Raw genomic sequence first — 72,089 nt, 5'->3', positions numbered from 1 at the left:
ATCTGTTCCTTTTTTGTTTTATTCCATTACTATAGGAGGTAAATTTAAAAGATATTATTGTGATCTATATCCAAAAGTGTTCTGCCTTTGTTTCCGCTAATAGTTTTATAGTATTCAGCCTTAAAGTTAGGTCTTTAGTCCATTTTAAATTTACCTTTGTGTATAGTATTAGAGAATGTTCTAATTCTTTCTTTTACATGTACAATAATTGTCCAGTTTTCCCAGTACCACTTATTGAAGAGGCTGTCTTTTCTCCTTTGAATATTCTTGCCTCCTTTGTTGTAGATAAATTGACCTTAGGTGCATGGTCTATTTCTGGGCTTTCTATCCTATTCCATTGATCTACATTTCTGTTTCTGTGCCAGTACCATATTATTTTGATGACTGTAGCTTTGTAGTATAGTCTAAAGACAAGGTTCTGATTCCTTCATCTCCATTTTTCTTTCTTGGAATAGCTTTGCCTATTCAGGGTCCTTTGTGTTTCCATGGAAATTAAAAAATGTTTTCTTCTGGTTCTATGAAAAATGCCATTGGTAATTTGATAGGGATTGCAAAGAATCTGTAGATTGCCTTGGGTAGTGTAGACATTTTGACAATGTTGATTCTTCCAATCCAAGAACATATGTATCTTTTCCATCTGTGTGTGTCATCTTCAATTTCTTTCATCAGCATCTTATAGTTTTCAGAATACAGGTCTTTTGCCTCCTTACCAAACAGCTCATGCAGCTCTGTATCACCAACAACAGCAAGAAAATAAAAAAAGTCAATCAAAAAATGGGAAAAAAAATCTAAATAGACATTTCTCCAAAGAAGACATACAGACGGTGCATAGAAAGATGGACAACATCACTAATTATTAGAGAAATGCAAGTCAAAACTACAATGAGGTATCATTTCACACCAGTCAGAATAGCAAATCACCATCAGAAGCTCTACAAACAACAAATGCTAGAGAGTGCAGAAAAAAGAGGACCCCCCCAGCACTGTTGGTGGGAATATAAGTTGTTACAACCACCATGGAGAACAATATGGGGATTCCTTTAAAAACTGAAAATAAAACTACCATATGATCCAGCAGTCCCACTCTTGGGCGTGTATCTGAGGCAAACCATAATTCAAAAAGATACATGCACCCCAGTGTTCATCGAAGCACTGTTTGTAAGACAAGATATGGAAGTTTAATGTCTATTGACAGAGGAATGAGTAAAGAATGCATGGTACATATATACAGTGAATTATTGCTCAGTCATAAAAATGAATGAAGTAACACCATTTGCAACAACATGGATAGACCTAGAGATTATCACCAAGTGAAACAAATCAAAGACAAATACCATATGATATCATTTATATGTGGAATCTAGAAAATGGTACAAATGAACTTATGAAACAGAAATAGGCTCATGGACATAGAAAACAAACTTATGGTTACTAAAGTGGAATAAATCTGAAGTTTGGGATTCATATGTACACATTACTTACTATATGTAAAATAATCAACAAGGACCTACTGTATAGCACAGGGAACTCTATTTATTATTCTGTAATAACCTATATGGGAAATGAAATGGAAAAGGAATGAATATACATATATATACACATATATATGTACATATATATACATATACATATATGTGTGTGTGTATATGTATATAGTGTGTATATATATATATATATATATATAAAACTGACGCACTTAGCTATAAGTAACAACACCTGAAAGTAACAACATTATAAATCAACAATATTCCAATATAAAATATAACTTAAGTTTGGGTATATATAAAAAACATATATACATTTTTAATATATGAATCTTCTTTCTTAGAGCCCATTCCATGAAATGAAAGTCACTAGTATTTAAGGTCATAGGTACAATGATAATTATTTCAACATTGTTTTCAGTAACAAAAATGTGGAAACAAGTGTTGTCCACCAATTACAGAAATTCTTGAATACATTTTGGTATATCCACACAATAGACTGTTAAAGTGATGATTAAAAGAATGAATTACAGCTACGGTCACTTAGTGGAGGAATTTTCTAAAATATTTATCAGAGAAAAAATTAAGATGCAGAAAAATGTACATAGTGCTAGATCATTTCTTACAGAGAAAGAATGACAATAAAACCTATATATGCATATGCAAATGTGTGGTTGATTATATTGATTGTTTATTTTGTGTTTGTATGTGTCAAAGAAGTATTTGCATTCGTGTGTTTGTGTATGTGTACAGATACATAAATACATAGTATACATACATACTGGCTTCCCTGGTGACTCAGATGGTAAAGCGTCTGCCTGCAATGCAGGAGACGCAGGTTCGATCCCAGGGTTGGAAAGATCCCCTGGAGAAGGAGATGGCAACCGACTCCAGTACTCTTGCCTGGAAAACCCCATGGACGGAGAAGTCTGGTGGGCTACAGTCCATGAGGTCGCAAAGAATCGGACACGACTGAGTGATGTCACTTTCTATACATACATATATTTTCTAGAAAACATTGGGATGTTTGGACTTAACAGTATTTGGAGTTAGGATGGGATAGTGAGCTGTGTAGAATGAGGAAAGAAGAGGACACAGTATGGCCAAGCAGAAAATAAAATAATGTATTATAAGATATTCAAATGATGCTATTTTATGCATTTATTAAACATTTAAGTATGTGTTTTGTTTAGTCACTTAATCATGCCTGACTCTTTTGTCATCCCATGTACTATAGCTCACCAGTACTCCTCTGTCCTAAGTATGTGTTTATGTATACATTTTTTAAGTAAATTCTTCTTTTTTAAAGGGGACTTCTCTCTCTCTCTCTGTCTTTCTTTCTTCTATTTGTTTACTTATTTATTTATTTTTGGCTGTGCTGAGTCTTTGTTGCTGTGAGTGGGCTTTCTCTGTAGACCAGTGGGGGCTAGTCTATAGTTGTGGGCCATGGGCTTCTCACTGCAGTGGTTTCTCTTGTTGTGGAAAGTGGGCTCTAGGTGCAAGGACTTCAGGCGCCCATTGCAGCAAGTGCACTCAGTAGTTGTCCTGCAGCGGCTTAAGTGCCCCGTGGTGTGTGGAATCTTCCCAGGCCAGGGATTGAACCCATGTTCCCTGCTTTGGCAGGTGGATTCTTAGCCACTAGACCAGGAGGGAAATCCTAAAGTAAATTCGTAAAATGATTGCAGATTAGAAAACAAGTCAATTATATTGATTTGCAATTCAATTCTCTTTGTGAACAGGGTTTAATGAAACATGGATTGGAAGGCAATGAGGACTGTGATTTGTATAATCACTAGGGATACTTCAGTTCACAAAATGTCGTGGAATATAGACCTCTCTATTAGATGAAGCTCATATGTGAATGAAATAGCCTATGAAACTGTTCTCCCAATGTGCTGCAGTTTATAGGCATTTAGTAAATGATAACAGTTTTTCAGAAAGTTAATCTCTGCACATGAGCTTTGACCTTTGATAAAGGTCAGTTCATGTCCTGGTTTAGCTCTGTACAACTTGTATAAACTAGAGTAAGACATTAGAGCTCTTTAAACCTGTCATCCCTTTGTAGAATGAACATCATGAGTCTTAACATTTCAACCTATTTTAATGATTAAATTAGAAACAGTGGGCTTCATATGGAGGCACTGTTTAAATAAATACTCCTATACACCTCACAATATTGTATGGTGGTACAGTGTTACAGTGGTGAAAAGCACTTTCCAGTGCCTGATTAAATGTATCAACCCAAAGAAAAACTGACAGGTGTTCTACTTGGATGAGCTTTAGGATGTGGCTTTTGCTGCACAGAAACTGAGCTGGGAACCTCACTTTCAAATATTTTCAATAAAAATTCACTTCTTACTAAGTGAACTTATAATGGGGCACTGCATTTTTTTGTGTGAAACAGAATCAACTCTGAGAGGTGTTTCCTCTAACTAGATATTACCGTCATTAATGGGGCATAAGAATTATCTGAGTAGGACAGCCCTAGATGAGTAAAGGAATGAGAGAAAAAGAACTCTTGGATTTTTGCCTTTTTGAATTTCATTCATTTCCTCTTGATTCAATCCTGATGTATTGAAATATTACACATAGGACAAACTGTGATAGTATATCATGATGTGAAGTCTGCACAGAAGAGAGAGAGAGGGAGCTAGATGCTCACTTACAGTCTTCTTCTGACACCAGGAATGTCTGTGTTATTTGCACTGGTATCTCAGCTCATTTTTTTTTTCCATTTATACTATCCTTTATTATTTTTTCTATATTTACTTTTTAAAGTTTTTTTGTTTTCTAATTTTTTCCATGTTGTGTTGGTTTCTGATATACAACACCACGAATCAGCCATAATTATACATATACCACCTCCTTCCCTTCCCACCATCCCTCCACTCTGGCAGGTCTCTCTTTAACCTCTTACTCAGTACAGTCTACATCAATGATGGTTTAAGCACTCTTATGTGTGATTCCTGTGTTACCAATAAACTCTACATACTGGAACAAGGTGAACATAAACCATTATGGGCAAAGGTAACTGGACTGGAAGTGAAGAATTTATGTTTTATTGACTACACTAAAGCCTTTTACTGTGTGGATCACAACAAACTGTGGAAAACTCTTTAAGAGATGGGAATACCAGACCACCTTATCTGCCTCCCGAGAAATCTGTATGAGGTCAAAAAGCACCAATTAGAACCAGACATGGAACAGAATGGTTCCAAACTGGGAAAGGAGTATGTCAAGGCTTTATATTGTCACCCTGCTTATTTAACTTATATGCAGAGTACATCATGAGAAATGACAGGCTGGATGAAGCACAACCTGGAATCAAGATTGCTAGGAGAAATATCAATAACCTCAGATACACAGATGACACCACATTTATGGCAGAAAGTGAAGAAGAACTAAAGAGCCTCTTGATGAAAGTGAAAGAGGAGAGTGAAAAAGTTGGCTTAAAACTCAACATTCAGAAAACTAAGATCATGGCATCTGGTTCCTTCACTTCATGACAAATTGATGGGGAAACAATGGAAACAGTGACAGTCTTTTTTTGGGGGGGGCTCCAAAATCACTGCAGATGGTGACTGAAGCCATGAAATTAAAAGATGCTTACTCCTTGGAAGAAAAGCTATGACTAAACCTATACAACATATTAAAAAGCAGAGATATTACTTTACCAACAAAGATCAGTCTAGTCAAAGCTATGGTTTTTCCAGTAGTCATGTATGGATGTGAGAGTTGGACTGTAAAGAAAGCTGAGTGCCGAAGAATTGATGCTTTTGAACAGTGGTGTTGGAGAAGACTCTTGAGAGTCCCTTTGCAAGGAGATCAAACCAGTCCATCCTAAAGGAAATCAGTCCTGAATATTCATCGGAAGGACTGATGCTAAAGCTGAAATTCTGATAGTTTGGCCACCTGATGCAAAAAACTGACTGATTGGAAAGACCCTGATGCTGGGAAAGACAGAAGACAGGAGGAGAAGGGGACAGAGGATGAGATGGTTGGATGTCATCACTGACTCTATGGACATGAGTTTGAGTAAGCTTCGGGAGTTGGTGATGGACATGGAAGCCTGGTGTGCTGCAGTCCATGGGGTTGCAAAGAGTCATACACGACTGAGAAACTGAACTGATATGACCTTATGGAATATATATTTTCTCATTGAATCCTTACAATTACACTTCAAGGGATATGTTATTCTCATTTTGCAGATAAGGAAACTGAAATGAGGTAGTCACATCATCTCTGCATGGTAAAAATAGTATTTATACCTATGATTGTCTATGGCCACAACCCTAGGTAATTGGTGGAAAGTCTTGGTGTCCTTTTCCCTCAATTCAATTTCCTCTTAAATTGAAAGAAGTAGGCTAAATGAACTCTTAACTCTTTTTGACTGAAATTCTGATTCATAGGGGGAGAATTTGGCTGTTTTGAGTTCTCTGAGAGCCTTAGAATAAGGAGCTTTGTAAAACAACAGAGGAATAGAAGAGAAAGTCTTAAACATTTAAGCATTTCTACTACCTCCTCCTAAAGCAAACAATTTTTCAGGGGAATATTTCTCTTTCTCTCTCTCTCTCTCTCTTTTTGGATGATTGAGCATTACAACGGATTAAGTATAATTTAGAAGTTTTCCTTTTCCTTTTGATATGTTATGTAAAGCAGTTTTTCTTAGGTGAAAGAAGATATTAGAATAACTTTATTTTCATAATTTTATACTAAAATTCATATTTTAATGAGCTGTCCTAAACAGTGGTTTTGTAATAGTCAAAGGAAATACAAAAGCTAAAGAAATTAGTTTGAAAGTCCTTTCTAATGAGAAAAAAATAAAAAGGAAAATAGACATTTTAGGATTGAAGTCAGAGCACATAATTCAGTTTCTATACTTGATTAGATTTGCTCCCATAGCCTGGTAAAAACGAGCCTGAAATCCAGGCAATTACAGAATACAGAATAAAACTGTTTTTTAAAAAGTATCTCTTATGTAAGGAAAGATCCTGAAAGGGCACCAACAAACTATAGAATGCTCAGCTGCCCAAAGTAATCCCATAAGAAATAGAGCTTGAAATGTGATAAGAAAAAGAGAGAGAGAAAAAAAATGGCATTTTCTTACTAAAAATACCCTGTGCAATAAGGGAAAATTTAGTTAAAGGAATAATAGCTGTAATCACAAGTTGCATAATATGCTTCATGTCTTTGTTCTGTCATATACCTACAAAATAGTTGCTATAACTAGTGGCATTTATCTTGAAACTTCAAAGACAAAAACATATTGCCTTGTCTTTCTTTTTCATTCTTCCTATTTATCTATTTTAGTTAAAATTCTACTTAAGATTACTATTGAACTCTCATATAATAGAGAGGTATATGTTTTCCCATATTTATTTCTTCATCATGCCAACATTCAGCATCCCTGTCTCTACAGGAAAAATGAAGAACAAATTGAGCAGATTTGGTGAGTTGAATTATCCTTCATTTTTCCTGCATCCAGGTCCCAATTCCTCATTCCTCCTCTTCCCAACTCGTGTGCCATGTACTTTCCATACACAAGGTGGTGTCTATTTCCTTCAACTTTGAGTTCAGCCTGGAGATTCTCTTTTCAATTCCATGTTGCATTAATAGCAGCATGCCACTTCAGAGTTTATGTGGAACTTCTCTTTGTGTGAATAGCTTTTGCCCGGCCATGGGAAAAACTCTTGCTCTAGACTGTTGATTTCAGGGGGAGAAAGAAAAGCATGAGATATACAACTGCTGCTGCTGCTGCTAAGTCGCTTCAGTCGTGTCCAACTCTGTGCGACTCCATAAACAGCAGCCCACCAGGCTCCCCCGTCCCTGGGATTCTCCAGGCAAGAGTACTGGAGTGGGTTGCCATTTCCTTCTCCAGTGCATGGAAGTGAAAAGTGAAAGTGAAGTCACTCAGTCGTGTCCGACTCCCAGCGACCCCATGGACTGCAGCCTACCAGGCTTCTCCGTCCATGGGATTTTCCAGGCAAGAGTACTGGAGTCGGGTGCCATTGCTGTCTCCGGAGATATAGAGCTACTCACCCCCTAAGTCCAATCTGCATCAGCCAATCCCCAGTGGAACCAAGATTAGTGAGAGTTAATGACTGCTATTTTAAGCCACATAGTATTTGAATAGTTATAAGCAGTAGTTGCTAGCAGATTTTTGTGACATCTGATCCATGAGATGACTGCATACACATAAACACACACTCAGCAGCTGCTGTTTTCATGACACTAGGGTTTTACTTGAGATCTCAGTGCTTTCTTCAGCTCATCTCCTTAACGTGCATTGGCAGAATGAACCTGGACTTAAAATGAAGTCACATTTTCTCCTGAGAGTGTGTATGTTAGTTGCTCAGTCGGGTCTGACTTTCTGCGTCTCCAGGGCCATAGCCCGCCTGGCTTCTCTGTCCATGGAATTTTCCAAGCAAGAATACTGGAGTGAGTAGCCATTCCCTTCTTCAGGAGATCTTCCCAACCCAGGGATCAAACCCAGATCTCCTGCATTGCAGGCAGATTCTTTACTGTCTAAGCCACCAGGGAAGCCCAAAGTTTTCTCTTTTCTCTAAATATTAGGACTGCTTGTTATATAGTAATAAATATGTCAACCTGTTACATACTCTCAAATATCCTGTAATTCTCCTTCCTGACACATAGCATATTTGTAGTAAACGATTAATTTGATTTCAGTTTCTACTTTGCCCATTAGGATGAATAATAGCTGAAAACCAAAAATGTCCTTTAATATACAATGTAATAAGGAACCAGAGATGCTAAGACCATTTCCCAATGTCACACAGCTAGGGAGCAGAAACACTTTAGTTCATGTCCAAGTGGACTGGCTCCAGAACCCTTGCTCTAAACTATTGATAGATATCATATGGTCTTACAAGCCATTCTGTCCCTAATACCTTGCCCAGCATGTGACATATAGAAATTGAACAGTTGTTGAAATGTTTAACTGAGAATTCTTGAACTAAAGTGGCATATACTATGAAGAGTGGAGAGCTAATATTTTGAAGACTGTGTTATTACTTCATTTGATTAACATTTGAGTACAACCATGAAGCAGTTGCTGGCGCATGTGATGACAATTTATAAGCTGGGAAAAACAGACAAAGAAACAGACAGACATGGTCCCTGCTCTCCTGGTACAAACATTCTAGTGCTGGAAATAGAAATAAACCAATAAACAAGAAGTGCTAATTACAAAATATGAAAGTGCTAAGAAGGAAGCAAACAAAGTGATAGAAAATAATGGATCTGAACAAGAAGCATTTTATTTTCCTGGTAGTCGGGGTGGCCTCCACTGAACTGGAAACATTTCATTTGAGACCTGACAAGTGGAGGAGAGCTTTCCAGGCAGAATGGGTATGGGTCCTGAAGCAGGAAAGTGCTACCATCCCACTTGATCTAGATCATTTCCAAACCTTCCAAAGCTCTGTCTGGTGCTCAGTATACTCTTTACATAATAGCCACAGTAATCCGTCTCAGATTGTTCTATTATTTTAAGGAAGAGAAAACTACTTAACAAGGCCTGCAAATTAGGCTCCTTCCTTTTTCACCAAACTCATCTTGTTCTTTTTTGCTTGCTGCCCTAATTATCTGTCCTTCTAGCTTCATGTCTTTGTCATGCCTTATCATAGCTTAAATATGCACATTTATATGCATAGTTTTCTACCTGGGGTCCTATTATTTAGATAATTTGTGTTAAAGAATCAGTATCCCAAGTAGGCTTGCTTTATCTTCTAACCATATCAAATTCCTGTTTGAAGACATTGATGACACTATTCATTGCTCTTCTGTATATTTGACAGAGTTAACGTGTTATAGCTGTGTGTGTGTGGATATTGGATGAATGCAAATTTAATGAAGTTAGGAACCATGTCTTTTTGTAATTACAATTATATCCCCAGTGCTTTGAACAGTGTTTGACACACAATAAATGATTAATACATATTTATTTAGCTCACTGAGTAAAAGTTATTGAACTATTTTAGGTAGGAGATTATGTAATACAATGTATATTTTTAAATGATAGCTTTTGCTGTATTGAGAGGAATGGATTATAGATGGGTATATGTGAAGAAGAGAGCTGGTAAACAGCTTGCTGTGGTAGTCCAGGTGAGAGACAGTTGTGGGTGGGTATTAAAGACATAACAGAGCATATCTTCAATTTAGGTAGCTGGATTTTAGATGATTTAGAAAAATAAATGAAAATTCACTGCTATTGGCTGAGGAAGGTAAGAGAAAAATGGCTTAAGATAAGTCCTAGATTTCTGAGAGTACAGTAATAATAATTGTGGAAATAAGGAAAACTCACAAGAATGGAACAGTCCTATTACTGGGGAAATGAAGACTGTTTCTGGCTATGTTAAATTTAAGATGTCTTTGAAACATTCGATGGACAATGTCAAATAGATAGCTGAACTGATTTACCTGAAGACCCAGGAGAGAGTACTCCAATGCAGATACATATTTAGATATCATCAGTGTTTAAATCTCATTGAAAGTCATGGGAAAAGGCAAAATCATACAAGAAGAAAGTGTAGTAAAAGAGAGGTTATGGCTAATTCCTGAATAATATCTATATTTAGAAATAAAAGAATTTTAAGAAAGACAGAGTAGGAAATATTTCCAACACAGGATGGTGAATATAATAGACATATTGCAAAATGTAAATAATTTCTACCTATTGTTATCTAAAAAAATAATTCAAACTGGATCACAGACCAAAAGAAAAAGCTAAATATGTAAACATATAGAAGAAAACATTAGAGTATATCTTTACAAATTTGGGTTAAGAAAATATTTTTTAGCCTACACAAAGGAAAAGAAGCTGGTAAGTTGGACTTAATTAAAATTAAAGCATTTGTTCTTCAGAAAACACCATTAAGGACTGAATAAGCAAACCACAACTAGGATAAAACCTTAACAATTTATATACTTGGCAAAAACTTGCAGAATATAAAAAGAATCTCTGCAACTCAGTAATAAAACTGCAGACAATCCAATTCAAAATACTGGCAAAAGTTCAAAACACTGGCACAAGATACTTCACAAGCATTCTAATAACCAAGGATGATATAATAAGATGCTCATAATCATTAATCAGTAGGGGAAAACAGATTGAAACCACCACCACTTCATTCTGGCAAATGATTATGATCGAATGTGGCAAATGAATGGTGAAATTTTTTGATTGACAATACCAAATCCTGGTGGAAAGCAACCAGAACTTCCATACATTCCTGGACAGAGTATAAGGAGATTCAGTTACTTTGGAGAACTGTTAGGAAGTTTCTTGTAAAGTTAAACATATGTTTATTCTATGACCCAGTGATGCTATTCCTAGATATTTGTCCAAGAGAAATGAATGATGAAACCAGAAATGAATAATGAAATAATAATGAATCTGGGTCGCTCAGATGTGTTCAACTCTGCATCCCCATGGACCATAGCCTTCCAGTGTCCTTTGTCCATAGAATTTTTCCAACAAGAATACTGCAGTAGGTTGTCATTTCATTCACTAGGGGATCTTCTCAACCCAACGATCAAACCCACGTCTTTTTTGTCATTCTTTACCACTACACCACTAGGGAAGCCCAGTGAATAATATATCCACATAAAACATATTTAGATGTTCATAGCAAGTTTATTGGAGCAGCTGTGAAGAGATACCCCACATCCAAGGTAAGAGAAACCCAAGTAAGATGGTAGGCGCTGAGAGGGCATCAGAGGGCAGACAGACTGAAACCACAATTACAGAAAACTAGCCAATCTGATCCGGAGAAAGCAATGGCACCCCACTCCAGTACTCTTGCCTGGAAAATCCCATGGATGGAGGAGCCTGGTAGGCTGCAGTCCATGAGGTCGCTAAGAGTCAGACACGACTGAGCGACTTCACTTTCACTTTTCACTTTCATGTGCTGGAGAAGGAAATGGCAACCCACTCCAGTGTTCTTGCCTGGAGAATCCCAGGGATGGGGTAGGCTGGTGGGCTGCTGTCTATGGGGTTGCACAGAGTCGGACACGACTGAAGTGACTTAGCAGCCAATCTGATCACATGGACCATAGCATGTCTAACTCAATGAAACTAAGCCATGCCATGTGGGGCCACCCAAGACAGACAGGTCATGGTGGAGTGGTCTGACAGAATGTGGTCCACTGGAGAAGGGAATGGCAAACCACTTCAGTATTCTTGGCTTGAGAACCCCATGAACAGTATGAAAAGGCAGAAAGATAGGACGGTGAAAGATGAACTCCCCAGGGTGGCAGATGCCCAATATGCTACTGGAGATCAGTGGAGAAGTAACTCCAGAAAGAATGAAGGGATGGAGCCAAAGCAAAAACAACACCCAGCTGTGGATGTGACTGGAGATAGAAGTAAGGTCAAATGCTGTAAAGAGCAATATTGCATAGGAACCTGAAACGTTAGGTCCATGAATCAAGGCAACTTAGAAGTGGTCAAACAGGAGATGACAAAAGTGAACGTCGACATTCTAGGAATCAGCGAACTAAGATGGACTGGAATGGGTGAATTTAACTTAGATGACCATTATATCTACTACTGTGGGCAGGAATCCCTTAGATGAAATGGAGTAGCCATCATAGTCAGCAAAAGAGTCCAAAATGCAGTACTTGGATGCAATCTCAAAAATGACAGAATGATCTCTGTTCATTTCCAAGACAAACCATTCAATATTGCAGTAATCCAAGCCTATGCCCCAACCAGTAACTCTGAAGAAGCTGAAGTTGAACAGTTCTTTGAAGACCTACAAGACCTTTTGAACTAACACCTAAGAAAAGATGTCCTTTTCATTATAGGGCACTGGAATGAAAAAGTAGGAGGTCAAGAAATACCTGGAGTAACAGGCAAATTTGGCCTTGGAGTACAGAATGAAGTAGGGCAAAGGTTAATAGAGTTTTGCCAAGAGAACACACTGGTCATAGCAAACACCCACTTCCAACAACACAAGAGAAGACTACACGTGGACATCACCGAATGTCAACCCTGAAATCAGATTGATTATATTATTTGCAGCCAAAAATGGAGAAGTTCTATACAGTCAGCAAAAATAAAGACCGGGAGCTGACTGTGGCTCAGATCATGAATTCCTTATTTCCAAATTCAGACTTAAATTGAAGAAAGTGGAAAGAACCACTAGACCATTCAGGTATGACCTAAATCAAATCCCTTACGATTATACAGTGGAAGTGAGAAATAGATTTAAGGGACTAGATTTGATAGACAGAGTGCCTGATGAACTATGGATGGAGGTTCATGACATTGTACATGAAACAGGGATCAAGACCACCCCCAAGAAAAAGAAATGCAAAAAAGCAAAATGGCTGTCTGAGGAGGCCTTACAAATAACTGAGAAAAGAAGAGAACTGAAAAGCAAAGGAGAAAAGGAAAGATATACCCATTCAAATGCAGAGTTCCAAGGAGAGATAAAAAAGCCTTCCTCTGTGATCTGTGCAAAGAAATAGAGGAAAACAATAGAATAGGAAAGACTAGAGATCTCTTCAAGAAAATTAGAAATACCAGAGGAACATTTCATGCAAAGATGGGCTCAATAAAGGACATAAAAGGTATGGACCTAACAGAAGCAGAAGATATTAAGAAGAGGTGGCAAGAATACACAGAAGAACTGTACAAAAAGGATCTTCATGACACAGATAATCACAATGGTGTGATCACTCATCTAGAGCCAGGCATTCTGGAATGTGAAGTCAAGTGGGTCTTAAGAAGTATCACTATGAACAAATCTAGTGGAGGTGATGGAATATCAGTTGAGCTATTTCAAATCCTAAAAGATGATGTTGTGAAAGTGCTGCACTCAATATGCCAGCAAATTTGGAAAACTCAGCAGTGGTCACAGGACTGCAAAAGGTCACTTTTCATTGCAATCACAAAGAAAGGCAATGCCAAAGAATGCTCAAACTACCACACAGCTGCACTCATCTCAAACACTAGCAAAGCAATGTTCAAAATTCTCCAAGCCAGGCTTCAACAGTACGTGAACCGTGAACTTCCAGATGTTCAAGCTGGTTTTAGAAAAGCCAGAGGAACCAGAAATCAAATTGCCAGCAATCACTGGATCATCGAGAAAGGAAGAGAGTGCCAGAAAAACATCTATTTCTGCTTTATTGACTATGCCAAAGCCTTTGACTGTGTGGATCACAATAAACTGTGGAAAATTCTGAAAGAGATGGGAATACCAGACCACCTGACCTCCCTCTTGAGGAACCTGTATGCTGGTCAGGATACAACAATTAGAACTGAACATGGCCGTATATTGTCACCCCATTTATTTAACTTATATGTAGAGTACATCATGAGAAATGCTGGGCTGGATGAAGCAGAAGCTGGAATCAAGATGGCCAGGAGAAATATCAATAACCTCAGATATGCAGATGACATCACCCTTATGGCAGAAAGTGAAGAGGCACTAAAAAGCCTCTTGATGAAAGTGAAAGAGGAGAGTGAAAAAGTTGGCTTAAAGTTCAACATTCAGAAAACTAAGATCATGGCATCTGGTCCCATCACTTCATGGCAAATAGATGGGGAAACAGTGGAAACAATGGCTGACTTTATTTTTGGGGGCTCCAAAATCACTGAAGATGGTGATTGCAGCCATGAAATGAAAAGATGCTTTCTCCTTGGAAGGAACGTTATGACCAACCTAGACAGCATATTAAAAAGCAGAGACATCACTTTGTCAACAAAGGTCCATCTAGTCAAGCTATGGTTTTTCCAGTAGTCATGTATGGATGTGAGAGTTGGACTATAAAGAAAGCTGAGCACAGAAGCATTGATCCTGTTGAATTTGGTGTTGGAGAAGACTCTTGAGAATCCCTTGGACTACAAGGAGATCCAACCAGTCCATCCTAAGGGAAATTGGTCCTGGTGTTCATTGGAAGGACTGATGTTAAAGCTGAAACTCCAGTATTTTGGTCACCTGATGTGAAGAGCTAACTCGTTTGAAAAGACCCTGATGTTGGGAAAGATTGAAGGCAGGAGGAGAAGGGGACGACAGAGGATGAGATGGTTAGATGGCATCACTGACTCAGTGGACACAAGTTTCGGTAAACTCCGGGAGTTTGTGATGGACAGGGAGGCCTGGCTTGCTGCAGTTCACGGGGTCGCAAAGAGTTGGACATGACTGAGCGACTGAACTCAACTGAACTGAGCAAGTTTATTCATAGTAGCCAAAATATTGAAGTTGAGATGCCCATTAATAAGAAAAAGCATAGATAAATTGTGGTATACAAATAGATATTTATTGTGGTAGGCCGAATTCTAAGATGAACTCCAAGATTCCCACCTGCTGATACATATTCCCTGAATAGTCTCCTCTCCTTGAGTGTGGGCAGCTCTGGTGAATATGTTGGGATCTCATGCCTGTGATTAGATTGTATCCTGTGGATAGGTGAAGGGATTTTTGTAGATATAATTAATGTTTCAGATCAGTTGATTTTGAGTTTAAAAAGAGACCTTTCCAAGTGTCCCTGCTTTAATTAGATGAAAACACTTAAAATTAGGACTGGGCTCTTTCTGAAAATAAAGAGATGTTTTCCTGCTGGTTTTAAAGAAGTAAATTTCCATATTGTGAGATTTGTGAGAGAGTCATGCGGCAAACTATTTCAAGGTCCTCTAGGAGTTGATAGTAGATGCTGGCTGACAATCAGTGGGAAAATGGGAACCCGTTTCTTACAACCACAGATGGGAACTGAGTTCAGCCAATAGTTGGTGAGCTCAGAATAGGACCCTTGCTTCAGAAAAAAATGTAGCCCCGCTGCCACATCTAGATTTCAGCCTTGTGAAACAGCAGAGCACTCAGCTAAACTGTGACCGAACTCATGAGTTGTGGAAACCATGAAATGATAAATGAATGCTGTCTTGTGCCATTAAGTTTAGGACAATTTTTCATGCAGTGATAGAAAATGGATATATTTAGCAATAAAAAAAATATGACCTACACACAAAACATAGATTAGTCTCAAAACCATTGCTAAATGAAATCAGGCCTAATAGGTTACCTATTAGGTTTTTTCATTTACCTAAATTTCAAGAATAGTCAAAGCATATTTCTAATGATAGAAATGAGTACAGTGATTGTTTCTGAGAATGGAAAGATTGACTAGAAAGGAATACAAGATAATTTTGTGGAGTGTATAGAAATAGTTCTGTGTCTATGTTTATATTCATCAAAACTCATTGCACTGTATACTTAAGATTTGTGCATTTGACTCTGTAAATTATACCTCAATTTAACAAAAAAGAAAGAGTGCCTAATAGTGTCAAATGTAGCTAAGAGGCTAGGACAAAGAGAAGTGTTCATTGAATTTGGCAATTCTTAGGTACCTGGTAAACCTGATAAAAGCACAAGGTGCTGATAAAATTAGATTAGAATATGTTATAGTGGGAATAGAAGCAGAAAATTGAGTCATTGTGTAGAGACAAGTCTTTTGAGATGTTTAGTTATCAAAGGGCAATAGAAGATGAGGCAGTCTTTTGAGGATAAATGTGAAATGAGGAGAGGTGTGCATTTCAAGATGGTAAGATCCCAGAGCATGTTGGAACTGATTAAGTATAGAAGAAAAATTTATCATGCAAGGTTTAGAAGGAATATATTAAAAAAAAAAACCTTTTTGGCTGTGCCATGTGGCTTGTATCATCTTAGTTCCCCAACCAAGGATCGAACTCAGGCCCACAGCTGTGAAGGCAATGAGGCCTAACCACTGGATTGCCAGGGAATTCCGTAGAAGGAATAAATAAATGGATAGATTCCTTGAGAAGGCCAAGTTAGATGATCTTCAGAGTATAAGTGAAGACCAAACCTGACAGGAGTAAAAAAGGCAAATGTATAAATTAAAATTGTGTTGAATATTTCAATAATTATATTTTAATAATTGATAAAATAAGTAGACAGATTGTTAGTAAGGATATAAAAGACAAAGGAAACATTTCAAAGAAATTTACATAATTCACATTATAGAACAGTCCCCTAGCAATATCAGAATATACTTTCTTTTTATTTATCATTATTATTATTTTGAATGTTATGTTGAAACCCATTTATTTATTTCTCTATTTGTTTTTACAGCTTCTTTTTAAACATGCATGGCTCATATAATGATAAAGCATGTACTAGGATATAAAGCAAATCTGAATAAATGCCAGGAGATTAAAATCATAAACAATATGTTCACAGACAACAATAGCATGGAATTAAAATTAATAGACAGCTATCAGGAAAATATCTACATATTTGGAAATTAAACAACACACTTCTAAATAATTCATGAGCTAAAGAAGAAATCAAAATGGAAATTAAAAAACATTTTGAAGTGAACAAAAGTAGAAGCATGAGATTCTTATTCCAGCCAAGCTGGGATAATTAAAAACTTTAGAAAAATATATCTATAACTCTGTTGGTTCAATTTTCTGATTAATACAAAATTCTACCACTTCTCACCACCCTACTACTATGGTGATAGTCCAAGTTGTCATCATTTTTGCTTACATGGTTATAAGAACCTTTTCTCTGCTCCTTCTGCTTTTTTCTTTTTTTGTACTCCCCCTATATACTCTGTCTCACTCCACACTTTAGTCAAACATTTTGAGTGGACCTTATAACATGTAAGTCTCATCATATTATTGCTACTTTCAGAAATATTCAGTGATTTCTCATTACTCTCATTGTTAAAATAACGAAGGCCTAAAGAGACCAGTAGAACTTGGCTCATTGTTTCTCCAGCCTATTTTTACTACTTTTGTCTCCTTTCTTGACTTTTAGTACTTGTGTCTCCTTGATCTTTCTTTTCTTTCTCTTATTTTTTTTTCTTGTGTTGAAGGTGTACTTCAACGACTTTCCACCTTAGAATTACTCCAGCTTAGAATAAGTTTTTTTTTTTTTTTAAAAAAAGCTTATCTGTAAAGGTTCTACCTGATCTGACTTTTGTCTACCTCTGTGACCTCATTCCCCATTCCCCTGCTACCTGTCACACACACACACACACACACACACACACACACACACACACATGCACACATACTATGTCCCAACCCTGGACCTCTTCCCATTACTTGAACACACTAAGTACTTTCCTGCTCCCAGCACCTTGTCCTTGCTGGTCCCTCTGCCTGGAATATTTTACTTTCATTTCTTCACATAGGCTTTCATTTTCATCTTTCAAGCATCAGCTTTAAAGTAATTGCTTCTGAGAGTACTTGCCTGTCCAGACCAGCTAAGGCTGCCCACCCTGCAGATGCCATCCAGTAATAATCCCATTTAATTTGCTTATAGCACATATGTACTGAAATTCTCTTATCCCATTACCTCTACTTTATTGTTTTCCCCTGTTGGACTGAGCTCTAAGACCAGAGACCATATCTGGTTGTTCATCATGATATTCTCAGCTCAGAATATGTATACAAAAAAATTGCTGAATAAATGAATGATGTAAAGAAAATAAAACACATGAATAAATAAATAAAATGCTGTGCATCGGATTCTCAGTTCCTTCACTTGAACAGCTTAGAGCAGATACTTTTTCCCGCACCGAAAAAGATGAGTGAAGGTACCAGATCAGTCCAGCAGGCATGTAGTGAAGACAACAGGAAAAGCCTTGTGCATGTGGTGAAGACAACAGAAAAGCCCTGTGAAATGGGCCTGGAAGAACAATTGTTCTTAAAAGTACTGTCTCAACTGCAAAGATGCTTAAGTTGCACTGAAGGGCTGAGAGTCTGGGGCCAGACCCCTTGAGTGTGAATTTAGCTCTAGTACTTCCTAGCTTTACAGGTTTGGGCAAGTTTCTTTACCTCTCTGTGCCTCAGTTTGTCTGTCTGTAAATATCTGTACCTACTATCTAGACTCACTGTGGGGATAAGATGCCTTAGTACGTGTAGATGACTTAGAAAAATGACTGGCAGCTGCAAATGGTCTAAAACTATTTGTTAAATCTGTTTGGTTTTCCTTGAAGCATCAAGGAAGAATGGCAGACACTGGTTATTAACAACTCCAGAGTCTGGTTCTGGTGTCAGGCCACTTGTCCCATGCCCCATGCTGCTTAATGGAGTAGATGAACAGAGTAAACGCAGCTTTGGCATGGTTTTCTCTGAGCCCAGATTTCTGAGTTTGTGCATCATCTCCTTCTGAGCCAGAAACTCCCAGGTTTCCAGTCTCTGTCTGTATGTACATTGATGATGGAGCAGCTGGAAGACCCAACAGAACTAGCATCTAGCCCATGTGGACCAAGGACACTCAGCAGGCACTGCACAGGTCCTCAGTATTTCATTACAAAAATATCAGATTTATGTGAAAGCTGAAGGAATTTTTACCTTGAAAACTCATGCATTTCCTAGGTAGATTCCATTAACATTTCTACACATGCCACATAGTCAGTTCATCTGGTTATTGATACATCATTCATCTTGTTTTACATATATTTCAAAGCAAGTTGCAGACACCAGTACCCTTCAATCCTAAACACTTCAGCATGACTATCACTAGCTTGATGTCAGTATCTAATTAGTATTAAAAATCTTTTCTTTTGAAGTAAAAATTTAACCTACAAGGAAATATAAATTTATAAATATACTTTTCCGTGAGCTTTGAGCTTTGAAATTGCATATAACGATGTAACTAAATCCCTATCAACACATTAAATGTTACCATCACCACAGAAAAGTTCCCAGTCAATCTTTAACCCTGTTCCCCAATAATAATTCCCACTAGCCTCCTCATAGATAGTTTTTTTTTGTTGTTGCTGTTGTTCTAGAACTTAAATGAAATAGTTTGTATGAGGCTTCTTTTACTCAGTATCATTTTGCGTTACATTTGTGTTTTTCCACGTGTTTCTATAGGTGTTAATTTTTATGATGATAAAATGTATGATGTTTCATCATATAAATATACCAGCTTGTTTTTATGCTTTCACCAGTTGATGGATATATGTGTTTTCTTTATGATGAATAAAACTGCTTTGAACATTCTTGTACGTATATTTTTGTAGACGTTTGTCTTTGTTTCTCTTGGTCCACGTTTAGGATGAGAATTGCTGGGTTACAGAGTAGATAGAAACCTACTTTTATTTTCTTTTCCATTTATTTTTATTAGTTAGAGGCTAATTACTTCCAACATTGCAGTGGGTTTTGTCATACATTGACATGAATCAGCCATGGAGTTACATGTACTCCCCATCAAGGAAATGAAAGACTTTTGTCAAAGTGATTATGACATTCCCTCAACAATGTACCAGAATTCCTGTTTTTCACTTCCTCTGCAACATTTGATGTACACCCTCTCAAGGGTTTTGTACTTCCTGCACCCTCTGTCAACTACATTCTTCCCCGTGGGTTGTTCACTCACAGACTTTAGACTTCCTAAAGTCTTTTTCTCAGAGCAGCCTTCCTTTTTTGTCATACTTAAAGTTGCACTCGGAGCACCCACCCTACCACCCACCAACAACACTATGTCCCTTACTTCTTTAATTTTCCCAGAGAATTTGTGTACTTGTCAGTTTGTCTAGCTACCCTCCCCTCTGGTGATTTGTGATCTCCATGATAACAGTAATTTTTTGCTGTTTCTTCCATATGTGTTTAAAAAATAATGCCTTCTGATATTGTTGGGTGGGTGGATTGTTCCATAAAGTAAAATGTTATTCTTGCACTCCTTGTCTCTGTAAATGTTCCTGGTTCACAGTAAGCAGTTAATATATATCTTTTGAGTCACTGAATGGCCGGAGACACTTATGGAGTGAATAGAAGTGCAGCAAGACTCTCTGTATCTTAAAAAGTTTACTTTCATTTTTAGTCAAAATCATTGAGGGGCAAATTTGAAATAATTGGCTTAAATCTGATCACTTATTTTACCAATTAGAATTTGTCCCTTTTCCTTTGCTTGAACCTAAAAAGGCACAACAGATGTGGTAGTAACTCATCATGAGTGATGGTGTATGTTTCAGTGCTTAGCAGTGAAGGAATATCTTTTTCAAAGTCAACAATGAAAACTTTCAAGATATTTTTCCAAACTAATTTTAACATCCCTTAGACTGTCTGGAAGACTTTCATGATAAAAATAAAAAGTCTATAAAATGTTTGTAGCCCACATCTCATTATATTGTGTATCACTCACACGGAGGAAACACATATGGCAGCTTAATTGAATATTGTTTCTTGAAATTGTTTTGAGATCCACTTTTCTTCCTAGAATTTTTTGCCTTGTTAATGAGATTTGACTATACTAAGAAAAGTTTCAGAATTGGTACAGCTGTTCTATGAAACACTATTGAACTGTTACATTTTCTTCCCTCTCTGTTTTATTTCCCTTTGAGTTGATTATAACTTTGATTCTTTTCCATCAGAGTAAGGCCACAAATTCTCAAAGTAGCCTTTGAGAAGGAATATATGTGTTGACTTTGCTCTAAATATTGTTTACATTATTAAATACAGAAGTTCATCTACTTACAAAGTGGTTAAGTTCTAAAAGTCAGTTTGCAAAAAATATTTATTTCTTAAGTCTACAGAGTGTCCAAGGCAGGGGAGGCAAGGGGTTAAGCTTGCAATTCATGGATATATTGCCACCAGTTATATGTCTCTTTAAAGCTTTAATAGCTTTTTAAAATATTTAAATTTTTTCTTCTCTTTCTTGATATTGTAATAGCAGTGATACTTTAAAATCTTCAATGTGATATTTTATTTGCCTTCGTGAACTTTATTTATATTTTTAATTGTAGGATAATTACTTTGTGATGGTTTCTGTCATATATCAACATGAAAGAGCCATAGATATACACATGTCCCCGCCCTCATATACCCACCTCCCTCCCCCTCTCACCCCTTTAGGTTGTCACAGAGCATTGGCTATGGGTTTTCTGCATCATACATCGGACTCCCACTGACCATCTATTTTGCCTATGCTAATGTGTATGTTTCAATGCTATTCTCTCTAATCATCCCACCTTCTCCTTCGCCCACTGTGTCCAAAAGTTTGTTCTTTATGTCTGTGTCTCCTTTGCTGCCCTGCACTTGGGATTCATCAGTACTATCTTTAGAGATTCCATATATATGCCTGAGCTTTTAACCTTGATGCTTTACTGCCTGAGACATCTATTACTTTGGAGAAAATGAAGATTTATAAAAGAAAGCAGTAAACCTTATTAAGGAAAGATTGTATAGAAAAATATAGTGGTATTTAAAAATATAAATAGTGGCATTATTGCCTTTGGGTAGATTTTCCAAATTCTTTTCCTTTTCCCCTTTCCTTTGAAGAGTATCTCAGATCAAACAATGAAAACCCATCTCGTAGTTTGAGCGACAGTGTAGACAAGATACCCATTTGCCTAGCACATCAAGATGACCTCTTCTATAGAAGGAAATCATAACTTAGGAGAATCAAAAGGGAAAGTCAGTTTCCATTTCTGAGGATTATGGGAATGTGAAAGAAGAGAGAAGCAGGAGATAACATAGGTATCCTTTGCGTATCCTTAGAAAATATCCTAATTTGAAAAAACAAAAAAAAAAGTTTAGAATTAAGTCCTATGAGAAGAGTGGAGTTTTGTGTACTGTGGATAAGAATTGGATATTTATTATAAGCAGTTCTTCAAGGATCAAGTTAGACCAAAATTTTAAATGCTTTAAAAAGGAGCACACTGCATGTGCAGGGAGGTGGGTGCTGGTGCGTTCAGTTACGGTGTGGTCATCTGATTACTGCAAAGCTAGTGAGCTCATTTCACATTTGCATTAGCAAATTCAGTTTTCTAAATTAGATATGATTTACAGACTTTGTGGTTATCACATGTTCCATAGTTAAGATTACTTTTATAAGATTAAATAATATATTAAACGGCTGAGTGACTTGAAAGAACTTTAGCCATTTTATTTTTAAAATAAATTATAGAAGGAACTATAATCAACAATAAAAGGAAATGAAATAAGTATTTTATTGCCACCAATTTACTATGGTGTCTTGTATTTTGATTATGTATTAAAATATAATCATGTTATGTGTTTTTTAAAAGATATGGAACATGCTTAGCTTTAATTTTAAATGAAATGTTTCTTTCAGAAGTACCCTTTGTTCCCTATGCTTCTGAGATCACCAGACTCTTTATGTTATAAAACTCTGCTATAACTTTCATAGCAGTAGTAACATGGATTAAGATGTGTTGTCATTGGCTCCTGACACCTGCTGAGAATGAGAGCCAGAAGTAGGCTAATGTTCTTATTTTGTGGAGCAGGTAGGGTGTGGGAAGGAGAATAAAACAGGGAGCTCTGTATTTTTTAAGAGGAATCTCCAGTATTCTCCCAGCTTAATTTCTTTGACAAGGCTAGTGAGTTGAATATAGGTTGAAGATTTATCACCTAAAAATATAGGATAACCTGTTAAATTTGAATTTAAGGAGATGGGAGATGCAGTTTCGATCCTTGGGTTGGGAAGATCCCCTGGAGAAGGAAATGGCAACCGACTCCAGTATTCTTGCCTGGAGAATCCCATGGATAGAGAATCCTGGTGGGCTACAGCCCATGGGGTCAGAAAGAGTCAGACACAACTGAGTGACTAACAACAACAACAGATAATTCCCTAGTATACATATGTCTGTACAATATTTGGAACATAATTTATTCATCACTTAGCTGAAATCCAGTTTTAACTGGGCATCTGATATTTTTCTGTCAGTCTTAATCAGATACTAACTGACTAGAAAGGCCTTAGGGTTATTGACCCTGTCCTTCAAATTACACAAGCCAGCCACAAGATCCATAAATATCCTCATCAATATTTGACCACACATTTGCGATGAATGGTCCTGTGGAAATGCTCCAATTTCCTGATCAAAAAGGGCAAACAGATATAGGACACCCACTTCAATAATCTGTAGGCCCACAGTTCCTTCCATTGTAACCAGCTGACTGACCACAAGGATATGGCATGGAGCCAGCAGCAGATGACAAAAGTGGCCTGGAGGTGAAGTGGAGGTCTGGCCTTGCCACCTCCTGCATGCAGACCACCACCACCAAGAACTCCCCTGCCACCCTCAGCAGCATCCAGCACGTCATCTGCAAGAACAAGTACCTCTGGGATCTGAGCATAGTCGGTGCCATCCTGTAGAGAAGATGCCTGTGATGGTGAACGGGAGACACAGTGTGGTCACTCACTGACCCCCGAGCAACAAAGATGTCAGCCAACATTTCTCAAAAAAAAAAAGAAAAAAAAAAATGACACCAGATCATTCTGAACTTCAAACAGAACAAAACAGTTGGATTCGCATCCTGAAGAACCTTTAGAATACAAGGCCAACTGACTGGCCACACTTTCTGTGGTTATCTCAGTAATTCCACAGCACTGCAGTTGTGCATCTTCATGTTTTGTTGTTCAGCTTCTGTGTCCTGCCTGACTCTTTGTGACCTTATATACTGAAGCACTCCAGGCTTCCCTGACTTCATGTTTTGGACCCTGCTCTTTGTATTATAGTAACCGTCTCTTCCCTATCTCATGGAAAGGGACAGTAATCAGCTCAGTACTTGAATTAAGGAAGTTTGTATAACAAGATTATTTTCTCTGCATGTCTTTTCCATAAATAGCTCTGTGACCTATAGTTTCTTTTCCTTTTCAAAATAGAATTTTTATGTTTTTAAAGCTTATAGTATTGATTATAAAGACTAGAGAGAGGGAGACACATATCTGATAAATAAGAGTCTTCTTGCCTCTCACTTGTGAGTCTGGGATGTGTCCTCCAGAAAAGCTACCCTTGTCCAATCAGGCGTTTTGCTTCTTTAAATCAAATGTGTTAGTCCTACATGCTCTTACAGGTGGAGCTGTGATGTTCAGATTTCTCAGCTACCCTTTGCTTCCCTGTGACAATCTTGCAGAAATAGCTGGTGTCTTAATGGAGAACCTTCTAAGGGGATGCATTAACAGTAAAGTGACTCTGAGTGGAAGACAAAAAAAAGTCTATACCTGAGCAAAGTCAAGGGGAGTGGATGGATGATGGGAAAGCATAGATATCTATGATAGCAAATGAAAGAGATGTTGTTGAGGTCCTTTGGTGGCATATCTGAAGATATTTCTGAGCCAAAGGAAAAGTCTTTGAGTTATACCATCTGCAGTCTTCTGCTAAGGATGTAAAGCCTCACAGGTGTACAAAACAGATCACCCAGTAATCAGGAGACCTACATTTGTCCCCACAAAAGTCCCATAAACTACACCCTGCCCCTTTATATGCAGGCATCAATACAGAGTAATAAGCAGGGGATAGAGGAAGTTATCTGAGAAACTAAGCACTCTTCTCCAGAGAAACTGCCTTCTCTCAGTGCCTCTGTATCAGATATCTTGGATTCATTGCACACAACAAAAATTCCTCATACAGATAGCTTTATCATCAATATGAATATGAGATTCTTGAGGGTAAACATTGTGCCTCAGTATACTTGGTAAAGTGCCTCGGGAGAGAAGACACACTTCTAAAGAGATCAAATTGTACAGAAAAATATGTAGCAAAAAGAGAGATGTGCCAAAGGCATACCTGGCCAAAATAAATCTTTCTCTATTCAATATTCATAGAAAATTCTGGAAACTGTAAGCAAAAAAATCAATAGAGTGAAAAATCACCTATAGCTGTATTGTTCAAACATGTCTCCCGTTTATATTTTGTCTTCTACCCCTTGCAGTGGAATTACATGAGGCACAATGGTTACACTAGATTTTTCAGTTATACATATATTCTGAACAATTCTCCTTAATAATAAACTCAAATCTACACGCATTCTTAATGTTGGAGCATGATTCTTTGCATTAAACTTTTTAAGATTAAATTAGCCATTTAAGTAAATTGTTATCATGTATGGATGTGAGAGTTGGACTTTAAGGAAAGCTGAGCGCAGAAGAATTGATGCTTTTGAACTGTGGTGTTGGAGAAGACTCTTGAGAGTCCCTTGGACTCCAAGGAGATCAAACCAGTCCATCCTAAAGGAGATCAGTCCTGAGTGTTCATTGGAAGGACTGATGTTGAAACTGAAACTCCAATATTTTGGCTACCTGATGCGAAGAGCTGACTCATTTGAAAAGACCCTGATGCTGGGAAAGATTGAGGGCAGGAGGAGAAGGGGACGACAGAGGATGAGATGGTTGGATGGCATCACTGACTTGATGGACATGGGTTTGGGTGGACTCCGGGAGTTGGTGATGGACAGGGAGGCCTGGCATGCTCTGGTCCATGAGGTTGCAAACAGTTGGACATGACTGAGTGACTGAGCTGAACTGATTGCTTTAAAGAATGATATAATGAGCAGCCTTGCATTTACATAGTTGGTTACACACTATTTATTACTTACTTTGATGAGATCATGTTTCAATATTTTTGAAAAATTCATCTATTTTCATATTTTTCTTCCACATGAATGCTGTGTTTATTCATGAAGATTATCTCCAGACCCTCATTTGTGTTGATTTGGAAATAATTGGAGTTTTACAATTTTGTATCTCCTTATTTAATTGTTTATTCATTTAACAAATGTTTATGAGGGACCTGCTGTTTGCTTGGCACTAGACAAATGAAGGTAATAAGTATGGCTTAGTGGGAAGAAGCATGGGAAAACAGAAGTAATGGGAGAGTAAGTACATGATTTCTATTTGAAATGAGAGTAACTGACAAAAGCTCACGGTGATTGAATTGTTAATCTTGTGTCAGAGACAGCATCTTCATAAGTGGAGATTTACACTGAGACATGATATATGCAAAGTGCAGGAGGAAACACATTAGTGAAAAAGGGAACAGCTGTTAAAGGGTCCTATGGCTACATATTTTTTAAGAACTAAAAGACTTACATGGTCAGAGCATATAAGCAAGGCAAGCAAGCACACAGATACACTAGGAGAAATAAGATAGCACTTCAAATGCTTTGGTAAGGATTTCTGTTTTGGGCATTACATTGTGCAGCTATTTAAATTTAAATGTATGAAATATACTGTGATTTGTTTGAAGCTCATTTTAAATCACCTCTTGTTTATTAAGAAACAGCCATGTCATTTTCCATTGTGAAATAGTTCTAATTATTTAAAATTTGAAACCACAATACTTAATATTTAGATATTTAGATGTGTGTCATTGAATGAAGCAGTCAGATTATGTTCTTTTTTGATGCACATACAGGCTTCTCTTATTGTGGAGAATGGAATCTAGAGCATGCAGACTCAATAGTTGTGGTGCATAGACTTAGTTTCCCTGCACCATTCTAAACATACATTTAGGTATTTTTTTAACCTGTATTCAATACAAGCATAAATATTATCTGTGTTGTTATTTTAGCTTAATCTTTATTTTTAACCACAGTTCTTAACATTTCTAATATTGATGTGTGACTTTTTATTATTATTATTAGTTGCTCAGTTGTGTCCAACTCTGTGACCCCATGGACAATGCAGTTCATGGAATTCTCCAGGCCATGATACTGGAGAGGGTAGCCTTTCCCTCTGCCAGGGATCTTCCAAACCCAGGGATCGAACCCATTGTAGGCAGATTCTTTACCGGCTGAGCCACAGGTGAAGCCCAAGCTGGAATCAAGATTGCTGGGAGAAATATCAATAACCTCAGATACGCAGATGATACCACACTTATGACAGAAAGCGAAGAAGAACTAAAGAGCCTCTTGATGAAAGTGGAAGAGGAAAATGAAACAGTTTAAAATGTTGACTTAAAACTCAACATTCAGAAAACTAAGATCATGACATCTGGTCCCATCACTTCATGGCAAATAGATGAGGAAACAATGGAAACAGTGACAGACTTTTTTTTGGGGGGGTGCTCCAAAATCACTGCAGATGGTGACTGCAGCCTTGAAATTAAAAGACGCTTGCTCCTTGGAAGGAAAGTTATGATCAACCTAGACAGCATATTAAAAAGCAGAGACATTGCTTTGCCAACAAGGGTCTGAATAGTCAAAGCTTTAGTTTTTCTAGTAGTCATGTATGGATGTGAGAGTTGGACCATAAAGAAAGCTGAGCGCTGAAGAATTGATGCTTTTGAACAGTGGTGTTGGAGAAGACTCTTGAGAGTCACTTGGACAGCAAGAAGATCCAACCAGTCCATCCTAAAGGAAATCAGTCCCGAATATTCATTGGAAAGACTGATGCCGAAGCTGAAACTCCAATACTTTGGCCATCTGATGTGAAGACCTGACTCATTTGAAAAGACCCTTGAAAGATTGACGGGAAAATTGAAGGTGGGAGGAGAAGGGGACGACAGAGGATGAGATGGTTGGATGGCATCACCAACTCTATGGACATGAGTTTGAGTAAGCTCCGGGAGTTCATGAAGGACAGGGAGGCCTGGCATGCTGCAGTCCATGGGGTCGCAAATAGTCGGACATGACTGAGCAACGGAACTGAACTGAAATGAACGTTGTGATGAATCTGTTGCATTTGTAGCAACGTGTGGCTAATAAAGAATGGGGTTGAACCAGAATCTAACTGGATCCTATCACTGGGAGAGACTGTTGCCTAATAGAAAGTTCTAAAAGGCAAAATTTGAATTTCCCATGCTCTGGCAAATATTTACATAGTATTTATGTTACATTAGGTATTCATGTAATCTAGAGTTGATTGAAAATATACAAGATGTTCATAGATTATGTGCACATACTATGCCATTGTACACAGAGGATTTGAATGTCTAGGATTTGGGTATTTTGGGGGAGTGTCCTGAAACAAATCCCTCACAGCTGGTTAAGGGATGACCATATAAAAAATGAGAAAGTTAGTTTTTGCCAATTCAAACTGATCATTTCTTACATGAATGCTTAGAAATATTTTGTTCAGGAGTGTTTTTCCTGAACTGAATGATAACATATTACTTTCTTTTATTCTCCCTACTGTGACTTTAACCAGTGATTTATATAATTATATACCTAAAATATCACTGTAGAGTATCTGTCTATCTATCAAAAAACAAATGCAGGACCAAGGATTATAACTCTATGACAACACTTCCCTGACTATTATGGATGTTATTTTAAAAAGTTCTACTATATAAGAGAGAGTATTTCATGCTTCTCATATACTAGCCCTGTTCCTCATATCAGCTACGAAAAGTATGAATTGATATTTCTATTTTATCTGTGAGGAACCTGAGCCTCAGAGAGGTATCATCACTTTCTCAGAGTCACAATACTGTAAGTGGCAAAGTCAAGATTCAAACTGCATCTGTTTTTTTGTTTTTGTTTTTTAGTGCCAAGACTGTAGTAGCCTTTCTATTACACCACTTTCTTTGATGGGAATTTGTTTAACACCATGTGTCATACCAGGGACTCTACTAACCCATCTGGCATCATTTTAATGCAAATTCAAAAGAGCAGCTCATGAACAAGCAGCCTGGTGCTAAAAGTATATGACTTGGTAGAGAGAGAATAGGCTGAATTTCCAAGCCCACTTGCACTTTCAGCCAGGACCCCAGAGCTATGACCAGTAGACACAACTGTATCTGAGGACCTTGAATTTGATGGAAATTACACTATATCAACAAGTCATCTAAATTGAAATTGTCTACTTAATATTTGAAAGCCAATTAATAAAGGAAAGTTGCTCAGTTGTGTCCTAGTCTTTGCAATACAGTTCATGGGATTCTCCAGGCCAGAATACTCAAGTGGGTAGCCGTTCCCTTCTCCAGGGGATCTTCCGAATCCAGGGATTGAACCCAGGTCTTCCACATTGCAGGTGGATTTTTTTTTACCAACTGATCCTCCAGGGAAGCCCAAGAATACTGGAGTGGGTAGTCTATCCCTTCTCCAGTGGATCTTCCTGACCCAGGAATTGAAGCAGGGTCTCCTGCATTGCAGGTAGCTTTTTTTTTTTTTTTTTTTTTACCAGCGGAGCTATCATAAGTTGAACTGCAATAAAACTAAAATAAGTCCTTAGTTTTTTCAGAGTATTTGATTATTCCAAATATTATTTTATCCCCAGGTGTAATTCAGAGTACAGCTTCCTGTTATACCCTGACAAATTCTATCTGGCTTTGTTAACCATTAGCCCAGTGTCTGCTTCACGCATGCTGTGTGCTCGCTCAGTCACTTCAGTCGTGTCCGACTCTTTGCAACACTGTGGACTGTAGCCCGCCAGGCTCGTCTGTCCATGGGATTCTCCGGGCAAGAATACTGGAGTGGGTTACCATGCCCTCCTCCAAGGGATCTTCCTGACCCAGGGATTGAATATGTGTCTCTTACTCTACTTCCTAATGGAATTCAACTCTGATTTTTTTTTAACTTTTTATTTTTAATTAGTAAAGCTAAGTAAAGTAAAATACCCAACTTTCTTTTCCTAATATATATTTAATTTAATTTAATATCAATTTATATTTGTTTAATCAAATATTTATTTAATTTTATTTAATTAAATATTTTATTAGATATTTAAATATATCCATAAATAAAATGTTCAGTTCAGTTGCATCAAATTATAAACACTGAAAGAGTAACATAAGCCTTAGGCAAATATAATTATAGAAATCAAAACATTGACTTCATTTATTAATCAAAAATTTTATTTCTCCAGCCCTGTTTTGACTGTGGGATGTTGAGCGGGTATGAGGAGTCTAGGGAAAGGAGATGAGGTTAGAATGATTTTAAAATGAGGTCTAGGTGTGTGACTTTTCAAACTAGTTGATAAATGTAATACCCACCTTTGGAATCCAGCTGCCATGGTATGTAGAAGTCCCAGACATATGAAAATGTCTGGGACTTCTAACATGTAGTGTTCTGAGAACTCCCAATGAGATCTTAGCTTGTAGAAAGAATCAGCCTCCAGACACTTAACTGGGGCGGACTTTGAGATGATTTCAGCCCCAGGTGCCATCCGATTGCAACTGCTTGAAAGACCCCATAAGTAAACTGCCTTGCTGAGGCCATTAACACCAGAAAGATAGAAGGTAAGATTAATAAATAATTGTTACTGTTTTTGCTAGTAGTTTGTCATTTGTTAAGTAGCACTAGATAACCAAAGCCTTTCTACCTGAAAGAATAACACATACACATATGCGTCAGAGGAAAATAATAGTGTTTACAAAAAACAAAAGATACTGGAAACAGATATTATCACTGTGGGTGTTAGTCGCTCAGTCGTGTCCGACTCTTTGCGACCCCATGGACTGCAGCCCACCAGGCTCCTCTGTCCATGAGACTTTCCAGGCAAGGATACTGGAGTTGGTTACCATTTCCTTCTCCAGGGGATCTTCCCAACCCAGGGATCGAACCAGGGTCTCCTGCACTGCAGGCAGATCCTTTACCGACTGAGCTGCAAGTTATCACTGTAGATCTTTGTATTTGGAAAAAGCTGAATGGAGGAAATGGAATATTAGCGGATATAGGAGGAGGATAAAGTATAAAATCCATTCAACAAGATGTGTATCAATTAATAAAATTAAGTAGCATGCTATATAAGGTGGATTAGCATTCTAAGGGCTTCCCTGGTGGCTCAGCTGATAAAGAAGCCACCTCCATTGCGGGAGACCTGGGTTCGATCCCTGGGTTGGGAAGATCCCCAGGAGAAGGGAACGGCTTCCCACTCCTTCTGGCCTGGAGAATTCCATGGACTGTATAGTCCATGGGTTTGCAAAAAGTCGGACAAGACTTAGTGACTTTCAAGGCTCCCCTGATAACTCAGTTGGTAAAGCATTCTAAAGAGAATACTCTATTTTTTTTTCAATTGTTTTTGAAGTTAGTTGATTATGCTGTTGTTTTAGTTTCAGGTGTGCAGCAAAGTGATTTAAATATATATATATATATACATGTATATGTAAGGCTGAGTCACTTTGTTGTGCACCTGAAATTATCACATTGTTAATTGGTTGTATGACAATGTAAAATAAAACGTTGAATATATGAACATATATATTCTTTCTCAGATTCTTTTCCATTATAGGTTATTACAGGATATTGCATATAGTTCCATATGCTATACAGTATGTCCTTGTTGTTTATCAGTTTTATATGTAGCAATGTGTTTCTGTTTATCCCAAACTCCTAATTTATCCGCCTCCCCCAGCCCCTTCCCCTTTTGGTAACCATAAGATTGTGTTCTATGTGAGTCTGTTTCTGAGGAAGCAATATTTTAATTATTTATTTTGATGAAATAACTAAAAGAATTATGAATAAAGAAATTAGTAAGCAAATTTATGTCATTCTCAGTTTAGCAATTATAATTTTACCTTGATAAAGATAAAGAATTACACTTGGACCATGCAAAAAGGCCAGGTGTTTGATCTCTCTAAAGGAAAGTAAAAAATATGTTGCATTACTTCATTTATAAACCATAAAGTTTATGCCACTATTTAAACAGGAATTAGCAAATATTATAATATAGGTGTCATTTTTCTTATTTTTTAAAAAAAGTTTGATAGAAAAGGTTTAGATTCAAGAACAGAGAAGGTATGCTAGCCTTTTCAATTTTATTTATTTTGCATTTTGACAAGGAAATTTTGCCAAATGATGTTCTAATTAAGAAAAATATTGCAATTATTTTGGCCCTGACTTTGCTATTATTAATATCATTAACTCTAAATTTTCAACACCTTTTGGCTTATAGAAGATATGACTATGTAGTTTACTTCTGTTGTTTCACCCAAAGTTTAAGTCTGAACAGACAAAATGTCCAGTAGTGTCATTTCCTCTCAGACTTGTTGAATATTTATCACTGACATAGAATCTATCATTTTATCTTCCTCTGAAGAGAGTTTGAACTAGCTCATCCACATTGCAGTAGCTTAGGTTACCATTGCAGTAGCATAGGTTACTGTTCATCATATAGGCACAAACTTCTCTTCATGGAAGAAGTGTAATTTATCATCTTGTAGACTCAGAATTTGGCCATGTGGCTGGCTGTGGCCAATGGGTGTGAATGGCAGTGTGTCAGTTCCAAGCTGAGATTTTGGGAGGAACAGCATGGGAGAAGAGCACATGCCACACAGCCAACATACCTATTGCCATTAGGTTGTCTTAGAATGACCTGCATATGAAACAGGACCAAACCGAAAGCTAATAATGTCACCAGTTCAGTTCACTCACTCAGTTGTGTCCGACTCTTTGCGACCCCATGAATCTCAGCATGCCAGGCCTCCCTGTCCATCACCAAGTCCTGGAGTTTACTCGAACCCATGTCCATCGAGTCAGTGATGCCATCCAACCATCTCATCCTCTGTCGTCCCCTTCTCTCCTGCCCCCAATCCTTCCCAGCATTAGGGTCTTTTCCAGTGAGTCAACTCTTCACATCAGGTGGTCAAAGTACTGGAGTTTCAGCTTCAACATCAGTCCTTCAAATGAACATCCAGGACTGATCTCCTTTAGGATGGACTGGTTAGATCATCTTACAGTCCAAGGGACTCTCAAGAGTCTTCTCCAGCACTACAGTTCAAAAGCATCAATTCTTCGGTGCTCAACTTTCTTCACCATCCAACTCTCACATCCATACATGACCACTGGAAAGGCCATAGCCTTGACTAGATGGACCTTTGTTGGCAAAGTAATGTCTCTGCTTTTAAGTATGCTATCCAGGTTGGTTATAATTTTCCTTCCAAGGAATAAGAGTCTTTTAATTTCATGGCTGCAATCACCATCTGCAGTGATTTTGGAGCCCCCCAAAATAAAGTCTGACACTGTTTCCACTTTTTTCCCATCTATTTCCCATGAAGTGATGGGACCAGATTCCATGATCTTAGTTTTCTGAGTGTTAAGCTTTAAGCCAACTTTTTCACTCTCCTCCTTCACCTTCATCAAGAGGCTTTTTGGTTGCTCTTCACTTTCTGCCATAAGGGTGGTGTCATCTGCATATCTGAGGTTATTGATTTTTCTCCCAGCAATCTTGATTCCAGCTTGTGCTTCTTCCAGCCCAGTGTTTCTCATGATGTACTCTGCGTATAAGTTAAATAAGCAGGGTGACAATATACAGCCTTGACATACACCTTTTCCTATTTGGAACCAGTCTGTTGTTCCATGTCCAGTTCTAACTGTTGCTTCTTGACCTGCATACAGGTTTCTCAAGAGACAGGTCAGATGGTATGGTATTCCCATCTCTTTCAGAATTTTCCACAGTTTATTGTGATCCACACAGTCGAAGGCTTTGGCATAGTCAATAAAGCAGAAATAGATGTTTTTCTGGAACTCTCTTGCTTTTTTGATGATCCAGTGAATGTTGGCAATTGATCTCTGGTTCCTCTGGCTTTTCTGAAGCCAGCTGGAACATCTGGAAGTTCACGGTTCTCATATTGCTGAAGCCTGGCTTGGAGAATTTTGAGCATGTGAGATGAGTGCAATTGTGTGGTAGTTTGAGCATTCTTTGGCATTGCGGGGAGCGGCTTGAAAGAGCTGACTCTGGGAGCTGCCTTGATTGATTGTCGAGGGTCTGTTCGCAGACATAGCTCTCTGTCCCGCCACCCCTCTGAAATTTACTATCCAAGTTAACTCCTAACAGACCATTAGTGAGCCTTGAATGCACACAAGGTGCAGATAGATGGCTTTGCACGACTGCCCTTAAGATAAGTAGGATGCCTTTGGCGCCAGGAGAGAGCTCTGGTGATTGTTATCTTAAAGATGATGTACATGGGGAAGAATTTTCTTTGGGATGCCTCTCTTCTTGGTTTAGTATATATGTAACCCTGAGAAATAAAGAATCATCGTTGACTGCAGCGATCCTCTCGACCCCATCTGTTCTGTCTCCTTTTTTCTTAGCCTAAAGGAACGCGTCGTGTTGCTCGCTGAAATCTTCCGGCTGGCCCGGCAAGTGGCGCCCAAGCGTGGGGCTCGACGAAAGTTCCTTGTGGCCGCTGCCCGTTGAAACTATTAAGGTAAGTAAGAGTGTGTGTACTTGTATATTGAGGGGCAGGAAGGAATATTGTTGAGAGTATAAACCATGGGACAAGATAATAGTCGTCAGTTGTTTGTGCATATGTTACAGATAATGTTGAAGGATCGGGGAATGCAGGTTACTAAAACAAAATTGCAGACTTTTCTTAGTTTTGTTGAGGAAGTATGTCCCTGGTTTCCGCAGGAAGGGACTATGAGTTTAGAGATATGGAAAAAGATAGGGAAACAGATTCAAACATATTATACTCTCCACGGACCTAATAAGGTTCCTGTGGAAACATTTTCATTATGGTCTTTAATAAGAGACTGCCTTGATTTTGAACATGAGGAAGGGAGTAAATTAAAACACATGCTCCCACCCGAAGAACCAATTTATGCTACTCCTAAAGTTTATGCTACTCCTAAAGGGAAAGGACCCACAAACTTTGAATTAGAATCTGCAAAACCTTTGAAGGAAAATGAGGGAACGCTGACTCCAGAGGATGAGGAAAGTTTAGAGGAACAGGCAGCTGCTTATCATAAGGATGATCATTGGGAATTACTTGTAACTGACAATTCGAATGAGCAGGCAGCAGCTGCCCCTCCGACAAAGGGTCTGGAGGCACTCATGCAGAAATTATTAATAACAATAAAGGAAGAAATAAAAAGGGAAGGTAGGGATGAAGGCGCTGGTGCAATCTCTACTGCGCCTCCTGCTTATGCACCCTCAACTATTGCTGGATTAGATCCTCCACCTATTTCCAAACCTGAAAATTTGTTGAATATAACTCGTGAATCACACAGTTTGTCCCCCTTGCAAAAGGCTATGCAACAGGCCCAAAGAGCTGGAGAAACTGTTCAGGGATTCTCCGCTACTTTCCCGGTATTCGAGCATGAAAACCAAAGGTATTATGAAGCTTTACCTTTCAAACAACTAAAGGAATTAAAAATTGCCTGTGGTCAATATGGACCTACGGCTCCTTTTACCCAGACCATGATAGAGAGTCTAGGAGGTCAAAATTTGCCACCTAGTGATTGGAAACAAATTGCAAGAGCTTGCTTATCAGGAGGGGACTATTTATTATGGAAATCAGAATTTACAGAACAATGTGGCCATATAGCTGAACTAAACCAGCGACAAGGGATCAATACTACATATGAAATGTTGGTAGGGGAAGGGGCCTACCAGAATACCAATGCTCAATTGAACTATTTGCCTGGAGCATATGCTCAAATTTCTAATGCTGCCCGGCTAGCTCAGTCGGTAGAGCATGAGACTCTTAATCTCAGGGTCGTGGGTTCGAGCCCCACGTTGGGCGCCACTTGCCGGGCCAGCCGGAAGATTTCAGCGAGCAACACGACGCGTTCCTTTAGGCTAAGAAAAAAGGAGACAGAACAGATGGGGTCGAGAGGATCGCTGCAGTCAACGATGATTCTTTATTTCTCAGGGTTACATATATACTAAACCAAGAAGAGAGGCATCCCAAAGAAAATTCTTCCCCATGTACATCATCTTTAAGATAACAATCACCAGAGCTCTCTCCTGGCGCCAAAGGCATCCTACTTATCTTAAGGGCAGTCGTGCAAAGCCATCTATCTGCACCTTGTGTGCATTCAAGGCTCACTAATGGTCTGTTAGGAGTTAACTTGGATAGTAAATTTCAGAGGGGTGGCGGGACAGAGAGCTATGTCTGCGAACAGACCCTCGACAATCAATCAAGGCAGCTCCCAGAGTCAGCTCTTTCAAGCCGCTCCCCGCAGCATTGCCTTTCTTTGGGATTGGAATGAAAACTGACCTTTTCCAGTCCTGTGGCCACTGCTGAGTTTTCCAAATTTGCTGGAATTCCATCACCTCCACTAGCTTTGTTCGTAGTGATGCTTTCTAAGGCCCACTTGATTTCATATTCCAGGATGTCTGGCTCTAGGTGAGTGATCACACCATCATGATTATCTGGGTCCTGAAGATCTTTTTTGTACAGTTCAAGTTCAGACAAAATCCACTGACTTGGATCTAACAGGAAGCACAAATGGGAAATAAATGTGGTATTATAAGCCACTGTGATATTGGGGGTTTTGTTATAGAGTATTATCATATAGCAAACCTGACCAATACATATGTCTACAAATTAAACACACTTTTGTTCTTTTTTCAGCTTCTCTTAAGACTTTTAAGAACTTATAAATTTGCCAAAGAATGGGTTATACTTTTCAGACATATTTGCCATTTTCCAAATGCCTAAGGACAGACAGAGAGTTTTCTAAAATAAATTTTCTCCAAGACTTTTCTTTTGCTGATACAATTTTATAATCACACTTATGGATCAACAAGTGAAATTTTTTTATACGTGCTCTATCACCATCTGGATAAGTTTGGAGAACAAAACACAGTGAGAATGCTGGTAAATAATTACATGAAACCATTTTAGAATATGAAGTTTTTAGGGTCAGAATACATTTTGTTGGGTAAAAAGTGTTCTCCAGTGAATAACTGAAATATTACCAAGAATTGATAGGTTTTCTTGATGGCTCAGACAGTAAAGAATCTGCTTGCAATGGAGGAGATCTGGATTCCATCCCTGGGTCAGGAAGATGCCCTGGAGAAGGGAATGGCTACCCACTCCAGTATTCTTTCCTGGAGAATTCCAAGGACAGAGGAACCTGGTCTTTAGGATCTCAAAGTCAGACACGGCTGAGAAACCAAGCACAATAACTTTTCTTGTAATGCTATAATTTGTAAGCAAAAAATTAAAAAGACAAAATTTTAAACCAAAAAAAAATTAGTAATTTGTCAAAGAAGTCTTTGTAACATGTGTGCTTCCCTGGTGTCTCAGATGGCAAAGAATTTGCCCACAACGCAGAGACCTAGGTTTGATCCCTGGATCGGGAAGATCCCCTGGATGGGGAAATGGCTACCTACTCCAGTATTCTTGCCTGGAAATTTCCATGGACAGAGGAGCCTGGTGGGTTACAGCCAATGACTTTTTTGTAATGTAATTTATAACCAAAAACTTAATAGCACAAAATTTTAAATAAAAAAATAATCAACCATTTGTCAAAGAAGTCATTGTAAGAAATGTAGGGTATCACTAACATGTGACTGAGGTAAATTTTCTTATCGCTCAATCCATAATTGGCTCTCACTTATTTTTAGTTCACATCATTACTATAATTTACTTAAGCACACTCTAGTTTGGTTCCCATGTTTTTATAGTTTCACACATACTTTTCTGCACAGAGAAATTATGTTGGGAAATTAAAATATTGCTCCCCTAGACTTTCTCTTATTATAAAGAATAAGATCTTGCTGATGGTTGTATGGTCAAGCTACATTTTAGAGTATAGGTTAACACTTCAATCTCTATTCCATCTCATACTCTGCTTCATAATTTTGGCTTTAATGCATATTCTATTTTAATTCTCATTTAAATCAAGCTGATCTATGAACTACATATTATCTGCAAGTCTTTAATAAACATGTACTACTTATGATTTTCTTTTTCAGTCATAAGACTGTATTCACTTATTTCAGAGATACATGATTCTGGCATGCAAAATAAAAACCCGAATAGTTCACCCCTGTGAAATTTGAAAAAAAAAAATTGCTAAATTAAATAAATACATAATAATTTGATATGAGTCATTTAGATACTTGCTTTAAAATGAAAAATTGGTCACTTAGCATTCTGGAAACCAATCTTCAATCTACTTAATCGGTTACACATTCTTTAGTAATAATAATTTTATTTATTTTATATTTCTTATGGTACGATAGTACTTAAATCTATATAGCAGTCATTCCAGCATAGACACTTTGAATAACATTTGACCATTTACTTCTAAGGCCTGCAGAGTAATGTACCTGCATCTGAGCTTGGGAATTGTGCAGAGCAATTTATACTCTCGTCCTCATTCACAATGGGCAAACTGTTAACTGGCCAGAACATCACACTTGATTTGGCAAATGCTGCCTTCAAAATCCAAAAAGGTCCAACAAAGGTACTTATGTCTCTTCTTAGTGGTGAATTGTGCAAGTAGAACAACTTTGCTTGGAGGGGGTATCCTAACATCCCCCAGGTCACTAAGCTTCTAAAGACTTTGCTGATACTATGTCAAAGAACATACAATAGTCTCCTCATCTGCAGCTTTGCTTTCCATGGTTTCAGTTTCCTGTGGTCAACTGCAGTCCAGAAATGTTAAATGAAAAGTCCTAGAAGTAAACATTTCTTAAGTTTTAAATTGTGCACTGTTCTGAGTAGCGTGCTGAATTCTCACAGCCCCCTCTCTGTCCTGCCCAGCACTCTATCCCTTCATCCGGCATAACACGCCCATTCAGCCACTTAGAAACATCTCAGTTGTCAGATTCACTCTCTAATATCACAGTGCTTTTGTGCAAGTAACCCTTATTTTACTTAATATTGGCCCCCAAACATGAGAGTAGTAATGCTGGCAATTTAGGTATGCCAAAGAGAAGCTGGTAAAGTGCTTCCTCTAAGTAAAAAAGGTAAAAGTTCTCAGTTTAATAAGGAAAGAAAAAGAAATTGTACACTAATGTTGCTAAGATTTCCAATATGAATGAGTCTTCTCTCCATGCAGTTGTAAACAGGTGCTGTTGCACTTCATACTGCGAAAGTTTTGGCCACACCGTGTGATAAATTCTTAGTTATCAGGGGGAAGGCCTTACATTTGTACAATAAAATATTTTAAGAGAGAGAAAAAGACCATATTCATGTAATATTTATTGCATTTTATTGTTATTTTATTATTAGATATGTATTGATCTCTTACTGTGCTTAATCTTGAAATTAAACCTTATCATATGTATGTATATACAGGAAAAAACTGTGTGTGTGTGTGCATGCATATGCATGATTTGGTACTATCAGTGGTTTCAGGTATCCACTGAGGGTACTTATACCCTGGAACTTATACCCTGGGAAAAGAGAGACTGTTGTACTGTGTCCGAGAACAGGAGGTAACACAGTGAAGGTGCATTGCTATTTCTACCACATGTATGAGAACTCTTTTAGATCATCTTAACTAGATAACAATTGAAATGAAAGCATTTTGGGGAATAGAAGTCAGCAAGCCTTTTTCTGTAAGGGGCTAGACATAAATATTTTAGATTTTATGAGTTAAGTACATACAATCTTTGTCATATATTCCTTTTATTTGCCTTTAATAGAACTTTAACAATGCAGCAGTGTTACTTCCTGAGCTATACAAAAACAGTGCTCGGGCTGCAATTTGCTAACCCCTGTTGTAGGTACTAGGTTCTATTTGCAGTTGACACCATCACATAGGTTTGCGGTATTCTACATTCGTTTGCCAAGACCCATCTGATACTTAAATGATGACATGGTGATGCATCACACAGCCACATTCCTGAATCTTTTAACTTTTTAAGCTACTTAGCTTAGAAAATCCTAACAAATAAACCCCTCAACATTTAAAATTTTTCATTGATAAGTATAATTTCAGTTTACTTTAAAAAATTCTCACATTTTCACAAAGAAACCTGAGCTTCTTATTTTATACAGAAAGTCATTATTCCATGCATATTTCCTCTTATTTAGCTGTGGCATAGTAGTTAAAGTGTCTGTGTGATAATATTGTATTAGGGAAAATACCACAGAAATATGATCATTGATTTAATTTAATAGAACTATTAACTGTTTTTTAAAGTTTTCCCTGGAGTCTGAATTATCAACCTGATAATTAAACTACTAGTATATTCAGTGAGTAAAAATAAAATTTTATTAAAATTTATATTTATTTATTTATTCATTTTTTGCCATTGGACAGTTTACAGAATCTTAGTTTCCTGGCCAGGGATTGAATACAGGCCATGGTAGTGCTGAGTTCTAACCACTGGACCACCAGGAAATTCCCAATAAGGGATAAAGTTAAAACAGTTCTTTTGCATATAAAACCAAGAAAGGGTATCTTGCAGGTTTTTGTGTTTTTTTTTTTTTTTTTTGGTTGTGTGAACAAATAGGCACAGTTTAATATATGTCATGATTTTTCTACTCTCTTAAAATACCTTTGCAAGTTTCTAATAGCCTAGAATACAATTAGGAATTATTTGTCATTAACACCCACAGAGTTTTTCATTAATCTTCTGGGGCCAAACAGATGCCTTCTAAGAAACGGAACTGCTTTACTACAGGGTTTCTATTCCAATAAACTTTTGATAATGGAATGATTTATAGGTAAAGTATAAGGATTAGGTTTAGAAATTATTACATTTCTCATGTTCAACTAATACAATGACTTGAAAGAACTATTCTGAAATTGTAAAAAATTAAAATTGTAAAAAATAAATAAACTATATGTAGTAAGATCAGTCCTTTGGGGAACATAGGGACAAAAGATCCTACTTGTCTGAATCTAGTCTGCATTTTGTGAATTTAGGATGGCACCTTTTTACTCTACTGAGTAAATTTTCCTAGCTGTCATTTTTACTTGAATGCTAATTAAGACACATAATGTATATAAAAGTGTTTATCATCTTTATTTGCCCTTGTATTACATTTTGATAAAATCTTTAATTCTGTACTTTGTAAAGGTTAAAACATGGTATTAGAGATATTTCTCTTTTAAAAAAAAATTGGCATAGAAGTACAATGTCAAAGAATGTTCAAACTAACATTTGCACTCATTTGCGCTAGCAAAGTAATGCTCAAAATCCTTCAAGCTAGGCATTAGCAGTCCGTGAACTGAGAACTTCCAGATGTCCAAGCTGGATTTAGAAGAGGCACAGGAACCAGAGATCAAATTGTCAACATTTGTTGGATCAAGGAGGAAGAAAGGGAATTTCAGAAAAACATCTATTTCTGCTTCATTGACTATACTAAATTGTTTGTGTGGATCACAGCAAACTGTGCAAAATTCTTAAAGAGATGGGAGTGCCACATCACCGTACTGGTCTCCTGGGAAATCTGTATGCAAATAAAGAAGCACCATTTAGAACTGGACATGGAACAGTGGACTAGTTCCACTTGGGAAAGGAGATCAAGGCTGTATATTGTCACCCCGCTTATTTAACTTATATGTAGACTACATTGTGTGAAATGTCAGGCTGGATGAATCACAAGCTAGAATCAAGATTACCAGGAGAAATAACAATCTTAGATATGCAGATGATTCCATTCTAATGGCAGAAAGTAAAGAGGAACTAAAGAGCCTCTTGATAATGAAAGAGGAACATGAAAAAACTGACTTGAAACTCAATATTCAAAACACTAAGATCATGACATCTGGTCCCATCACTTCATGGCAAATAGAAAGGGAAAAAGTAGAAACAGTGACCGATTTCATTTTATTGGGCTCCAAAATCACTGAGGACAGTGACTATAGTCATGAAATTAAGACACTTGCTCCTCGGAAGAAAAGCTGTGACCAACCTAGACAGTGTATTAAAAACCAGAGACATCACATTGCCAACAAATATGTATATAGTTAAAGCTATGGTTTTTCCAGTAGTCATGTACGGATATGAGAGCTTGGCCATTAAGAAGGCTGAGTTCCAATGTAGTGATGCTTTTGAATTGTGCTGTTGGAGAAGACTCTTGAGAGTCCCTTGGACAGCAGGGAGATCAAACCGGTCAATTCTAAAGGAAATCAACCCTGAATATTTATTGGGAAGATCTGACGCTGAAGCTGAAGCTCCAATACTTTGGCCACCTGATGCGAAGAACTGACTCATTGGAAAAGACCCTGATGCTTGGAAAGATTGAAGGCAGGAGGAGAAGGAGGTAACAGAGGATGAGATGATTGGATGGCATCACCAACTCAATGGATGAGTTGAGCAAACTCAGGGAGAGAGTGAAGGACAAGGAAGCCTGGTGTGCCGCAGTAAAGGGTTGGACAAGACTTAGCAACTGAACAAGGAAATAGTTGCTTTACAGCGTTGTATAACAAAGTGAATTAACTATATATCTTGGTCCTCTGCCCCACCACCCCCATTCCACCCATTTAGGTCACCAGAGAATGCCGAGCTAAGCTCCCTGCGTTACACAGCAGGTTCCCACTAGATACCTGTTTTGCACATGGAAGTGCACACATATCAACCCCAATCTCCCAATTCCTTCCCCCTAACCACCCTATGCCCACCATTTGCTCTCTGCATCTGCATCTCTTTTCCTGCCCTTCAGATAAGTCCATCTATACCATTTTTCTACATTCCACACATATATGTGTTAATATACAGCTTTTGTTTTTTTCTTCCTGACTTATACTTCATTCTGTATATTTCTAGGTCCATCTACAACTCTACAAATGACCCAATTTTGTTCCTTTGATGGCTGAGTAATACTCCATTGTATATGTGTACAACATCTTCTTTATCCATTCATCTGTTGATGGACATTTAGCTTGCTTCCAAGTCCAAGCTATTGTACAATAGTGCTGCAGTGAACATTGGGGTGCATATGTCTGATTTGAATTATGGTTTTCTCAGGGTATAGGCCCAGTAGTGGGATTGCTGGTTCATATGGCAATTATATTTAGTTTTTTAAAGGAAGCCTCCATACTGTTCTCCACAGTGGTTGTATCAATATACATCTCCACCAGCAGTGAAAGTGGGTTCCCTTCTTCCACACTCTCTCCAGCATTTATTGCTTATGGATTTTCTGATGATGGGCATATTGATGGTGTGAGGTGGTACCTCATACTTCGATTTGTGTTTCTCTAAATTAGTGATGTTGAGCATCTTTTCATGTGCCTTTTGGCCATCTGTATGTTTTCTTTGGAGAAATGTCTATTTAGGTCTTCAAAACTTTTTTTTACTGAGTTGTTTGTTTTTTGAATTTTATGATATGTTTGTATATTTTGGAGATTATTCCCTTGTCAGTTCCTTCATTCGCAAGTATTTTATCTGATTCTGAGGGCTGTCTCTTTGTCTCATTTATGGTTTCCTTTGCTATGCAAAACTTTTAAGTTTAATTAGATCCACTTTGTTTATTTTTGTTTTAATGTCACCTAGATTCCTAGTCTTAGCTGAATTGGAGTAAAGTCTTCTTTACCAAGACAACACTATAGTTTTTACTTACCTTTGAAAGCTCCTGACCCTTATCATACAACCTGAAGATTCTGTTTTCACAAAGATATCAGAAGTTTTATAAAGTCATTCAGCAATGTGATTCAGTGTCCCCTTAGTGGTCATGTTGACAATCCTAGATATACTGTCACCAAATGAAGCATATACTGTAGTTGAAAATTTTATATAAGAAAATGTTGTGTTCAAGACCATACAGTTGCAGAAATGTAGTGCCAGTGACACTTACAGAGAAATTATTTTCTGGTTTTCTGGAGGCAATATTTTTCAGTGCAGAATGAATGTCATCAGTTGTGCTATATAAATTAGTCTAGATTTAAATAAGAAAATATCTTAATGTTTTCCTCAGAGGTCAGTCAAAATATAAGTTCCTTATAAGTAAAGACTGTATAATATTCATCCAATAAGAATCAGTTTGAGTAAAATGGAAATTATTAATAATCATGCCAGAATAATAGATATGTCATAGAACTATAGAAGTGACATTGGGCTATACATATTATTTTTAATGTATTTTGCCACCTTAGTATATTGAAAACATTGTTGTGTTCTCCAAAAATTTCATTTGGGTCATTCCAATGTTTAATTTAATGAAAATTCTTCCAGTATTGTTTTGTTGGCTATTTATATGATTGCTTTAAAAATTTTTTTTTTCATTTTTGTCTCCTGTACTATAAAAACTAACTTTGCAATGTACCTTTTAATACTTTCCTATGGTCATATGTTTGTACCAATCAAGTAATACTATGTTTAAACAAATTCCTTGAAGAGTAGCTATCTGCATATTTATTTCATATTGTATTCTTTTTTCAGCTTGTATCCATATTTAAAAATTTTTTAAGCGCGTGTTTCCAAACTACTCTTCAAAGAAGATAGAGCAAATTTTAACTTCTTGCCTCAAAGTACCAGATCATCTTTCTCATCTTCCTCAACAAATTCATCTTTTATTAAAGAAAATTTATTGTATTTTTGAGACTCACCAAATATACAAAGATATACATGCTGGTCAAACACTGAAAGTGTTAGAAATAATGTTTGGCTGAAGTGTAGTGTGACATCAAGTGTCATCCACTCATAGAATGTACTCTGAAATGAAAGAATAAAATGTTATCAAAATGTGTATAAAATAATTATTTTTACAGCTTTAATAAATATAATAAATATATAAATTTAATAAATATAGTCAACTTTTAAAATGTTGCATTGCTATGCAAGAATAATAAAAACTCAGTGTCCTATAGCTAAATTAAATACATTGCACTTCTGCTGTCAGACATTGATGGCTCCATTTTACTAAAATAAATAGATTGCAGGATTTTTTGTTGGCATCTCATTTTTTAAAAATAGTTTTTCCCTCCGACTGTTTATATATTTATTTTTTCTTAAGTATTTTTATTATAAACTGTTATATATATTTAGGATATTTTAAAATGTAGAATTCATATAAGATTTTATTTTGAAAGGCTGACAACCCAAATGAAATTCAGTGTCTTAATATAAAGTGAAGTTCTTTTAAGTTATTTGTTGAAATTTTAAATGACAGCATACCAAAGATTCTGCAAAGAATTTTTATCTAATGTAATACCCATATCCTGCCTTGTAGTTTTTTCCATTTTATAAATAAAATTTCCTATATATTTTTAATATTTATTGACTCAAAAATATGTCTAAAATTCTTTCAGATATTATCTAGTTAACACATTCAACATTTGTATAGTTTGCTAATTCATTTTTCTATAACTATTTAAAGTTGCTAATACTTTTTTATGATAAATAATTAGCATCTTTCAAAACCATAGATTGTCACAGAATTTTACCCAAGCAATGATAAGTTTATGCTTCAAGTTATATACAGAATGTCAACATTTAAAGTATATAAGAACTTTTCTAAAAAAATAAATAAATAAAATAAAGTAGATAAGAACTTTTCTATGTGTGATATCCAGAGGCTTTCCTATATTTGAAAGTGAATACTCAGATATTAATAACTGTAGATAGTATACCTTGATTGTATTACTGATATTTTTAAGGTGATTAGATAAGCTATTATAGCTTATCAGATTACACATTTATTATGCAAAGTACAGGCCTGCTGTTAACAATGTTGAAGGAGCCATTTAGCTGTTGATCATTAAAAGATAAATTCTGTTTACTTGAAATAGTTACCAGATATTTCTCTGGAGAAGAAGAGGTTTTTTTTAAGATCAACAGAGAATTGCAATTCTGGTTTTGCAGCCTTGGTGAGCCAAGTCCCTGCAGGGCAAGAGAAATGTTAGCTTTTGTAGAGAGGAATAGGAAGTTAGGAGGGCTATGGTAAACAGAGTCCACAGTTTTTCTTGGGCCAAGCTGTTGCTAGCAAGCTGTCTTTCTTTTTCCTATTGGGATTCACTATTATCACAGGCCACGAGAGCGCCCCCTTCTGATATCCTGACTTTGTTTCGTTAAGGTTTATATTAATTTCTTTTTATTTTTTTAATTTATTTTTATTAGTTGGAGGCTAATTACTTTACAATACTGTAGTGGTTTTTGCCATACATTGACATGAATTAATTTCTTACAAATTAAAACCAAATAGTAGATTGGAGCAGAATATTACAGATGCGGTAGAATTTAAGTAAGTGCCCAAGTCAAAATGAAACATATTTTAGTATGGAAAGACCATGTTTTAAATCTATGTCTGTATTTATTATGTACTGCATGGATTGCTTGCTCATTCCTGTTCTCTTTTTTTGAAGAGGTGCTCATTTTTTTCCTTTAATTTTATTAAGTATAGTTGATTTACAGAGCTGTGTTAATTTCAGGTGTACAACCAAGTGGTTCTTATGTATATCTCATACATATAAATTCTCATAGATATCTCATATATATAAATATATATGTGTGTGTGTATATATATTTTTATATACATTCTTTTTCAGATTCTTTTCCCATATAAGTTAGTAAAGAATATTGAGTAGAATTCTCTGTGCTATACCATAGGTACTTGTCAGTTACCTCTTTTATATATAATAGTGTATGTTTGTTAATCCCAAGCTCCTGTTTATCCCTCCCCACCACATTTCCCCTTTGAAAACCATATTTGTTTTCTATGTCTCTGAGTCTGTTTCTGTCTTGTGAATAAGTTCATTTGTATCATTTTTAAAATTAGATTTCACATGTGAGTGATATCGTATGGTATTTGTCTTTCTTTGTCTGACTTACTTCACTTAGTATGATAATTTCTAGGTCCAATCCATGTTGCTGCAAATGACACCATTTCATTCTTTTTCAGGGCTAATATTTGTTTTATATATGTACAACATCTCCTTTATCCATTCATCTGTTGATGGACATTTAGACTGCTTCCATGTTTTGGCTATTGTAAATAGTGTTGCTTGAACATCAGGGTGCATGTATCTTTTCGAATTATCGTTTTCTCTGGATATATACTCAGAAGTGCTATTGCTGGATCATACAGTAGTTCTATTTTTAGTTTTTTAAAGAGCCTCCATACTGTTCTGCACAGCAGTTGTACCAATTTATATTCCCACCAACAGTGTAGGAGGCTTCTCTTTTCTCCACATTCTCTTCAGGATTTATTGTCTGTATTTTTTTTTTTTTTTTTTTTTGGGGGGATAATGGCCATTCTGACTGGTGTGAGGTGACACCTCATAGTGGTTTTTTTTTTTTTTTCCACCTTTATTTATTTATTTTGTTTTTCAGTGGGTTTTGTCATACATTGATATGAATCAGCCATAGATTTACACATATACGTGGAAATCTCATTGTGGTTTTGATCTGCATTTTTCTGCTAATCAGTGATGTTGAGCATCTTTTCATGTGCTTTGGGGCCATCTGTATGTCTTCATTAGAAAGATGTCTATTTAGATCTGCTCATTTTTTAATTGAACTGTTTGGGTTTATTTATTTGATGTATAGCTGCATGAGCTGTTTGTATATTTTGGAGAGTAATCCCTTGTTGGTTGGAGAAGGAAATGACAGCCCACTCCAGTATTCTTGCCTGGTCAATTCCATGGACAGAGGAGCCTCGAGGGCTATAGTCCATGGGGTTGCAGAGGGTTGGACATGACTGAGCATGCCTGCATGTCCTTGTTGGTTGCTTCATTTGCAAATATTTTATCCCATTCTGTGGGTTGTTTTCTCATTTTGTTTATGGTTTCCTTTGCTATGCAAAAGCTTTTAAGTTCAGTTAGGTTCCATTTGTTTATTTTTGTTTTTATTTTCATTACTTTAGGAGGTAGATCAAAAAAGATATTGCTGCGATTTATGCCACAGAGTGTTCTACTTTTCCTCTAAGAGTTTTGTAGTGTCTGGTCTTATTTTTAGGTCTTTTCTCCATTTTTCATTCATTTTTATGTACGGTGTTATAGAGTATTCTAATTTCATTCTTTTACATATAGCTGTCCAGTTTTCTAGGACCATTTGTTGAAGAGATTGTGTTTTCTCCATTGTATGTTGGAGATACATACAACCTTGCCTTATCCTTGCCTTATTTGTCATAGATATGTGAGTTTATTTCTGGGTTTTCTATCCTGTTTCATTGATCTATATTTCTGGTTTTGTGCCAGCACCATATTGTTTTGATTACTATAGCTTTGTAATATAAGGGAACCTGATTCCTCCAGCTCCATGTTTATTTCTCAGGATTGCTTTGGCTATCTGGAGTCTTTCGTGTTTCCATACAAATTTTGTTGTTGTTCTAGTTTTGTGGAAAATGTAATTTGATAGGGATGGAATTTAATCTGTAGATTGCCTTGGGTAGTGTAGTCATTTTGACAATATTGATTCTTCCAATCCAAAAGCATGGTATATGTTTCCACTGTTTTTGTCATCTTTGATTTCTTTCATCAGTGTCTTAAAGTTTCCAAAGTACAGATCTTTCACCTTTGGTTCCTCATTTTAAAATGATGTATAATTACCACTGAAGACTTAATCTATTGTGGGAAATAGTTTAATCTTTGAGGAGATTATCTTGGAAGTAAGCCACAAGATTTCCTGAAATTCTTATTTAAACTTCTATTTGTTGAATCAAAATTGATTTAACATATTGAAAGCCAGGTGAACATGTACTCTGATAAGCATAGATTTCTGCTAATTTTTCAACATCTATTGAATTTGTGCAGTATGTTATCTTCTTAAATTTTGTTATGTCTTCTTAAATGAGTTACCCATAACCCTAGTCAACTGACTAAATAAGAAAATAACTTTGAGAGAGCTGTGTAATTCTTTTTTATGATTTCATACTGATAAAGGTAAACTTAGATGGTTTTTATATATTTAAACTTATTCCAATCATTATCTCAATTATACCACATAATTCACCAGTTCTCAATTTTGTTATATGAGAGGAAAAACTCTTAGGAACTATCACAAATATCTATATAAACTTAATTTCAACTCCTCCTTAGTTGGAACCATGATTTCCATTAAAAAAAAAAAAAAGGTATGTTCGTAATATGACCACCATTTTATGTAATCCTACAAAACCTGGAGATGATAAAAGAGGAAGAAAGAAAACAAACATATACAGCTTATTTAAATTCAATGTTTTCTTCTAGATAACCATTCTCAAAAAGTGTTTCTCTCTTCTGACTTACTAACCAACATTAATCAAAATGTTTCTTTCATAAATTCATGTGTCTCATTATCTGTATTTAATATATATAAATATATATGATTTAATACTGACCTTGGGATAAAAAATTCAAGAATACTACAATATGACTGAACAACTGTCATCAAATTGATTAAAAGATAGAAATTGACTGTAAAATGCTCACTTCTGGATATTTATTCAAAAGAACTAAAATTAGGACTTCAAAGAGGTATTTGACTTCCATATTCATTGTAGCATTATTCGCTATAGCCGAGAGATGTAATATCTAAATGTGCATTGATGGATGAATGGATAAAGAAAATGTGGTATATACATACAATGAAAGAGTATTCAGGAATAAGAAAAAAAAAAGGAAATTCTGTCATATGCTACAACATGGATGAACCTTCAGGGCATTGTGCTATTTGAACTAAGCTGATCATTGAAGGGCAGATACTGCATAATCCCACTTATAGGAGGTATCTAAAATAGTAAACTCGTAGAAACAGGAAGGAAAATGGTGGTTGTCAGAGACTGAGAGGAGGGAGAAATTTGGAATTCCTGTTCAGTGAGTATTGAATTTCAAACATGCAAGAAAAAAAAAAGTTCTTGAGATCTGATGTATGATGTATAATGTAGTGTTCATAGTTAACACTACTGATTACATACTTAAAAATGTAAGATGATATATATAATATCATGTGCTGAATTTTTTAATCACAATTTTTTTTAAGTGGAGTAGTTTAAAAAAAAGGCAGTTAAAAAAGAAGGATGATCCCTAGGACTGGAATTCTTCACAATCTTCATAGAGTTAGTTCTTTTAGAGCTTTTCTCAAATTATAAGTAAATGAAAGAAGGGGGAAGTTGGCAGAAAGGTATCCATTAAAAAAAAGAAATTGGAATTATGTAAGCTATGAATGAAGAAAGTTAAATTACAAATTTTATGTAGGTGTTTACTAATAGGTAAGATAAAAGAAGTTAAAGACAGGTTATAAGCCCCTAAATAGTTTAAATTTTATCCTAAACAAAATAGGGGGTCTTTTAAAAGAGTGACTATTATGTTTCCTTTAATATATAAGATATTTATGACATATGATATATACATGTATATATATATATATATGAATATATATGTGTGTATAAATGAACTCATATGAATATATTTTATAAAAGACTATCCTTTAAGGAGAAGAAAAGGTAGAGACATCAGGAATCATCAAGAATTTTTCCTAATGAAAATGCTATAACAGAATTCTGTTTGAGATATGCTTATAGTAATCAAGCCACCAGGCATTATTGGTATCAAATAGTTTATTCTAGCAAGTACTTTTTGAAGTAGTTGGTTGTTAGGAAGAGAAAAAGATTTAAAGCAGAGATGAGTGTACTATTATTGAACATGTCTTCTTTAGTAATTCCTGACAAGAAAGAGCCAACAAATGTAGTTTATTTAAATACAGGATTCTATGAGATATTTCTGACCTTAGCTTTAAAAGTTTTTGATATGTATCTTACTCAGAAGATATACTGAGATAAATACTTTTTACACAGATAAAAAGTATATGTGTTATGTGGGATGTGTTAGTGGGATGATAAGATGAAGCCCAATGCTAATATGACATGGAACCACACATATTTTAATTGCATCTCTTCTTTGGGGAACATTTTATATCCAAATATATTCCAGGAACTAAATGTAGATACTCACAAGGAGAGAGAGACACTCTGCAAGGGCACCCACCACTAAGTGATATAAGAATGTCCCCTGGAGACTCAGTGGACTTGTAGCCTACTCTAGGGAGCTAAATAAGCAATTTGCAGAGCAATGATTCAAAGTCTGGTTCCCAGAGACTGTAGTGAACTATCTTAAATCAATATTTCGAAAATAGGGAACAAGGTCTTCCCTAGTGGCTCAGAGAGTAAAGAGTCTGCCTGCAATGCAGAAGACCTGGGTTTGTTCCCTGGGTCAGGAATATCCCCTGGAGAAGGGAATGGCTCCCCACTCCAGTATTCTGGAGAATTCCATGCACAGAGGGGCCCGGTGGGCTGCAGTCTATAGGGTCGCAAAAAGTTGGACACAACTGAGTGACTAACACTTTCACTTTCTTTTTCAATGTATCAATAAAATTCAGATTTTGTTTTCTCTTTTATAGGTTTCTCTTTATATTACTGGAGATTGAAAAGATGCTCTAGTGGATCTATTTTTTAAAGGTGTCTTTCTATATCCTATCTCAGCTCTAGAAGTTTGGGAGATAAGTCATCTTAAGCAGATGTTTTTAAAAATTTCTGTTTTGAATAATATTTGTTCACCCAGCTTTCCCTAATGTTACTGTCTTAGAAGCCACTTAAAACTATCAAAAGGAAAAATTAACCTTGATGCAATCCTCTTAAGTAGTCTATTGATCTTATGTGAATATTGCCATTTTCCCCACTATTGTGTTTTTTATGATTCAGAATCTAATCCTGGATCTCACATTCTGTTTAAATTGTCATGATCTCTTACTTTCCTTCATCCTAGAGAGTTCTTCATTTCCTCAGTCCTTTTTATTTTGTCTTTCATAGCCTTGCCTTGCCGCTTTTGAAGACTCTAAGCCAATTATTTGTAGAATACCTCTCAGTTTGGGTTTGTGCAATATTTTGTCATGATTAGGCTGAAGTTATATATTTTCGGCAAGAACGCCACAGAAATGTTATACCCTCCTCAGTGTATAATTTTAGGAAGGACATAAGGTCAATATTATTGCTGGTAGTCTTAACTCTGATCCCACATTTAAGATGATGTTAACCAGTTTTCTCCACTGCAAAGTTATGCTTCTTGTTTTGTTATTAACAAGTCTCTTTAAAAAGATACTTTAAGACTGTATAAATGTCCTGTTTCTCATAATACTTCTACCCACTGATTTTAGCATCCATGGATAGTTCTTGGCTGCTACAAATATTATTGTGGTATTTGTCTAATGGTCAATTTCTGTTTTGTTTATTTTCCTGCATTTGTTAATTGGAATTCCCGATAAAGAGACATTTTCCTCCTGCATTTATGTAGTGAGCTGTTTATTCATTCATTCATTTATACTAATATAGATTACTGCACATTTATCTTGCTTTGTTTCTTGTAATCCAGCATTATCATCGTTTATTTTATTACTAAATGTGTGTCAGATTTAGCCATTGGAAGCTCCTTTGAGTTGGAGCCTGTTTGCTTTCAACATGTGCCCCATTTTTTCCTGTGTATGTCCTTATTTATTGCCTACTCAAGATTTTCCAGGGTCATGTTGTGCATTTCTGTGTCCCAGCTCTGACATCAGTCATTTTCCAGGGAGACCCAGTTCATTTTATTGGAGAATACTATTGAGATGCCAAGGTCTGGGCTAAGTAGTCCTTTTAGATATTTTTATTGTTGAGCTTTCAAGTTAGAAACATGTGGTCCTTGATGTGAATCATCTTCAGAGTAATACTTTCCAGAATTAAAATCTCAGAAATTTCATGGAAACACTAAATGAGTATGTGAGTGTGACTCAGGGTAAGAAATTTGCAGTTGCAAACAAAACTCAAAAAAGTAGTAGAAATCCAATATGGGAACTGTTTAAATTCATTTGTAAAGGAAGAAAAATTCTCTGAAATTCTATTGTATCAGAGTATAGGAGATAGGTAAGACCTAAAACAGATCACATTAGAATGTAATTATAGGTTGTTGTGTTAATGTAAGGGACTCTATTAGTTACTAAAAGCTTAGTGTTCTCATCGTTTCAGTGAAAAAATAGAGAAAATGATATTATTGTAAATATGTAAGCACCAAAGCCTTTTAATATCTTAGTTTCTAATGCTAAAATGCTATTTGAATTTTTTTACATCAATAAAAGAAGAAAAAAATTACTTCCCAGTGTCAACACTATAATAATGTATCTCTGAATTAATGATCTCATTATGACTAACAATAGGTATTTTAGAAAACTGGGAAGTAATAGGATACTAGGGCTTCCCTTGTGGCCCAACAGATAAAGAATCTGCCTGCATTGCAGGAGATCTGGGTTTGATCCCTGGGTTGGGAAGATCCCCTGGAGAAGGGAATGGCTACCCACTCCAGTATTCTGGCCTGGAGAATTCCATGAACTGTATAGTCCATGGGGTCACAAAGAGTCGGACACAACTGAGCAACTTTCATTTTTCATTAGATATTATTTAGAAATTATGGTAAATCAGGGCAAGTGAAAATTTTACATAATTATTATTATTTTTTGAGCTTTGCAAGTACTTTCCTTCTCTCTGGAAAAAAATATATGTGTATATGAAACATATACACTTATATGAAACATATATGAAACACATATATATAAACTTTAAAGAAAGTCAGACATTTTGCTCATTTAAAATCTATTTCTGAAACAGTACAGAGTACCTAAACTCAAAGAAAACAAAAATGGTTGTGGAGCTTAGAATTTCAGTGGAAATATTTCCTAAATTATTTATACTTAAGTTCGAATTCTGCTAATGTTCTCCTACATGACACAATTCTCAAGATAAGTTGAGGTAACTTATCTTTTCTGGGAGTACTTTTGTTATCAGCATTGTTAGGAATATCATGACTTTTTACTATCAGAAGACCTGCTGAAATCACTGCTAGCTTAATGTACCAACTGAGAATGCTCCAGAATGACATCATTGTGTCCACTGGCCGAGTGTTCTCTAATGGCATGTGAAAGCTAAAATGCCAGGGCTTGAATTCAGCACAGTTCTCAACTTTAATTGGCACCTTAGAGTCACCTGGATTCAACAAAATCACAGAGTTATGGAAAGATATTACACTTCACTGTTAATTACCACAAAATCTCTGAGGGAAATTTTAAAGCCTGAGCTAGGATACATGTGCAGTTCTACCAAACTGACAATGAGACTTGTCAATCTCCAGCCATCAAAGAAGATAATTAATGTGTTTGCTTTATATTACTTTCCCATGACTAATATTAAGATGTAAAATTCAAATAAAGATAGGAAAGGAAACTACACACAGTATTCAAAATATGGGGTGGAAATGAATTATTTTGGAGCATATTCTGCTCAAGAATAATGGCCAACACATGAATCATTTTTCTTAGAGAATTTCTTATCAAACTCATCAACGTCCTTCTACAAGTCTCTTCATAGTGTTAAATCTGGTGAATTTTAACCTTAAGAATTTAATATGTAACTGTAGATATTATATAACTTGAATCATGTGATTTCCACTTCACATACCAGAATATAAGAATTGAAACTGGTATCAGTAATAAAAACAATGTTTCTAATTTCATGGTCTGCTTGAATCGACTTTGACCTTTGACAGATCAGAAAATGGGGTACAATTCCCAGAATTTATTAGTTCAGAGAGTCAGTATTTATTCCTCCTGTCCCTATCTGTCCCTGGAGAGTTGTTTGGTAGGTCAGGTATGGTGCAGAAAATTAGACCTCTCCTTCTGACTCAGGATTGAGTCAGAGTTCAGTTGTTCAGCTGTGTCCAACTCTTTACGACCCCATTGGCTGCAGCTTGCCAGGCTTCCCTGTCCTTTGCCAACTCCTGGAGCATGCTCAAACTCATGTCCATCAAGTCCACGATGCCATCCGACTATCTCATCCTCTGTCATCCTCTTTTCCTCCTGCCTGCAATCTTTCCCAGCATCAGGGTCTTTTCCAATGAGTCAGCTTTTCGCGTTAGATAACCAAAGTATTGGAGCTTCAGCTTCAGCATCAGTCCTTCCAATGAATATTCAGGATTGATTTCCTTTAGGATTGACTGGTTGGATCTCCTTGTAGTCCAAGGGAATCTCAAGAATCTTTCCCAACACCACAGTTCAAAAGCATCAATTCTTCAGCACTCAGCTTTCTTTAAAGTCTAACTCTCACATCTATACATGGCTACTGGAAAAACCAAAGCTTTGGCTAGACAGACCTTTGTCTGAAAAGTAATGTCTCTGCTTTTTAATATGCTGTCTAGGCTGGTCATAGCTTTCCTTCCAAGGAGCAAGCATCTTTTAATTTCATAGCTGCAGTCACCATCTGCAGTGATTTTGGAGCCCAAGAAAATAAAGTCTGTTACTGTTTCCATAGTCTCCCCATCTATTTGCCATGAAGCGATGGGACCTTATGCCATGATCTTAGGTTTTTGAATGTTTCCTGGAAAATCCAGCTTTTTCACTCTTTTTTTACTTTCATCAAGAGGCTCTTTAGATCTTCATCACTTTCTTCCATAAAGGTGACATCATCAGCATGTTGAGGTTATTGATATTTCTCCCAGAAATGTTGATTCCAGATTGTGCTTCATCCAGCCCGTCATTTCTCATGATGTACTCTGCATAGAAGTTACATAAGCAGGGTGACAATATACAGCCTTGACATATGCCTTTCCCAATTTGGAACTAGTCCATGTTCCATGTCCAGTTCTGACTGTTGCTTCTTGACCTGCATACAGATTTCTCAGGAGGAAGGTAAGGTGGTCTGGTATCCCTATCTCTTGAAGAATTTTCCACAGTTTGTTGTGGTCCACACAGTCAAAGACTTTTGCGTAGTCAATAAAGCAGAAGTAGATGTTTTTCTGGAACTCTCTTGCTTTCTCAATGACCCAACAGATGTTGGCAATTTGATCTCTGGTTCTTCTGGCTTTTCTAAATCTAGCTTGAATATCTGGAAGTTCTCAGTTCATGTACTGTTGAACCCTGGCTTGGGGAATTTTGAGCATGACTTTGCTAGCATGTGAGATGAGTGCAATTGTTCGGTAGTTTGAAGAGTTTTTGGTGTTGGAATTGGAATTTCATTCCAGTTGGGATTGGAATGAAAACTGACCTTTTCCAGTCCTGTGGCCACTGCTGAGTTTTCCAAATTTGCTGGCATATTGAGTGCAGCACTTTCACAGCATCATCTTTTAGTATTTGGAATAGCCTAGCTGGAATTCCATCACCTCCACTAGCTTTGTTTGTAGTGCTGCTTCCTAAGGCCCATTTGACTTCACATTCCAGGATGTCTGTCTCTAGGTGTGATCACACCATCATGGTTATCTGGGTCATGAAGATCTTTTTTGTATAATTCTATGTATTCTTGCCACCTCTTCTTAGTATCTTCTGCTTCTGTTAGGTCCATATGGTTTCTGTCCTTAAATGTGCCCATCTTTGCATGAAATCTTCCCTTGTGAAAGTTGCTCAGTTGTGTCCAACTCTTTGTGTAGTCCAACTCTGTATAGTCCATGGGATTCTCCAGGCCGGAATACTGGAGTGGGTAGCCTTTCCCTTCTCTAGGGGATCTTCCCAACCCAGGGATCAAACCCAGGTCTCCCACATTGCAGGCAGATTCTTTACCAGCTGAGCCACAAGGGAAGCACAAGAATACTGGAGTGGGTAGCCTATCCCTTCTCCAGCGGATCGTCCTGACTGAGGCAGGTGGATTCTTTAGCAGCTGAGCTATCAGGGAAGCCCTGTATCTTCCCTTTGTATCTCTAATTTTCTTGAACTGATCTCTAGTCTTTTCCATTCTATTGTTTTCTTCTATCTCTTTGCCTTGATCACTGAGGAAGGCTTTCTTATCTCTCCTTGCTATTCTTTGGAACTCTGCATTCAGATATTTTTCCTTTTGTCTTTTGCCTTTAGCTTCTCTCCTTTTCTCAGCTATTTGTAAGATCTCCTCAGACAACCATTTTGCTTTTTTGCATTTCTTTTTCTTGGAGATGGTCTTTATCATGCCTCCTGTACAATGTCATGAACTTTTGTCCATAGTTCTTCTGGCCCTCTGTCTATTAGATCTTGAGTCAGAAATAAGTATATAATCTTAGAAATCATTTAGTCAAGTGTTGTAGTCTATGTGCCTGTGGAAGTAGTAAAATCAACTTTTTGCAGTGTGTCTCTTGAAAAACAATCAAAATTATGCATTTTAATTACAGTCATAAAATGTGCATAACAATTATAAATATGAGAAATTATAACAGTGTATGAGATAGCTGATTGTTAATTTTTGTCTTCTTTTGGTCAGAATTTAAATCAACTTAGAGATGCCATTGGAAACTCTCTTTGTAATTATATGTGACTTTAATTAAAACAAAAATAAATCAGGAAATGACCACTTAATAGATTGAATTTTTTTCATAAATAGCAATTTAAAACATCAATGTTTTGGTGAGATAATAATAATTTTAAAATGCCCTGAGGGTATTCCCATATGCCCTAAAATAAATAGACATTTTCAACCAACCACAATGTGATGGGAACCAAAAATTTACTACAAATACCAGCAAGTAAACCTAACTGCATCACAAATGAATAACATATCCCACACTGAAAAAAGTGGAGAAGTCAAGAACTAATATAAGAAACTGTGGGAAATACTATAAGGTAAAGACAAAATAAGGGCTTCCCTGGTGGCTCAGATGGTAAAGAATCCGCCTGCAATGTGGGAGACTGGGATTCGATTCCTGGGTCAGGAAAGTCCCCTGGAGAAGGGAATGGTTACCTACTCCAGTACTCTTGCCTGGAGAATCCCATGGACAGAGGAGCCTGGTGGGCTACAGTCCATGGGGTTGCAAAGATTTGGACACAACTGAACAACTGACACACACAAAGGCAAAATAAACTCTGGTTAGGAAAATTGTATTTTGTAGGGGTATGATTTAGCAATTCTGAAACTATTTTATGTGTATACTGAAACTGACAAATATGAAAAATAGTGTTGATAAAATCAGAGCCAGGTCTCACATTTCTCATTTTCAACGAAAGAATTTATAAATGAGGAAAGAAGGAAGGCTAGAATGAACTATGCAGTGTTGGATTTGAATTTGAGGTATCTGTATAAACTGGTTTTTGATAGATCAATAAATAGAGCAATAGACATGGAGTGTGTTCACCCATGCAGGGGTTACTACACAAACACATTTTCTTATTCTGTCTGTTACTATGGCCTAGAAGCCATGATATTCTGATCACAATTAGGTCATCTAGGACCCAGAAGAATCTGAAACTTCTGGTTCCAGAAAGTAAAGAGTTTTACAAAGAGAAAAAAAAGGAAAAGAAACAACACAGAGCCACCCCAGGGAGCCCTGGAAGACAGAACTGGAAGAAGTTTTTCAAAGGAATAAAATAATACTAGTATTGGAATATAGCTTCTAGATTGAAATACATTTTCATGGATCCTTACTAACATAAATAAATAATCAGATTAACTAATAAATGGTGGAAACATGACAATCCTTTCCTATAGTATAATTTTAATGAAAACATAGAAGAAACAAGGGAAATAAAGGACTATCATTAGGCAGTAACTTCAGTCATAATTGTTACAGACAATACTCCACTGATGAATACTAAAATTAGAGAAATTTTGGGAAAAGGTTTGAGGAGGAAAAGATTTACATAACCTCAAGTGTGTCTCCCAAGGTATTTATCAGCTGCAAAGGGAAGAATGATAACTTTACAGTGGAGAAACCCAGCAGACACCATCTTAACCAAGTGATCCAGGTAAACATCGCTAGGAATAAGACATAGAGACGTCACGAGTCCCTTGATGTGAAGTACCAAGAAGGGTACAACCTTATGTATGTGTTATTTTTGACAATAATGTACAACCTATCTAACCATGAGAAAACATCAGATGGTCCCCTTATTAAGGGTATTCTATTACATTGTTGATGAATATTCTTCAAAAGTGTCAGAAGCATAAAAGACAAGAAAAGCTAAGGAAATGCCATAGATTGTATAACAAATATAAATAACAACTAAATATAATGTGAGATCTTGTACAGCATGCTAGAAAAGAAAAATGACAGTGGAAAGTTGGTGAAATTCAAATAAGTCTGTAGTTTAGTTAATACTATTGCATCAACATTAATTTCTTGTTCTTCATTATTTTACTATAGTTGTATAAAATAACATTAGAAGAAGCTGCATGAGAGATATAGGAAAACTCTTGTACCTTTCCTGAAGTTATGTAAGTCTAAAGTTAGCTTTTAATGTATTCAAATAAAATTTTAAAAGGGGCTTTGTAGGGACCCATGTGTACAACCTCTTCATTTTACACATTAGAAGCTCCAAAATATTAAAGGATTTATCCACAATACAAAGTTCGAGGGAAAGTTAAGATGAGCTCTAAGGGTATTGTCAAATTTTCTGAGAATTTCTTTCCTCTGGCTCAACGTATGAAAATTGAATTTTAATTCTTAGCAATTGGTAACTGCTGGTCAGCTTGTCTAAATTACAGCTTCCCAGTTTCAATTCTCTTGGTGTTTATGCAATATGAAGGTGAATGCCAAAATTGTTTTCACTATCTTTTGTCATACTGACAACCTACAGTACATTGAGTAAATACACCAGTGGCAAAAATGCTTTATCTCAAGTAGGTTTGTCTGTCTAGATTGAAGAATAAATAAAGTACCAGACTTTATCAAGTTAAGAAAAAGACTCAGAATTTATAAGTAAGATATATTTAGCAATAATTATCAACATTAAATGACTGTCAATTTTTGAAATGTGACTATCAAGCCACTTTAACTTAGAAACATGTTAGATTCATAAAAGAGTAACTTAGACATGCTATGAATAGATCTTTTACAAAAAGAAATATGTTTATATTTTCCCTTTTCTTTGATTTCAAGACATCAGCTAAGCCCTAATGCACTTTCATTTATCTTTAGAAAAGAGGCAGGAACTATTTACCTTATAAAGCTTTCTTAATTCCATATTCATTAACTGTCCAGTTTAGCACTCACTCAATGAATCAGCATTATCTTTGGGCCTGATACTGGTTTTCTAAAATTTTTTATTGAAAAGTTTTATTCTTTATCAATAAGTTAGTATTACTCATTCAGTTGTGTCTTAACTCCTTGTGACCCCATGGGCTGTAAGGCGCTAGGCTCCTTTGTCCATGGTATTCTGCATGGAAGAATAGTGGAATGGGTATCCACTCCCTTCTCCAGGGGGTTATATTTGCCTTCAAAGTAGCAATTCACAACAACAACAAAAATACATCAAAAATGTTAAAGGTAGCCATAAAAAGTGATCAGTGTCTTCCCTAGTGGCTCAGTGGTGAAAAATCCACCTGCAAATGCAGGAGATGAGCGTTCAATCCATGATCCAGGAAGATCTCACATCCTGTGGGGCAACCAAGCCCAGATGCCACAACTATTGAGCCTGTGCTCTAGAGCCTGGGAGCTGCAGCTACTGAGCTGGTGAGCTATGACTACCGAATCCTACACGTCTAGAGCGCTTGCTCTGCAACAAGAGAAGCCACAATGAGAAGCCTGCACACGGCAACTAGAGAAAAGCCCACTCAGCAACACAGTCAAAAAGAACTAATTAATTATTTGAAAAAAAAGTTATCAGGTCCCACTTGGATTCTTATTATTTATAGATACAAATTTCTGGGCATCTGTTGCCAAGCTGAAAATCTCAGAAGGTGGATTAGCACCAGCACTAGTCTTGAGAATTACATACATGATATCAATTGAGGTAGTCTGGTCAGAGCTATCTGTTCCCACATGGTTCCACTGCTAAGCTACCCACCAGGTGAAACTCCAGCATGAGAACTTCAGAGATATTACATATCAATGTTAAGAAAAAGAAAAGCTTGATCCTGCAGCCTTGGATTCTGGGTTGTAGAGTTTTCACCAATAATGATTTTTGTTGCTTTAAACAAATCTTTATTTTATATTGTAGTATTTAGTTGATTATTTTTTGTTACTTTGGGCATGGAACTTTATATCTCTTATTCTCCATTTCCCTTCTGAAAAGGCTTCTTTGAGTTTTATCACTCTACTCCTAGTACTCTAGATGATGATGCTAAAATTCACAGAGTCTTTGTTCCTGGAACTTGCATTACTCTGTCGTGGGATTATCTTCCATCTTCCCTGCCATAGATAAAATTCATATGCCAAATTTGGAACTGACTTTAAATATTTGTATAGCTTTTTAAATGCTGTAAACAAGAAATGATATTTTGCAACAAAACTCTCTTACCAAAAAACATACCTTTTTTCAGAGATAATACATCCTCCACTTTATGTCCTTTTCAGTTTATAAAACATTTAATACATATCACTGAAGGTTCTTATAGCCCCGGTAGATATAAGATGATTTTATGGAAGCTGAATTTGAAGACTAGTGAATGGATGCCTAAAATAGTCCATTAGTGAGAGGTGCAGCTCATCCAGCTACTGTGCTTCCCATTATACAACACTGTCATAGGACACACCAATTAGTGCTAGCTATTTCAAAAATAGGAACTTCTGAAATCACATATTAGCTCTTAGATTTTTTTTTTAATATCTGTGTTTCGTAGTAAGGGAAACGAATATGACTTGATATTTTATTTTGATTGAACATGGGCAAATGGTGCTTCCTTTGAGTATTTCTCTTATCTCCTCACTGTATTCATATGGAATTAGCAGTGGTAGGTTGGGAAATTCTTTTATAAAAATACCTTTCTTGACTTTGAGGTATAGAAAGAGAATGGCTATGAATGAACATACTTGAAAGCGAGCAGTGCATTTTATAAGACTTGAAATTCATCAAACTTGAGGTGCCTTACTTCTGAGCCTGTTCATGGAAGGACCTGAGAAGGCTAAAAGAGTTTTATATATGATCAAAATTGAATCTGAAGAAAAGCTGGCTAAAATTCTCATTGCCACATTTCTAAAGTTAGAAAAAAGCTTAAAATGTGATTGTATAGAGAGTCTCATCCTGAAATCCTAGAAAATGACAATTCTTAGGAGGTTTAGGGAGGGGGTATGGAAGGAAGATGGGTGTAGGGAACAAAGAAAATCAAAGTAAAACTTCATAGAGATCAGAAAATATTATTTTAGGTAAGAGAATAAATAAATCTTTACTCAAGGACTCATCTTAATAGAGCTGATTAGTCAAATTTAAAACCTTTGGTTTTGGAATCACAACCACAAAGATATGGGATAAATCCTAGCTCACGGTTCTGAGCAGCTTCTTAATCATTTTCAACATCAGTTTCATCTACACAGCAGGAATATACGTTTATTAGAAATGATGTTTTGAAAATTAGGGGGAAAGTATGTAAAGGTACTACAATATTGCTCTGGCAAGTCTTTTAAAGTGCAAAAAAAATCACCAAAGTTCTTACTAATAAAACTATATTATCTATATAGAATATAGATTTTTTGGTTGAAGAAAGGAGTAGGAGGATTTATTTTCACCATATATGATTTAGCTAAGTTTGAAATTTATACCATGAATATGTATTGCCTCATCAAAAGAGTGATTTTTAAAATTATGCAAACATTATAGATTAAATCTCATGTTGAGATCTTGGGAATCTATAAAGTAATCAATGGAAATCAGTATTTCTATGATCCCGTTATAGAAGTACTATAAAGGAATAAATGGCCTCCTAGCTGCACCTTTTGTTTCTCCCTTATGTCCCAGCTGAAAGCCTCCCATCAATTTAGTACAAATATGTACTTGAAAGCATTTTGTAAAATTCTTATATTTTTATTTTAAATTATCCTTAATCATTCTGAAAGGCATTTACTTTTGATATTCCATTTTATAGACAGGTATACATACTGGACTTCATAGATATTAATTCATTCAAAATCACATGGTAAATAAAAAAGATGGGATTCAAACTTTGAAAACTTTAAAATTTTTATTATGCTTTAAAAATAGAGCATATTTTTTTAGAACAGAAAGTATGGAGATTTCTCATATTCCTTGTCCCCATGCATGCATAGCTTCCCCATTATCAACACCCCTCACCACCATGGTATATCTGTTATAACTGATGTACCTACAGTGATATATCATAATTTCCTGAAGTTCCCAAGTGGCAGGTTAAAAACCCACCTGCCAATGCAGGAAACATAAGAGATGAGGGTTCGATACTTGGGTCAGGAAGATCCCCTGGAGGAGGGCATGGCAACTCACTCCAGTATTCTTGCCTGGAGAATCCCATGGACAGAGAAGCCTGGTGGGCTACAGACCATAGGGTCCCAAATGGACATGACTGAAGTGACAGTATGCATGCATGTACCTGAAGTTTAAAGCTTACATTAAAATTCATTCTTGGTGTTGTGTATTCTATGAGTTTTGGCAAATGTATCTATATAATGAAATATATACATCATTACGGTATCATATAGGGCATCTGCAGTGCCCTAAAGCCCTGCTTTACCTATTCACATATCCTTTCCCATTAAGCCCTGGCAACCACTGAAAATATCTATAATTTTGTCTTTTTCTGGATATCATCTAATTAGAATCATACAGTATATAAAATTTTTGGATTAGCTTCTTTCACTTATGCATTTAAGTTTCCTCCGTGTCTTTTAACTTGATAGCTGTTTCTTTTTAGTGATAAATAATATTTCATTGTCTCGATGCACCACCGTTTATTTATCCATTCTCCTGCTGACGGGCCTCATGGTCACGTCCAAATTTTGGCATTTGTGAATAAAGCTGCAGTAAATATCCATATGCAGGTTTTTGTGTGGGTATACATTTTCAACTCTTTCAGGTAAATACCAAGGAGTGAATTTGCTGGATTCTATGGTAAGAGTATGTTTAGTTTCGTTAAATGCCACCAAACTGTCTTCCGAAATGGCTATCATTTTTCATTTCCACCAGAAATGAATGAGAACTCTTGATGCTCCATACTTCACCAGCATCTGGTGTTGTCAGTTCTGGATTTCACCCATTTTTCTAGGTGTGTAGTTCTATTTCATTGTTGTTTTTATTTGCATTTCTCTAACGATATATAATGTGAAGCATCTTTTCGTATGTTTGTTTGCTATTTGTAACTTTTAACTCTTTTGGACCACAAATCTGTGTATTAAAAACAAACAAACAAAAGAAGTGCGCCACCAGATGTGAGAAATTAACTCCCAAAATTGGAAATGAGGGTCCAGGGGGCTGAGAAGCTGTGTAGAGGGCAGGCTGAAAATGGATGCTGGAGAACTTGTATCTCAGCCAATGGGCAGTTTTCCAGTTACTGAACTTTCAGCAGGTGGACCTTTTGAAAGTCATGATATTCTTTGGAAATGTTTTCCTTATGTGAAAAATCAACTTTTGCCCAGTCATCCTCTTGAATTATTAGAGACACCTAATCTTACATTTTAATCTTGCATCTTATATCTGCTCAGAAACGATAAGGGGAAGTAGGCAGGGTATATAACACAAGATGGACCAGGTGTTAATAACTGTCAATGATGGGTAATGGTGAAGGATTTTATTATATTCTTCTATTTCTATATATGGTTAAAGTTTTATACAATAAATAATTTAAAATAAATATGCAAAACAACATAATATAAGATATATAAAGTTTTTGAGATAAGACACAGCTTGTTCCTTTAGGAGAAGGAAATGGCAACCCACTCCAGTGTTCTTGCCTAGAGAATCCCAGGGAAAGAGGAGTCTGGTGGGCTGCTGTCTGTGGGGTTGCACAGAGTCAGACACGACTGAAGCGACTTAGCAGCAGCAGCAGCAGTGTTCCTTTAATTGTCGGGTCATTTGCTAAGTGTTTTGAATCATTTAAAATCATACAAAAATGTAATATTTGAAGCTTCATGCTTTTAGTGTATATTATATTGACAGAGGTATTTTCTGATTCCCTGGTGGCTCAATGGCAGAATCCCCCTGTACCCTGAACCCAATAGTATTCCCCAAATTCATATATTGAAGCTCTAATTCCCAGGATGACTATATTTGGAGATAAGGCCTTTAAGAAGGCCATTAAGATTAAATGTGGCCATAAAGGCCCTAATCCAATGACTGATGTCACTACGACAAGAGGAAGAGACCCCAGAGATTTACACAAAGGCCTTGTGAGGACACAAAGAGAAAGCCTGTATCTGTGAGTGAAGGACAGAGACCTTAGGAGAAACTAACCCTGCCAGCATCATGATTTCAGACTTCCAACCTTCAGAATGTGGGAAAATAAACATCTGTTGTTTAGGTCGTTCAGTTGGTGTTTTGTTTTTTTTTTCTTTGTTAATGGTAGCCCCAGCTAACTAGTATACCAAAATAAAATGTTCAATGGAAATAAAATGAATTTATCCACATTAAGAAACATTTAAGGTCCATTTGCTTTACTAAAATTACAAATGAAGTTCAAGGCAATGTAGCATGTTCAGCATCTTCCATTTTTTTCCAGCTTCAAATCTTTCACTGATTATGTTAAGGGGTAATGAAGAATTTATTAAGGTATTTTTAATGATCCGTCATAAAATGATGTCATGAAAGAACCCCTCTTGATGGTGGAATATAAATTTGGCTTACTATAATCAAGTTGTGTTATTAATTAAAGTAGAAGCACTGCATCTTGTTTATAGTTGCCTTTTTACTGTAATTTAACCTATACAACATTAAAAGTATGGATACATGAGAATTTTTGCCAAAAATGTAAATAAACAGTGGTGCATCCAGACAATGAAATATTATTTATCACTAAAAAGAAATAGCTATCAAGTTAAAAGACACGGAGGAAACTTAAATGCATAATACTAAGTGAAAGAAGCTAATCCAAAAATTTTACATACTGTATGATTCTAATTAGATGATATTCAGAAAAAGAGCTTATAATATTTTAGGAGAATGAGAATTTTTATAGTACCATACAAACATGTAATCCAAATGTTGCTCATTAGTTCTAATCCTGTTAGCTAGCATTGTAATATTATAAGCTGTTTTTATGGCTATTCAGCTTTTAAATACTTTCTTCATTGGAAAGTAATGCATTATAGTTATCAGCTTGTTGCTGTGTGAGAGTAGAGAGACTAATAAACCTTGAAGGATTTAGAAGCCATAGATTCTGAAATTCTTTCATCTACTGTGGGAAAGGATCCCTTAGAAGAAATGGAGTAGTCATCATAGTCAACAAATGAGTCCGAAATGCAGCACTTGGATGCAATCTCAAAAATGACAGAATGATCTCTGTTTCCAAGGCAAACCTTTCAGTATCACAGTAATCCACACCTATGCCCCAACCAGTAATGCTGAAGAAGCTGAAGTTGAACGGTTCTATGAAGACCTACAAGACCTTCTAGAACTAACACCCCAAAAAGATGTCCTTTTCATCAAAGGGGACTGAAATGCAAAAGTGGTAAGTCCAGAAATTCCAGGAGTAATAGGCAAATTTGCCCTTGGAGTACAGAGTGAAACAGGGCAAAGTCTAATAGAGTTTTGCCAAGAGAACAGACTGGTCACAGCAGACACCCTCTTTCAACAACACAAGAGAAGACTCTACAAATGGACATCACCAGATGGTCAATACTGAAATCAGATTAATTATATTCTTTGCAAATAAAGATGGAGAAACTCTATACAGTCAGCAAAAACAAAACTGGGAGCTGATTGTGGCTCAGATCATGTATTCCTTATTGCCGAATTCAGACTTAAATTGAAGAGATTATACAGTGGAAGTGACAAATAGATTCAAGGGATTAGGTCTGATAGACTGCCTGAAGAACTATGGACAGAGGTTCCTGACATTGTATAGGAGGCAGTGATCAAGACCATCCCCAAGAAAAAGAAATTCAAAAAGACAAAATGGTTGTCTGAGGAGGCCTTACAAATAGCTGTGAAAGAAGAGAAGTGAAAGGCAAAGGAGAAAAGGAAAGATATACCCATTTGAATGCAGAGTTCCAAAGAATAACAAGGAGAAATAAGAAAGCCTTACTCAATGATCAATGCAAAAAAAAAAATAGAGGGAAACAATAGAATAGGAAAGACTAGAGATCTCTTCAAGAAAATTAGACATACCAAGGGGACATTTCATGCAAAGGTGAGCACAATAAAGAATAGAAATGGTATGGACCTAACAGAAGCAGAAGATATTAAAAAGAGGTGGCAAGCATACACAGAAGAACTAAACAAAAGAGATCTTAATGACCCAGATAATCATGATAGTATAATCTCTCACCCAGAGCCAAACATCCTGGAATGCGAAGTCAAGTGGGCCTTAGGAAGCATCACTAGGAGCAAAGCTAGTGAAGGTGATGGAATTCCAGTTGAGCTATTTCAAATACTAAAAGATGATGCTGTGAAAGTGCTGCACTCAATATGCCAGCAAAATTTGGAAAACTCAGCAGGGTCCACAGGACTGGAAAAGGTCAGTTTTCATTTCAATCCCAAAGAAAGGCAATGCCAAAGAATGTTCAAACTACCACACAACTGCACTCATCTCACACGCTAGTAAAGTAATGCTCAAAATTCTATAAGAAAGGCTTTAACAGTACATGAAATGAGAACTTCCAAATGTTCAAGCTGGATTTAGAAAAGGCAGGGGAACCAGAGAACAAATTGTCAACATCTGCTGAATCATTGAAAAAGCAAGAGAGTTTCAGAAAAACATCTATTTCTGCTTTACTGACTATGCCAAAGCTTTGACTGTGTGGATCACAACAAACTGTGGAAAATTCTGAAAGAGATGGGAATACCAGACCACCTGACCTGCCTCCTGAGAAATCTGTGTGCAGGTCAAGAAGCAACAGTTAGAACTGGACATGAAACAACAGACTGGTTCCAAATTGGGTAAGGAGTATATCAAGGCTGTATATTGTCACCCTGCTTATTTAATTTTTATGCAGAGTACATCATGAGAAACGCTGGGCTGGAGGAAGCACAAGCTGAAATCAAGATTGCCGGGAGAAATATCAATAACCTCAGATATGCAGATGACACCACCCTTATGGCAGAGAGTGAAGAGGAACTAAAGAGCCTCTTGATGAAAGTGAAAGAGGAAAGCGAAAAAGTTGGCTCAAGATATAACATTCAGAAAACTAAGATCATGGCATTCGGTCCCATCACTTTATGGCAAATAGATGTGGAAACAATGGAAACAGTGAGAGACTTTATTTTTGGGGCTCCAAAATCACTGCAGATGGTGACTGCAGCCATGAAATTAAAATCACTTGCTCCTTGGAAGAAAAGCTATGACCAACCTAGACAGCATATTAAAAAGTAGAGACGTTACTTTGCCAACAAAGGTCCATCTAGTCAAAGCTATGGTTTTTCCAGTAGTCATGTATGGATGTGAGAGTTCAACTATAAAGAAAGCTGAGCAGTGAAGAATTAATGCTTTTGAACCATGGTGTTGGAGAAGATTCTTGAGTTTCCCTTGAACTGCAAGGAGATCCAACCAATCAATCCTAAAGGAAATGAGTCATGAATATTTATTGGAAGGACTGATGCTGAAGTTGAAACTCCAATACTTTGGCCACCTGATGCAAAGAACTGACTCTTTGGAAAGGGCCCTGATGCTAGGAACGATTGGTGATGGGAGGAGAAAGGGACGACATAGGATGAGACGGTTGGGTGGCATCACGGACTCCGTGGAGATGAGTTTGAGTAAACAGGAGTTGGTGATGGACAGGGAAGCCTGGCGTGCTGCAGTCCATGGGGTCGCAAAGAGCCTGACAGGACTGTGTGACTAAACTGAACTGTTAAACTAAAATTGAAACTGAATAAGCCAAATTCAGGTCCAGTTTTTTATTGTTTCCCATAAAATCAATGCTGATTTAAATAGCATGCTAGACAAAGAACTTTCAATTTGGGGAAAATATATTTATCCTGTTCGAGTACCAGTGTGAAGGAAGAATGGCGGGGGGGCAAAGAATAGAATATTATATATGAAATGTTTTGCTGATTTAAAATCTAGTCATTTCATTAGATATCTATAAATCAAGACAGTCTTTCAATAGAAATGTGAGTCACTCTTCAGCTGAGGGAAGGACCTAATTGCAAACACAGTAGTAGGCAAATGAACCCCCTAGAGTTCCTAGAGGGTCTCTGTGCTTTAAATGGTGTCAGAGTTATCCCAGTGAGTTAGCCCTCAGAGCAGTTTGCACCACGCTCCAATTTATAACATAGTTCTGTAGAAGAAAAACATCTTGAGGAGGGAAGTAGAATGTAGTGGGTATTCATTTGGCAGGGGATTATCCTCTTTATAGGTATAGACGTGCTAGGGGACTGAAATGTATGACTTGCATATGAGTCCTCACCTCTTCTGACAACCTTCCCCAAACAGCACACATTGAGATTTTCAAAAAATTTTCAGAGCCATTTTTTATAACATCAATAATTAACTTGTTTATTGTAAACTCAGAGGAAAGAGTGTGATCAGAATAGTCCAAGGTCTGCTGTTCAATTTTCCCAGAAAATGGTAAATAAATTATGGCAATAGTAATGAAAAGTATAAACTAGGTAACATTTTTAGCACTTTGCATATGCTAACTTATTCAGTCCTTTCAATAACTTTCAACTGAAGGGGAAACTGAAGCATAATGTAATTAATAATATGCCACTACCTACTCCAATATTCTTTCCTGGAGAATTCCATGGGACAGAGGAGCCTGGTGTGCTACAGTCCATGGGATTGTAAAGAGTTGGACATGACTGAGAGGCTAACACTTTCACTTTCAAAGCCACAAAGCAGTAAATCCAGCAATTCAAATCTAACAGACTGGTATCATGTCCTCAGCCTTTAATCACTGTTCTACTCTGTAATGTAAGACCCTTCCTTCTTTTACCTTATCCTAGTTCAAAAATTCTAAAGTTAACTCATTGGCCCTTTTCAGACTCTGCACTCTGTAATATCTTCATTGCAGTGGAATATAGAAATGCACTTAAAGCTTTAAGATAGCTTCCAATGAAGATATAACAACTCAGTTATGTTTCTTTGAACACTACTCCCATGAACTGAACTGTGAAAATATTTAGAAACATTTTCAGGTAATATCTTCCTATATAATTAAAGTTCATGGAAGTAATATAAGAAAGGAATGTTTACAATTTTGTGTAACCCAGTTGTTCACATTTCATTCAAAAAGATACTACCCTCTGCTTTTTTGTAGTACACGTCATAAGGTCTGGAGAAACTGATTTTCCCAGAAACAACAGTTGAGAAAGAAATACTGGTTATTGTTGTTGTTGTTCAGTTTCTAAGTCATTTCCGACTGTGACCCCATGGACTGAAGCACTACAGGCTTCCCTGTCCTTCCTTATCTCCCAGAATTTGCTCAGATTTATGTCCATTGGGTCAGTGATGCTATCTAACCATCTCATCTTCTGCCACCCTCTTCTTCATTTGCCTTCAATCTTTCCCAGCATCAGGGTATTTTCAAATGAGTCAGCTGTTTGCATCAGGTAGCCAGAATATTAGAGCGTGGTGGCCTCTGGAAATGGATTAATGCTAAGCCACCTAAGGTATCATATGCTGAAGTCAAAGTACTTGGAAGTGATTGATATAGAATCTCTCCTTCTTTGTCTGAGTCATACCTCATGCACTGATACTATTTTAAACATTTCCCCTTAACTATTTTATTTGCCCAGACTGCTTGCTTTAATTGGAAATATTTAGGTGCTTACTTTTAGTCCCTGCTGTGTTTCATTCCATTTGCAAAGGGAAAGCCATTAAGAGCCAGGAAGCACTTTGCTTTAACACCATCTGAAGCTTACATCTGAGCGCTGCTGGTTGTTTTTATCTGTAACAATACCAGCTGTAGAACGGAACCAAGGAATACAAAATAAAAGGTCATTTGGCCCTAGATCCTTTCTTCCAACTATAAATGCAGAACACAAGTGAACTTAAAGAGTTAGAACCACAATTTGCAGTTTTTATTTTACTATAGTTTATCACTCCAAATTATCTAAAGTGGGGAGCTCCTGTGAATGATTTTTTGTTTTTATCTTTGCCTGGAAAATTTTATCTTTCAAGAGCAAGTTTTAAGAATACTAGCAATTCGTTGTTTCTTTGGAAGTCTAAATGTTACTGTACAGTGACTGAAATGATAGCATGTGGTATGTGGAAATAAACAAAGCTCACCCAAATGAGGACAAACAAAGGGTGTTTATTCAGAGCTTGCTATGGCAATGGATTCAGTAACCGTTAATTGTTTCAGCAAGGACTCAAAGTTAGGCAGAGTAGAAAAGTTTTATAGTAAAAAAAAAGAGAAGACTTCAGGTAGGCTGTGATTAGAGGTTGTTGGCATGGCAAAGGAGAGGTGAGCTAACTAGAAGTGGGATATGCTATATAATTGGGTTGGAGAGCACATTTTACTTTCTCTGGTTGATCCTAAGTTGGACAAAGGTGGAAGTGGGAAAAATAGGGAAGCTAGAAGTCAGTGACCTAGCCCTGACCATTCTGAGATGATTGCTACAGAGGTTGTAGGTCCAAGTTCTATTAGCGTAAGTTTATGGCCTAGCCATTTTCCATTCTGTTCAGTATCTCAACTGCAAAAACCTTGATTAGCATATTGATTCTGTTACTTGTAAACTGTATTGTCTCGGGCAAGATATTGCTCTCCAAACTTTAGTTTCATCCACATATGAAATTTAAAAGGCATTACTTAGTTTATAGGGTTATTTGAGGGAAAGAGGAAATTTTAAAAAAATCACTATATGCTTTGAGCAGTAATCATTTAGTACATAAAAGCTCTCATTGCTGTTACCATACTAAAGCGTCCTTTTAAAAGTTCATTTTGAGTAATGTCAGTAAAACAATTTTCCTTTTCAAGTTATTGCACTGGAAAGCAGGAGGTTGTTGTCTCTAAAGTATTAACAAAATTGTGAATATTGATAATGTAGCCTTGAACATCCTTTCTCTCCCAACCTTTTTATATCTCTTCTCTGAACCTCTCATTCATTCCTGAACCTCTCAGAAATGAAACCACCTCTCCTTTCTTTGAGGAATTTGAGTGAAACTCCTACATCTTTCTAATTCAATTTTAGTTGTTTGGCTTACATTCAACTCATTAAGTTTTTCACAGAGAACCTCGTAATGTAAAGAACTCTGTTTGTTTTATTAATATATTATGTATATTAATTAAATAATTGATTATTATTTATTAATAAGCTATAGTTTATTCTTCTGTGACTTTACTGATGCCTGATTATGAAAGTTAGAAAATAAATAATGCAAAGTTTTACTCATATTGTACTATAAATAGTTTTCCTTGCCATGGAAACCATGTGCCTATGTGCTATGATTATATTGATTTATTTATGGTTCAAATACTCTTCCTCAATGTATAATGAATCAAGTGTCAAGTTAAATAAATTTTTCTTTTTACATTCCCCTAATATTAATAGATTTTAGCAAATTCTCATTTTTTTTTCAAACTTTTAATTGTACTGATTTTTCTATAGAGTATTATTTTCC

At 36.6% G+C, this 72,089-nt stretch overlaps 1 protein-coding gene, 1 non-coding gene and 1 pseudogene across 2 annotated transcripts; all 3 read left to right on the top strand.

Moving 5' to 3' along the window:
- The first annotated feature begins 34,381 nt into the window (after positions 1-34,381).
- On the top strand, positions 34,382-37,822 carry LOC122442471 (endogenous retrovirus group K member 113 Gag polyprotein-like). Its single transcript, XM_043470344.1, has 2 exons — positions 34,382-35,662; positions 37,817-37,822. The coding sequence occupies exons 1-2, from the start codon at positions 34,382-34,384 to the stop codon at positions 37,820-37,822; spliced, it is 1,287 nt and encodes a 428-aa protein (XP_043326279.1).
- Positions 35,561-35,633, top strand: TRNAK-CUU. The gene has a single exon. It is a non-coding gene; the product is annotated as a tRNA-Lys (tRNA).
- A 26,049-nt stretch (positions 37,823-63,871) lies between the features above and the next one.
- LOC122441281 lies at positions 63,872-65,214 on the top strand (annotated as a pseudogene).
- Positions 65,215-72,089: the final 6,875 nt, after the last annotated feature.

This window comes from Cervus canadensis, chromosome 5 (genome assembly GCF_019320065.1).
Source record: "Cervus canadensis isolate Bull #8, Minnesota chromosome 5, ASM1932006v1, whole genome shotgun sequence".
In the NCBI taxonomy this organism is placed as follows: domain Eukaryota; kingdom Metazoa; phylum Chordata; class Mammalia; order Artiodactyla; family Cervidae; genus Cervus; species Cervus canadensis.
Note: the sequence above shows the minus strand (reverse complement) of the source record. Positions and strands in the feature narration are given on the sequence as shown.

Coding starts and splice junctions, on each gene's coding strand:
- LOC122442471 (XM_043470344.1), top strand. CDS start 34,382: ATGGGACAAGATAATAGTCGTCAGTTGTTTGTGCATATGTTACAGATA.